We start from the raw sequence: 54,381 nt of genomic DNA, 5'->3' as shown, positions 1-54,381 counted from the left end.
AGACAGTTAAACATTATAAATACCTTGGTGTTATTTTCTCTAGAAATGCATCTTTTTTCGAAACTAGGAAATATTTACGAGACCAAGCAACTAAAGCTATGTATATGGTTATCAAGAAGAGCAGATTGAATCACTTATCGATCGAATGCCAACTAGAATTGTTTGATAAAGCTGTTGTACCCATTCTTCTATACGGGGCTGAAATTTGGGGATACGAAAATTTTGATATACTTGAGCGAGTGCATTTGAAATTCTGTAAGCACATCCTAAAACTTAAAAGCTCGACTCCAAATTTTATGATTTATGGAGAACTTGGGAGATACCCCATTTCTTTATATGCTAAACTACGAATGATCAACTTTTGGTGTCGCCTTCTTGAAAATACGAATGAAGATAAATTATCATGTATATTTTATAAATTATTATACATTAACTATAACAATATGGTATTGGAAATAAATGGATGTTATGTATTAAGAAAATATTTGATGAATGTGGCATGTCATATGTATGGCATTGCCAAGATTATTTTAACAAAAAATGGATAAAATTAAGTATTGAGCAAAAGCTTAAAGACCAATTTCGACAAGAGTGGTGTACAGATTTACATCAATCCTCAAAAAGTTTATGTTATAGAATTTTCAAGACTGAATTTAAATTTGAAAAGTATTTATCGATTTTGCCTTTTAATTTTTCATATACTCTGTGTAAATTTAGATGCGGAAATCATCGTTTGCCAGTGGAGACGGGAAGGTGGCAAACTATCCCGAGATGGGAAAAGTCTTATCATCTCTGCAGCTCAAGAGATATTGGCGATGAATTTCACTACATTTTGTCATGCAATTTTTTTAACATTGAAAGAGAAAAATATTTACCACATTATTGTAAACAAAATTCTAACATTATTAAATTTAAAAATGTATTCTTATCTGAAAATGTTGTAGAACTAGAAAAATTGTGTAGATTTATACGATACATATCATTGAAAGTCTGTCCTCCTGCTTAGAGGAACTGTAATAATATTATCATGTTATTCATTTTCACGCATGCGAAACAAAATATGTGTTATATATGAACTGTTATTTTCTCTGTAGCTATGTACTTTATGAGAAGAAAATCATTCATTAATTCATTCAGATCTTCTTATTTTCATATTGAGTCAGATTAGTACATTGCACAAAAAATATAAAACACAAAATGACAAAATATACAAAGTTTCGATTTAAGAGTCCTTGCAATTGAAAATGAAGAATCTATAAAAGAGAAAATTCTATTGAACCTACTATTTACTAGAAATAAGTTAAACAGTTAAATGGCTGAAATCGTCAGTTAGATTTAGATTAGAAAACTCGTAACTGTTACAGGAGATGACCGGAAAAGACTTCGCGATTTAGACAACTTCATACAACAACATGGCAGCCCTGTGTCGATGTGCACGTTTTTGCCTTTCAAAAGCTATTCAGTTGCCTCTAAGACCAGTATTTTCTTCTAATTCCAAGAACTTTATATGGGAAAACAAGTGTCGACCTTCAATCTTTTCAATTGACATAAGGTAATAGACTAGAACACTGTTACATATATGACCTTCAACCTCAAGACCCGGCTGCAGGATAGGGTGCTTTCAGTCCAAAATATAGTAAAATTAATTCACTTCTTGTATAGAATGTGAAGCAATTTTATTTTGTTCGTACCTGCTGGTTTAAATGAAAATTGCTTTAAGATTTTTTTCGTTGCTTAATGTTCAAATTGATGCCTGTTTTGGTAGTGATGTATAACTAAAGTGAAACCATCAAAGGTACATTACATCATACATATAGTCTAATTAACTCACTAAATAGTTAGTTAGGGAAGATTTTTTTTGGCTAAGATGGTAGGCTTTTAGATCCCAAGATTGAGGGATCAAATCATGTTGGTACCATAAAATTAAGAATGGAAATGGGGAATGTGTCAAAGTGACATAAACGGGACCATAGAGCAGACAACCATCCACATTTTTTTCAAATTTGAAATATTGATGCTACATATATGTGTGAATCCGGGTCTGTTCACCCTAGTACCTGTTCGCCCTTATGCACGTTCGCCCCAGTACCTGTTTGCCCTTATGCACGTTCGCCCTAGTACCTGTTCGCCCTGATACATGTTTGCCCAGGGTCCATTCACCCTGATTTTTATTAGTATGACTAGTCTCAGAGTATAGATAAGGGTGCAATCAACAGTTTTTTTCTATGACGTCACATTTTGAGGGACCATGCATAAGTGACCCTTGGTGGTGGACTGATTAATAAAGATACTGGTATAAAACTAGATATCACTGGAATCAGAATGTTCTCTAGTTTATAATGAAATAAAAATAATGTGTACTTTTAATATATTAAAAACATTCCATCCAATGAACATGGGGAAAAAAAGGTCTAATTTTAACATAAAAAACTTGAAACCAGGTCATGTGCACAGCCATGAAGACATGATCCATGCACATTTTTCATAATCAAAACTGTATGAAATTTGTAGGTTTTTACCTGGCCTTTCAAAAAAATCTTGTTTCAGGGTATGGTCTCCTGCTCCGAAAAGAGCTACAGTGGCTGCAAATAAGTTTTCATTTTTCACTGCCCAAAAAAACAGGTTGTTTACAGTGTTGTCTCCCCTCAAAACATGTATATTTAATATAATTTTTAAAATTATTTCAATCATTCAATCTGTTTTAATTGAAAGCTAATTAACTGATTTTTACAATCAAATACAAAAAACATGATACTTTTTCACCAATTGAGTAAATAAACAGGGGTTTCCCTCCATGGTTATTTTTAGTCGGGGGAATAACCCCTAGTTTTTATACGAAACTGTTTATAGCACCCTTAAGGCAAAACTTTATATGCAATATATTAAAATTTCTTAGCTTTTCTGAATCTGTACACTATACCGATTAAAATGGTGTCTTACTTTAAGGATTGTGACCACGAATAGTGAAAATACAGCTCTTTTTTCATGTCGCGTAGTACTGGCATTTTGGCCAGTGGCAAACAGTTTAACCAGCAAATTCCAAACATTTCCTGTATCTCATTTTCATCAGTTTTACAAAGAAAATAAATCCTAAAATAGGGTTTCTTTTGAATAAATAGAATAAAAGCTATGAAATAAGCATGAATAAAGTTACTTGAAATATATTTTGTCCCTAGTATTATGTGAACTAAGTTATAGCTGAGTTGAGAAAAATATGGAAATAGTGTTTTTCTTAGGAATGGCACATGTACCTTTATGACTTTAAAAAGTACCAAATATATAATATAATGAATTAAAATTTATGTCACACTGATCAGTAGTAAAGGTCAAAGTAGAAAAAAATCTACACTTTACATGTGCAACTTTTGGTTCCAAATATATGAGAGAGTGAATAAAATATCATGACGTCGCAAAAATATGGAAAAAAACTTCAATATTCGCGCAGAGTCTGGTTTTCTTATTTCTGGTTACTATGTACAAATCTGTAATATTTGCATTAAATATACCAAACTGATGCTTTTAAATTAAAGTATACATGCCGTACAATATTTTTCAGAATTATTTTACTCCATTCCTGTGCACATTTCTATGCTAAAACATCACTATAATATATATTTGTCCGTGTAAGGGTGCAATCAACAGTTTTTTTCTATGACGTCACATTTTGAGGGACCATGCATAAGTGACCCTTAGTGGTGGACTGATTAATAAAGATACTGGTATAAAACTAGATATCACTGGAATCAGAATGTTCTCTAGTTTATAATGAAATAAAAATAATGTGTACTTTTAATATATTAAAAACATTCCATCCAATGAACATGGGGGGAAAAAAGGTCTAATTTTAACATAAAAAACTTGAAACCAGGTCATGTGCACAGCCATGAAGACATGATCCATGCACATTTTTCATAATCAAAACTGTATGAAATTTGTAGGTTTTTACCTGGCCTTTCAAAATAATCTTGTTTCAGGGTACGGGCTCATGCTCCGAAAAGAGCTACAGTGGCTGCAAATAAGTTTTCATTTTTCACTGCCCAAAAAAACAGGTTGTTTACAGTGTTGTCTCCCCTCAAAACATGTATATTTAATATAATTTTTAAAATTATTTCAATCATTCAATCTGTTTTAATTGAAAGCTAATTAACTGATTTTTACAATCAAATACGAAAAACATGATACTTTTTCACCAATTGAGTAAATAAACAAGGGTTTCCCTCCATGGTTATTTTTAGTCGGGGGAATAACCCCTAGTTTTTTATACGAAACTGTTTATAGCACCCTAAATGAACTTGTAAATCCGTTTCATAATTTACAGTTAGTACATCATTGTTTTTATTAATTTCAAGCTGAATATTTTATCAAAACAATTCGTTTTTTTTTATTATTAATCCATCAAAAGACAAGTATCACAATAATCAGTGATCTGAATTATTCTGTCATTGAACAATTAATGATCCTAAACAAGCCATAAATTTTTAAATATTTCCATGTTTCCATAAATTTCAAGAATATATTATATACCATAGAAATATCTGAATAAGTTTATTCTACTTCAATGCTCTGAATAGTGAATATTAATATTTTTTTAGTAGAGCGAACGGACTCTATGGGCGAACGAAATCAGAGCGACTGGACTCAGGATGAACATGTAAATAGGGCGAATGCACCAGATACCCATTTGTGCAAGCATCTGTTATCATAGTTAGGGACAACCCGCCATATGGGGAACTATTCCCCAAATCAGTAACAATCCCTCATTTGAGTAATCATTTGGTAGTGCTAAAAAAATAATTCTTAACAGCATCTTTTTTCTTAAAATATTCATGAAAAATTTCCAAAAGACAAATAGCCAGTGCTCTAACTGACTGAGCTATTAGTCAGAACCTCTTATAGCTGACTAAGTATCTATTCTTGTCTAAGGGAAGCACTCCAGCCACAATTTTTCACTCAGTGTAGTAGTAGTACTAGTGAAAACAGATTTTTAAATAAATTGGAAATCAGAACTCTACGTATTATTTTGATAGTGACTTATTCACACTTACAATTGAAGTGCAGTAATGTTATAGCTATATATATACTTTTAGAAGTAAGCTGTTTGATATTGATATAAATATTAAGGTTTGTCCTCTCAACCTATTTTGTTTCATGTTTTCTAGATATATAAGCACTGTTGGTTGAACCCATATTTTAGTGGTAAATTTGGCTGAATTAACCCTAATATTGCATCTTGTCCTTAAAAATTTTCATAAAGACATCTAAAACTAATAAATTGGTGTCAAATTATTTACAAACTTTTAACATGAAAACAAACAATAATGTTATAATTTCTTATACAGAAGACAATTTGTACAGCCTGCATCTGCTGAAAAAAATGAACAGCAACAGGAAAGAACATTTAGGACAAGACAACCTGTGTCTGACCAACCAATGCAAGCTCTTGGAGATTTTGTGCATCAGTACAGACGAAGTAGACAGGATTATATTCAAAACTGTATAACCATGTTTCAGGAAAAAGGTTTGTCTCCTTGCATTCACATTTCTTTTGTCTTTCAAGCTGGCATGCTCTTATTTTTATTATGCCCCACCTATGATAGTAGAGGGGCATTATGTTTTTCTGTTTAAGCGTCTTTTTGTTAGTCCGTCCATGTGTCTGTCTGTCCCACTTGAGGTTAAAGTTTTTGGTCAACTTGAAACTTAGTACACATGTTTCCTTTGATATGATCTTTCTAATTTCAATACCAAATTGAGTTTTGATCACGATTTCATGGACCACTGAACCAAGAATATGATAGTGCAAGTTGGGCATCTGTTTACTATGGACACATTCTTGTTAAATTTAAAATGACAGCATAATATGGAGTGAGTAATTCCAAGTTGCACACAATGGTTTTTGAAGTAAATATACATTTGTTTTATAGGCTTAGACAATATTGAAGATGGTATGTTTGTACTTAGAAGCACTGGTGAACCTCTCTCTCAGCTACATCCAGATAACAGAATGAAATACACAGATATGATTTGGGAGTGCATACAGAAAAGTGGTAAGAGTCACTGAGTCAGACCTGCTTTCTTTTTTAGCTCACCTGGCCCTACCTGGCCCAAAGGGCCAAGTGAGCTTTTCTCATCACTTGGCGTTCGTCGTCTAGCGTTGTCGTTAACTTTTTACAAAAATCTTCCCATCTGAAACTACTGGGCCATATTTAACCAAACTTGGCCACAATCATTATTTGGGTATCTGGTTTAAAAAATGTGTCTGGTGACCCGGCCAACCAACCAAGATGGCCACCATGGCTAAAAATAGAACATAGGGGTAAAATGTAGATTTTGGCTTATAACTCTGAAACCAAAGCATTTACACTGGGGTAAAGCTGATGACCGTAACTGCATTCACGGTCATCCCAAGATGTCGGATGAAAAATTAGGTCAGTATCTGTTTTGTCTGTTACAGTGTTTCTATATCATTTTCTTTACAAAGTATACATTGATACGATGTAAATTTATAAAAGATTCACACAGAAATCACAAATTACTACCGAAAATTGTTCAGGAAACGCGAAATTCAATTTGAAAAAATTGCTAAGATGACCGTAAATCATTATCAAAATATTTTCAAGATGACCGTAACATAAAACAAGGATGACCGTGATTGGTAAACAGATGACAGTAACTTGTAAAAGATGACCGTAATTTGTAAAGAATGACTGTAATTTATAAAGGATGATCGTAACTTTTAAATGATGACCAACAATTCTAAGAATATCCGTATTTGTATTCATAGCTTTGTGTCAACTGTGTTTGTCTCAATAGGGGCTTAGTTAGCGGATATAAACATGTTTCATCAATTTATTTTTAACTATTTGCTGTATTTTGAGTTCATGACAATGATAGTAAATTGCAAATTTCTCGTAAACAATGAAATATTTATTGATAACGACTTTAAAATTTTAATACAAATTGACAGAGATACGACGAAAAGTTGAAGAAACAAGAATGTGTCCCTCTGAGGTGTCTCTAGTACATGCCTCATCTACACTATAATTTTCTATGTTCAGTGGACCGTTAAAATGGGGAAAAAAACTGTAATTTGGCATTATGATTAGAAAGATCATATCATAGAAAACATGTGTACAAATTTTAAGTTGATTGGACTTCAACGTCATCAAAAACCTCCTCGACCAAAATCTTTAACCTGAGGTGGGACAGACGGACGAACGAGCAGACGAACGGACGAACGAACGAACGGACGCACAGACCAGAAAACATAATGCCCATAAATGGAGCATAAAAAACACTAATCAAACATATGAATATCTGGTAATCGAGTCTGTGTGTATGGTTCCAGAGGAAGCAGATTAAAATCTTAGTTTGTCTTTATATATGAATAACATTGCTGTATATGCAAATTGACAAGGTTCCCCTCAGTGGTGGATCCAAAGGGGGGCCGGGGTGGAACCCCCTTTTTATTTACTGATCAGTGCATTTGAATGGGGACACATAGTTTGAACCCCCTTTACCCTGGGTTGGGACCCTCCCTTTTTTTTGAAAATGACTTAATCCGCCCCTGCCCCTTGTGATACGATATACGCACAAGACTATTTTAAGGATCTATTTTGCTGGAGCTCGCCTTCACTAGTTTGGTCGTAGTATTTTTAAAACAGGCTCTGTTATTTTACTTGCAAGACAAAATAGAAGACAAATCAAAGACGATATAATATCAATGGGTGTACATCCATTGGCATTTTTGAAAAAAAGTGCATTTATTATATGTCATTACAAGGAATTCCAGAAATGAAAAAAAATCTTTTGGCTTTTAGTTTTTAAATTATACTTGTAAGGTGTCATTTAATCGCGCTTTTGTTGCATGTTTTCCCCACTTTTTCATGTGCATATCTTGTTGTATGTCCATTTTAAAAATTATACCCTCTACCGTAAAAAAAGATATATATGGTGAAGTTTGTATTTAAAGCACGTCTTATTTTCTCCTACCTATAGGATAATACTCTCATATAAATACGTTTCATATCAAAACCATTAGTCATTTGATACAAAAAAGTAGTTATACAAATACGGATATTTCTTAGAATTGACGATCATCCTTTAAAAGTTACGGTCATCATTTAGAAATTACAGTCATCCTTTACAAATTACGGTCATCTTTTAACCAATTACGGTCACCCTTGTTATGAATTGCTGATTCTGTTACGGTCATCTCGATTGTGATTTACGGTCATCTTAGCTATTTTTTTTAAATCGGATTACCTGTTTCAGGCACATTTCTCGGAAGTAATTTGTGATTTCCGTGTGAATCTTTTATAAATTTACATTGTATCAATGTCTCCTTTGTAAAGAAAATGATATAGAAACACTGTAACAGACAATACAGATACTGACCTAATTTTTCATCCGACATCTTGGGATGACCGTGAATGCAGTAACGGTCATCAGCTTTACCCCAGTGATTTAGAGCAAATCTGACAGGGGGTAAATTTGTTTTTCAATTCAAGATCTATCTGCCCTGAAATTTTCAGATGAATTGGACAACTGGTTGTTGGGTTGCTGCCGCCAAATTGGTAATTCTTAAAGAAATGTTGCCGTTTTTGGTTATTATCTTGAATATTATTATAGATAGAGATAAACTGTAAACGGCAATAATGTTCAGTCAGCAAAGTAAGATTTACAAATAAGTCAACATGACCGAAATGGTCAATTGACCCACTAAGGAGTTATTGTCCATTATAGTAAATTTTTAACAATTTTCATAAAATTTGTAAATTTTGATAAACATTTTCCACTGAAACTACTGGGCCAAGTTCATTATAGATAGAGATAATTGTAAGCAGCAAGACTGTTTAGTAAAGTAAGATGTACAAACACATCACCATCACCAAAACACAATTTTGTCATGAATCCATCTGCTTCCTTTGTTTAATATTCACATAGACCAAGGTGAGCGACACAGGCTCTTTAGAGCCTCTAGTTGTATGGGGCAACAAAACAAATCAAATGAAATAAAGTGAGAGTCCCTTTGGGTCAGCCCCACCCCCTCATGTTTGAACCCCCTCATGTTTGAGAACTTGGAAATGGTCGAGATCCCCACCCCTAAACCATATATATTCTTTTATGGGGCAACAAAACAAATCAAATGAAATAAAGTGGGAGTCCATTTGGGTCAGCCCCACCCCCTGTTGTTTGACAACTTGGAAATGGTCAAGATCCCCACCCCTTAACCATATTTATTCTTGTACTGGACAATAAAACAAATCAAATGCAAAAGAAGGCGAGTCCCCAGGGGTCACTCCCACCCCCTTGTTGTTTGATAACTTGTAAAAGGTTGAGATCCCCTCCCACAAACCATATATATTCTTTTATGGGCCAACAAAACAAAACAAATGAATATAGTGGGAGTCCCTCTTGGTCAAACCCAACCCCTCATGTTTGAGAACTTGTAAACGGTTGAGATCCCCAACCCTTAACCATAAATTTTCTTATATTGGACAATAAAACGAATAAAATGAAATATAAGGAGAGTTCCTCGGTGTAACACCACCCCATCCTGTTTTGAGAACTTGTAAACAGTCAAGATCCACCCCCTTCTTTTCGAAAACTTGAAAACTGTTGAAATCCCCACACTGAAACAACATATATTCTTGTACGGAATAATAAAACAAATCGGATGAAATAAAAGGCTAGTCCCCTAGGGTCACTCTTACCCCTACCTTCTGCCTGTTTAAGACCTTGTAAACTGTCTAGATCCCCACCCTAAATCATGAATATTACTGTACATGATTTCAAGAAGATTTGAATGACATACAGGTGTAATACCTAGACATCACTTGTGCATATCACTTTACTAGACCAGACCAATTTGTATTGGACTTTGCTTAATGTCATGCAACCGTGGGAATGACTAATTTTGAGAGCTTTGTTTGGGAGACTTTGTAGCAGCATCCTGATACAATTATTTCTTGATAAAGTTTTTTTTTCTTTTTTAAGTAGGAAAAAAAAGTTAACCATGCAATCTACACATTTACAGTCTATTTGAAATATTACAATCTACCGTTGCAAACTTTCCACAGGTGCTATCCAGCACTTTGATTTCATATGTTATTGTACACAATGTATACAATGTATATAGAAAGTTCTTAATAAAAAGGATAAGAAAATATATATAGTTGTTATTTGTTTATTGATACCATCATGACCATTGTGTTCTAAATAAAATTTGTTGATTGGGACATGAGGGAGTAGCCTAGTAATATTATAATGCATTAAATTCATGTGCATCATCCTCAATTTATTTTTAAAAGTCCAGAAAAAATATGACTCCCAAGTTTACCTGATGAGTTCCACATGACTGGGAATTTAATTTATATCACCACTTGTCATTATTTTTAAACATTGTATGTATATTGAAGAAACTCTTGATTTGAGAGACCACCATACCGTTTCATCAGATAATAATCTTTTACAGTAGTTCGTGCATATACACATATATCTTAAAACACACAATATAAGTGGTGTATAAGTTTATGGTATCAATATCAGTTTATAATGTAATGGTATACATAGAATTGGATTATGACTTGTTGTTATATGCATCTTTATTTCATTTATATGTTGTTTTAATATTATAATTGTCTGTATTTGGACCACACCTCTATTGTGCTCTTTCCAATAAAATATTGAACTGAATGTCCAGCACATTATGTTAGTTGTAAGTTGAGATTATCTTTAAAGATTGTAAGCCTATAAAGGAAAATATCTTTCAACCGCATATTAATGATCCAATAAATAGCTAATTTCAATCATTTTTAAAGATATCATCCATATCAACGAAATGGTCGTGAGAAAAAAATCCACTGCTGATCACAATCTGGTCGCCAAGTGTCGTATTTTTGCAATCACATTATCCATCAGCTGTCTTTCTACCTTTTACATTTCAATTTTTATTCAATCAATATAATAAATCTATCATTAATTCCAACCCTTTACCTTAGACCGAATAGTAATAATAAAAATAAAACAAATCAGCTGAGTGATTACGCAACATCCTCAGATGAAAATCATCGTAAAATTATAACTTAAACAGTCAGTTTTCTGTTTGAATAGTTTTAGAAAGTTATATCCGAGGATGTTCAAAGTCGTGGTTGTATTTATTTAATTTGATTGTTGACAGTATTAGTCCTGGGTCCGTTTCGAAAATCTCGATTTTCCTTGTCAGCCGACATTTTTTTTTTACCTGTGAGACTTGTCAATCACAAGTTGTCTCCCTTTTACCGTTTTTGAAAGCGATTTGACTTCGCCATGAAGTCAGTCGGCCGGCCGGCGAAATTTAGCGATTTTTAAAATTCTTTGGCGATGTAAATTGTTTATCAAGGCAATATTTATCTGCCCTGAAATTTTCAGATGAATTGGACAACTGGTTGTTGGGTTGCTGCCCCCCCCAAATTGGTAATTTTTAAAGAAATTTTGCTGTTTTTGGTTATTATCTTGAATACTATTAAAGATAGAGATAAACTGTAAACAGCAATAATGTTCAGCAAAGAAAGATCTACAAATAAGTCAACATGACCAACTTAAAAGACCTTAAGGAGTTATTGCCCTTTATAGTCAATTTTTAACAATTTTCATTAATTTGGTAAATTTTTATAAACTTTAAGTTTGCAAAATATTTTCCTCTGTAACTAAAGGGCCAAGTTTATTATAGATAGAGAAAATTGTAAGTAGCAAGAATTTTCAGTAAAGTAAGATCTACAAACACATCACCATCACCAAAACACAATTTTGTCATGAATCCATCTGTGTCCTTTGTTTAATATGCACATAGACCAAGGTGAGCGACACAGGCTCTTAAGAGCCTATAGTTGTGAAGATAGTGTAACTCTAAGAAAATAAAATGGCTTTAAAAATATTTTGATATGAGCGTCACTGATGAGTCTTATGTAGACGAAACGCGCGTCTGGCGTACTAAATTATAATCCTGGTACCTTTGATAACTATTTACACCACTGGGTCGATGCCACTGCTGGTGGACGTTTCGTCCCCGAGGGTATCACCAGCCCAGTAGTCAACACTTCGGTGTTGACATGAATATCAATAATGTGGTCATTTTTATAAATTTCCTGTTTACAAAACTTTGAATTTTTCGAAAAACTAAGGATTTTCTTATTCCAGGCATAGATTACCTTAGCCGTATTTGGCACAATTTTTAGGAATTTTGGATCCTCAATGCTCTTCAACTTTTTACTTGTTTGGCTTTAAAAATATTTTGATATGAGCGTCACTGATGAGTCTTATGTAGACGAAACGCGCGTCTGGCGTACTAAATTATAATCCTGGTACCTTTGATAACTATTTACACCACTGGGTCGATGCCACTGCTGGTGGACGTTTCGTCCCCGAGGGTATCACCAGCCCAGTAGTCAACACTTCGGTGTTGACATGAATATCAATAATGTGGTCATTTTTATAAATTTCCTGTTTACAAAACTTTGAATTTTTCGAAAAACTAAGGATTTTCTTATTCCAGGCATAGATTACCTTAGCCGTATTTGGCACAATTTTTAGGAATTTTGGATCCTCAATGCTCTTCAACTTTTTACTTGTTTGGCTTTAAAAATATTTTGATATGAGCGTCACTGATGAGTCTTATGTAGACGAAACGCGCGTCTGGCGTACTAAATTATAATCCTGGTACCTTTGATAACTATTTACACCACTGGGTCGATGCCACTGCTGGTGGACGTTTCGTCCCCGAGGGTATCACCAGCCCAGTAGTCAACACTTCGGTGTTGACATGAATATCAATAATGTGGTCATTTTTATAAATTTCCTGTTTACAAAACTTTGAATTTTTCGAAAAACTAAGGATTTTCTTATTCCAGGCATAGATTACCTTAGCCGTATTTGGCACAATTTTTAGGAATTTTGGATCCTCAATGCTCTTCAACTTTTTACTTGTTTGGCTTTAAAAATATTTTGATATGAGCGTCACTGATGAGTCTTATGTAGACGAAACGCGCGTCTGGCGTACTAAATTATAATCCTGGTACCTTTGATAACTATTCACATAATAAACAGGGGTTACGCTGGGTTTCATAAATTACACCTACAGTTAAAGGCTTTGTAAATCACCTCTACAGTACCCTATAGATCTTGTTGCTGTGTGCCCTTCCTTATTGCTCTTATATTCTAAATTGTTCAATATCTATTTTAAAGTTCCTACTACTGTGAATTCATTTATTTTCGTGGGTACCAATTTTCGTGGATTACGGAAAACTTGCATGTTCGTGGATATCTAATTTTGTGGTTTCGCTGAAGTTTGCATATAAACCTATAGAAATTTTGTAATTCGTTGAACATTTAATTTCGTGGTTCACCTGTACCCACGAAAGCCACGAAAATTGGTATCCAACGAATTATTATGAATCCACAGTATTCTATTTTTCATTGTTCCATTTTTGAATATTTGATCAATAAATTTGTTTGCCATTAACATTTCAATGTAATCTATGGTTTAAGTTTTTCAGACATCAATAACTTGTAGGTATCAATAACCAATTGAAAGAAAATTACAAGCCAAATTTTTGCTGTATTTGCTTTTGTTTATGTAGCTTTTCAATGATGTAGTTTCTACTGTACAATAAACATTTACATATGTGTATACTGTGCTTGAATAAATAACCACAAATTTTGATATTAGAAACAGCAAATTAATATTTTTCACATGTTATTCAATTACTTATCCCTTATTTTCTGTTAATTTAGGATTGCCATTACAGACATCATACTTTAATAATTTGCTGATGGTATACTTAGAAAATCAACACAAATTTTCCCCACCGGACATCCTCACTGAAATGGATAAGGCAGGATTAAAGCCAAACAGGGTATGTCTACTACATGTATTATAATCTAATCCCTTCCTATATAATTTAATTTTGGATGTAACATGACTTCTGATTGGCTAACATCGTTTTGTTTATCAGCCCATAGACATATTTGTGTCATGCGACCATGACTTCATCAAAGTTTTTTCATGATTTACTCCGGTTTAAAATGGAATTAAAGAATTAGATTATAAGAAATGACTGTAATATTTTTTTTGCCTATTTGAAATAACATAAAAAATGTGGTGCACACTTTGAATAACCCGCTACACGCGTTATTCAGTGTGCACCACATTTTTTTATTATTTCTTCATAGACAGAAAAAATGTTAGTCATTCCTTAATTAAATAAAATATTCTCACTTTGAGTTGTTCTTTTTGGTCAATGTAACCGGGTTAGATGACGGAAATTTCAATTGGAAGATAAAATGTAAATTGATATTTTCTATGTTATTTAAAAATCATAATTTAAATCTTTTGTTGAATATTAAGTTAAGACCGTTAAATCAATTTGTTCAAAGTTATTCAGTTTCAAAGACCACTGCTTGCCTTTATTCAAAAAGCTATTGCAGGCCATTTGTTTTGAAAAATAAAGATTAACAATTAAAGGGGGTTGTTCTTTATTTTTGAAATACTAATCTTTTTAAAGTTTACACAATGATTAATTTGTTGCTTTGGTTTCTAAGTTTTCTGTGTGTTTATTATGAAACTATAAAATAAATGAAAAATTGTTTTACTTTAAGGTGACATTTCAACTAATACTTGCACATTATTGTGAAGAAGGAGATGTAGAAAAAGCAAGGTTTGTATGCACAATTTTATCAGATAAAAGTTAAAATGAGAGAGAGGGTGTTCAGAATTTGTGTGCTCGTCCCGCAGCTTTTAAATCTCCACAGGATAATAAATGAAAGTTTCAATTGAAATTGAAGATCATGTTATGATTTAGTTTTATTTAAGAATTGAATGCTCTTTTTTGTAAATTTATTGGGGTGTAAAAGCGTTGACCGAAGTACATTTTGTATGAAGCGCGGAAGCGCTTCATACTAAAAATGTGCGCACGGTCAACGCTTTTACAACCCTATAAAGTTACAAAAAAAAGCATTCAATACTTATAATTACATTTTGACCTATAGGATCATGAAAACACGCCTTTTATCAAGTTTTTATTTCATTTACCTGTGCACTTTATTGTGGGACCTCGTGTCATCATGAATGAAAAGTTTTATTGTGTGATACAACTGCTTAAGGAATAATACGTGATGTACAGTTAGTCAATCAGAATAACGTATTATATTGAAACATACATTTAATGTAATTATTATGATATATAAATCATTAACAGTGAAAAATTGTACTCTATGAAGATTTTATTTAACATTTGATACTTTCAAATCATCAGCATATTTTATTTATAAAACTAGAAAATTTAGAAATTTATATGTAGTGCAAAAACTTTTAATATAATAAATAAAACGTTTATATTAACAGCAGGCACATCTTCATTTATTTATATAAGAGCTTGTACAAGAATCTCATAATTATTCATCAATCGATCATAATTATTCAGCTTGCAGCAATAGTGTCTTATATTTTGATTGGTATGTTTGAATGGAGGGCTACTCTGAAATATAGGAATATCAGAAATGTTGAACTAACTGAGGTAACAATGGACTCAGTTTTGCTATCATTGCTTATTGATCAGAGGGAATGGGTTTGTGAGCTTGCCTACTAAGGCTTTTTAATTTTGATGCAAATATTTTTATACATTTTTATTTGCAGTCAAATTTTGGAACATATGAAGGAAATGAAAGTTCCACTAACAGATACAGTTTTCAACAGCTTAATCATTGGACACTTCAGGGCAAAGTAAGTATTTACTTCATAAAACAATTTGGTATCAGGCTCTGGATTATTTTTATCAGCTTGGAGTTCTTTAATCCATTTCAATTGTTTTAATTATAAAGATGGTTTTAGAGAAAAATGTATGTTTTTTTTATAGAACTTGATCAAACTAAATATTGTCAGTCTTAAAACCTTTCAAAAAGTTTTTTTTTGTATATTTTCCAATTTAACATTTGTCTTTTAAACAAGTATATTCAACACTATCATGCTAAAGACTATATTTTACATATTAGAAAAGTAATCTTTTTATTGTAAACTTGTGGTGTTTGGTTGCATTTTCACTTTAGTATACCATTATATTTTTATTTATAATTATTTTTTTACAGTGATGTAGAGGGTGCTGTGAATATGTTAGAATTGATGAGGTAAGTCTGGTTCTAAGGAAACACCAATTTAATTCCTTGTTCGACAGACCCTCCCTCACACATTTTTTTCAAAACATAAAAATAATATTTTTGAAATATTCCCGCTTCCCGCATCCTGAAATGTGTTCGTGTCTTTTTCCCACTTCATTTTTTTTTTGTAAACATCAAAAAGATAAAAAGCGATCAAAAGAGCGTTTTAGTCTATGTCAAATGTGGCCCTCTAACTGTTAAACTGTTTCAGGTATTAAAGATGTATTCTTCTGATGATTTAGTCTCGTTGAAATCTTGTTCTGGAATTTTTTCCAAAATATGAGATACAAGTGGAAAATATCAATGAATTTTTAAAATATTATAATAAAACATAACTCTGTGAAAAATTGTGTATTTACAATGAAGAGTTTTTGAGTAATCCAGATTTCAAATTTTACGACCAATAAAGTCGGTCTTTTTAGCCAAAATTTTGAGAAAAAGGGTGAGGGGTACAAAAAAAATGATTTTACAAGAATCATGTACATCCCATATCATTTTTGTCATTTCAAATTTCTTAGATATGTATTTTTTAATCATTTATAACAAAAAAGTTGAAATATTATGCATTTTGTTCTTAAAAATGAGAAAAATCACAAATTTACAAATTAGACAGCATGGTACATTTGAAACAAAAAAGCATCAAAATATGATAAAACTTGCTTATATTAACACCTACCTATATAAAAAAGAAAATGTGGTATGATTGCCAATGAGACAACTTTCCACAAAAGACCAAAATGACACAGACATTAACAACTATAGGTCACCGTACGGCCTTCAGCAATGAGCAAAGCCCACACCGCATAGTCAGCTATAATAGGCCCCCTTAAGACAATGTGAAACAATTCAAACGAGAAAACTAACGACCTTATTTATGTAAAAAAATGAACGAAAAACAAATATGTATTAAACACATAAACAAACGACAACCACTGAATTACAGGCTCCTGACTTTGGACAGGCACATACATAAATATTGTGGCGGGGTTAAACATGTTAGCGGGATCCCAACCCTCCCCTAACCTGGGACAGTGGTATAACAGTACAACATAAGAACGAACTATAAAAATCAGTTGAAAAAGGCTTAACTCATCAGATGGACAAAAATACAAGTGGACGTGGCCGGGTACTTATACATCCCGACACAAAAAGTCGCAATGAACAGATCTGAGAGTACTCGCAGTTATCTGACAGCTAGTTCAAAGCCACTAACAACTAATAAAAAAATCATGCATCTAAGACTGAACTATCAATCAGTACACATCCAACATCCAATGGATTTAGTGTAAAGATGTCATAAACAGCCAGAGAAAAACATATAGTTTTTGGGGAAAGACGGCTTCAAGCCGTCAATTCCCTAATGGGGTTGGCCAGAGAATCATTCCCTCACGTCAATCATTTTGTTTTGATAGTTTGGAAACCATCTCAAAATGTCATACTGAAATTGATGACAAGGAGAACAGATTGACTTTAAATACATTTTTTACACATTTCCCTTCTGTTTCTCGTGAAATTATCGTATATTGAGCTTTCTCTTACACTATATACGTTTCTTTTACAGTCCGGAAAAATCAGTATTACGAAATATTCTAAATATATCTAACCTAGTGACGTCATTGTTGGAATGCCACACAGGGATATCCTTTATTCATTATAAAAATATTCACAGTATTTGTATACTAATTTAAAATCCGTATATGTTAAATGTAAACCTAATGATGTTTGCTGTAGTGTAGATCATTCACACATCAACATGCAATGCTTTAATCTGAGGCTATAATCAGATAATTTGTAGATCAACTTTCGCGGTAAACAATGTCAATGGGGATACATGAGATTGGGGAGAGAAATGACAGTTTTCATTGTTTCTGTAAAGTTCTGTTTTTAGAATATTCCTCCAATTCAGGAGCACCTCCATTGATGAGTAATTATACACTAAAATCAAAGTAAATGTTTCTGAACACTTAAAATGTGACATTAAGTATATGATAAATAGTCTTCTATGTAAAAAAAACTTTGTGTAGCATACAACATAATTATTGAAATGGTTAAAAAAAAAAAAAAAAAAGTTAAATGTTGCTTTTTGTAGTTTATACCTATTGAGATTGGGGAGAGCAACTGCAGTTTTCATTCTTTCTGTAAAGTTATGTTTTTAGAATCTTTCTCCAATTAAGGCCAAATTCGGATGGATATCTAGAGTAGATGGAATTGACATGATCATATATAACACCTGTTATGATTGGATATAGCTTTCCTGCCATTAACACTCGAGGAACCCTGGGTTGTGGCAGGGTTCCTAGAGATCGACTCGATATCCCGGATGTTATGACGTCAATCCAATCGAATTGGAATGTTAACATATTCAGAGTAGGGGCCTTGTATTTCCGGTAATCTAGAAACCTTACTCTTCAAAATTATTTACCGTTCATATGGAACTCTAGTCGGAACTCTAGTTCCATCCGAACTTGGCCTAAGGAGCACCTCAATTGATGAGTAATTACCCACTAAAATGAAAGTTAATGTATCTGAACACTAAAAATGTCACATTAAGTATATATATGATAAGTGGTCATCAATTAAAAAATAATTTTGCGTACCAACATAATTATTGTAGAGGTCATTTTTTTTTCTCCATTTTTTTTTTTTAAATATTGCTTTTTGTAGTTTAAAGCTATTTAGTCATGAATTTTACAGATATATCAAAATGTGGGATCTGGAAACAAACTTCACACAGCTTATATCAATCATATTTGATTTTATAAGTACATGTATCCCTGTGATGAGAGTTGTAACTGGGAACTTTATAAATGGAAAATTAAAACTGAATAGATTTTTCAGTCCTCACTTTCTTGAGAATACTTTCACAAAAAATTGAGAATGGTCTTAGCCTGCCGTTCAGTTGTACATAATTAAAATTCTAAAATATATTGTAGTAGTTGTTAAATTCAATTGAATTTTAGATAATTAACTCCCAACTTTAATCAAATGTTTTGATTTAGAAGGTGCAGATCTCATTGGTCCAAATTGTCTCTATGATGAATTCTTGACTAAGGAAATGAAATAACAATAAACAACAATCAGTTTCATTATTGTTAGCCTTTCTATATGTTCTAGCTGTTCTTTTGCTCATTCTTTGTATGTAGACTATCAAAAGAAACCCCCCTAAAAATTGAAACAATGGCCGTCTTTTCCCTCAGAGCTCTTCAGCTCTTTGATTTTAAGTTATATTTATTCAGATTGGTCCACTGCATCTTTATTGAAAGTATGAGAAAAAGTTTAATTGTGGAACTGTGATTTTTTTCATGATATTAGCCCAAAAATAGGTAAAAATTGATGAAAAAAAGGGAAAATCATCAAAATTGTGTATTTTCAAAGGTTCGTAGCAAAAAAAGAAGTGCACCACCATATGATTTTTTCTTCACCAATTATTTTTTAACAGTCTTATAAGCCCAAAAATCAGGTTAAGAAAAAAAAATTTAATTCTAGATATTTTTGGCTCCTCAGAGGTGTACATCCTTAACACAGATTTATTATTAAATAGGATGTTATGTTTGTTATTAGAATAAAGAAGGCAGAAGGAGAATTGTTGCCTTCAACTGCAATATCGTTTGCCTTCGGAACAAAACTATCCATACCCTCTGCATGTTTATGCACATGTCTTGAGTCAGGACCCTGTTGTTAAGTATTTGTCGTTGATGGTGTGGTTCATAGGCATTTCTCCGTTTGTATATTTATATATATGGACGGTCGTTTTTCTGTTTGAATTGTTTAATATTTGGGGTACTTTAAAGCTTGTGTTTGGTGTGAGCCAAAGCCCTGTGTTGAACGTTTTACACATATAAAATAGAATGTACACACATTTACTCAAACCCCCCCCCCCCCCCAACCCCCCAACCCCTAAAAAAAGACATGGCTGTGTTGCTTGGTATAGGTCATGTCCCGGCCTGAGAAGAAGCAAAGATATCTATCACATGGCAATTCAATGGAAATCAATTAGAGCACTTGAAATAATTCAGCTCAAGATATGAAGCCTCAGAAACTAATATTAAGAGAACAGCCATCTGACTTCAAAAGGGGAAGGGGGTATGTTATTTTTTCTAGAGATGATGGGGAAAACATTTTGAATCCAGATTTTCTCCTTATCTTATATTGTTGAATATTGAAAAAATAATTTGAGTAAAAAAAGCATTGAAAAACTTCATAAAATTGACTGGGCTTTGCATGAAAAAAAATCAATCTCAGACAAAATCCATAACCCCACACACACACACATTGAAGTTAAATGGTTGCCAGATACAAGAAATCATAAATGTGCTTCAATTAAAAGAAGGCATTACATGTCTTGGTGATCAGGGGAAAGAAGCACTTGGCAGTTGATAAAGTAAAGAAATGTCAAAACACAAGGGGTAAATCAAGTTGTATACCATCTTGTTTTGATTAATATTGTCAAAACCTATAATTTTATGTTTACAAAAAAAATATATAATCGCTTGCCTTTACTTTTCAAGCTTCGCCTCAAAAATTTGTAAATTAATTTAATTTTTATTAAAATTTTCAAATCGCTCGCTCACCCCAATTTTTTTGAGAAAAATCTGTAGAACAAGAAATTAAATTGGTGTGGCCTAATAATAAGATTTATCTTCTAAAACTACACTTCAGAAAGGCAAGAGAACTGAAAACTTGTCAGGATTATAATGATTGCTTGATTGCTTGTTTATTATTTAATGCATTTCATTGCACCAACACAAAAAAGGCTTTATCTTACCCTACAGGGTTATATGATAAAAATAAACTCTAGTGTAACATTAAAAGCATATTTAACAACAGCAAGGTCACTGTATTTTTGATAATGCACCAGGTGACTTAAAAATATACATTCACTGTTTCATGCTTGTATACAGTGGATAAACTACAAATATTTTACTGTATGTATATATAATTTCATTCTTATCACTAGGCAATCTGGATTAGAGCCAACATTGGAAACATACAATTCATTATTACAAGGCTATATAGAAAAAGGAAATACAGAAGAAGTTATAAAAGTATGTTCAAACGATAATAGTATTGTGGTCACCTTTTCAACATATGCTGAATCATCCTGAAATGAGAATTTTGTCAACCTTTTCAGGAATTAACACCTTTATATTTACTTCTGAAATCTGACTTTCAACTTCAATCTATAAAAAGTCTTTAAAGCAATTTCTTCTCAAAAGTGAAAACTAAATTCAAAAAAGCCTCAAACAGCTTTCTGTCGGTTAAATTCATTTCTTGTAAAATCATTTTTAGCAATTACTTTGATTATTACAGATTGTTTAAAACTTAGTCATTCTTTCTGAAAATTATGGGAAATAACTCCCTTGGCAAGGTTAACATGATTTAGGTGCAACTGGTCGGAATTTCAAAAACCATGCAAAAACTTGTGGTTTAATTTCAGTTGCTTTCAAATTAGTGAAAACTTATTTTATTTAAAAAAAAAAATTAAGATTTTCTATTTTACCTTTTGAAAATGTTCTTTCAAAGTCTTCAAAGAAAAAACATTTATCAACAATACCAACTAACAGCCATGATAGAAAAATCCACTATTAGAGGATAATGTCTAGGAAATCTTGTTCAAATTTAATGAATATAAAGGAATTTGCATCTGTACTGTGACATTCCCAGTTCAGGACTTGCCTTTGGACATGTTGGAAGAACCATTTAGTACAAATAAATTCATATCTTAAATCATTCATGCTTAAATTTTATTTTATTTAGATGATTTCACAACCACAAGGACAAAAAATATCATTTCTGAGTAGTCAGTTATTTGATGCCATTGTAACAGCACTGAATCATGGCCATGAAGAACTGGCCTTTCAGGTAAAATTTCAGAAATAGGTTAAAATGTGTAAGCATCACATATATATATTGCATGTTTTGTTCAGCCCTAGAATCCGTACATTTAAGTTTCATTTAAGCAACAGACATATAATTATACCATGTTTGCATATGTCTTCATTCACAATTTTTAAATTAATAAAGTTGAAATATGAAAAAATAGTAGAAGGGCAATAAGTTTTCTTGTTTTATGTCTTTTTACCTTCAAACCATACATGCTTCCGGAATCAGGTTAAATTTTTTAGGCACGATAGTTAACCATGAAGTTATTGTCACACAAACTTCATGGAATGTTCTGAAATATGCACAGAAGCTTTTTCATGATCAAGAAATGACATCTAAAGAAAATATACACTTAAAATTTACTGATAAATAGACTTAATTTTTGGAGGTCAACACTGTGATTCTACACAGACAAGGCACTGGTTTTGGTGGAACCCTTTAAGAATTTAACAGTTAAATATTTGTCATAGCTCTATTTCCATCCTGGAAATTGTTAATTATTCAAATAAAAATGTTAAATAAAAGAAATAAAAGAAATAGTGCAGTCCACTTTCAAAATGATGTTAAAATAAAGAGGATTGATTCATAAATAGCTTGTAGACAGATGGTTATCATTTCAGATCTTTGATACAATGAAAGACTCTACCATGCTAAGAGGAAGAGGAACAAATTTATTAAGAAGTTGTATACAGAGAATGGCATATCATGGGCATATTGATGCTACTTTAAAGATGTGGGAAGATGTTGTTCCAGTGGAAATTATAAATAGGGAAATGATGAAGTCTATTATCTTAAATCTGGTAGGTTTGAATATTTATTTGATATAAACAGGTGAGGTCTTTGTTTAATATATTTTTAGCTCCCCTGGACTTAACATAGAAAATGATAGTGCGAGTAGGACATCCATGTACTATGAACACATTCCTTTTGTTTTCTGGTTCTGTCTTCTTTTTTTATTTTAGAAATGATATAAAATAATTTTTCTGAAAAAAACCCATTGTGCATACTTCATGGGCAAGGTCTTTAACGGATGGTCAAGGTGTATAACTAGTGTGTTACAAAGGAGACTATACGTTTTGTTACTAGAATTTTTGTTCCTCTATATCAACTAGAGTTTCTATTTCTATTTTCATGAATTGTTAAACATGGTGCTTTGAATCAACATGACTTGCATTAAATGCTTGGCTGTGACTTGAGATTTTCCTTAAAAATAAGGGGCCTTGGTGGTCGAGTGGTCTTAGTAGTTAGTACTGTAATCACTAGCCAGTCAACACTGAGGTTGTGAGTTTGTGCAGGTGCACTTGACTAGGATTGTCAGTTTTCCTGTCAAAGGTCGGTGGTTTTCTCCAGGCACTCAGGCTTCCACCACAAAATAGTCCAAAAGCAGTGCTTGAAAGTGGCGTTAAAACACAAAAAATCGAATCAATCATTGAAAATACATAGATTGTTCTTTCTAATTGTTCAGGACATCTGCTTTGAAAATTTATTATGATTAATAATTTTCTGATTTATCACTATTGAACTGAGTAATATTTTTTGGGAGTTACATGGTCTATTATACTTACAAATTTCATTTCTATAATTTTTTCCAGGATCCTGAAAAAAATATTTCAGCTTTATTAAACATACTCAAAAACCAAGACCAAGAATCAATGGATATGGATTACTGTATCAAGTTGTGCTGTAGAGAACAAAAATTTGGTAAGGTTATTCACCCTAAAATATCATGGTAACTTTGTTGGCTTGAGTGTTGGTGGTCATGAGTTACACTGGTCACACCAAAGACCTTTAAAAAATTAATACCCATCACTTTTTGGATGACTTGTTACTATAACAATGATAGGTTTTGAATTTTTTAACAATTTTTTCATAATAGCAATTAAGTGTAATTAAAGTCTTATAGGATTGTAAGTACACTTTATTTTATCACTTTTCACTTTGATGACAAGACTGGTTTTCCACAGTAGTTGGTTAAAATTTCTGACCAGTTACATGAGTTAAACGCAATATGGTCAGGATTTTGAATGAACTGCAATAGTTTGAAAGCATCACTTATGGCCAGGTCAGTAATAACTCTATACAACTTTAAACTTACTGGAGTTTCACAAAGTGGCTAAAAAAATGTTGATGGCAGAAAAGTGCACTTATACATTAACACAGATAAAGTCATGACAGTACTAACATTCCCTCTATATATTTACCTGAACAAATTAAACATAAGGTATACTTTTAACAACATATTGTTCTCTTTTTCAGATTGGATATTGAAATTTTTGGAAAGAGCTAATACTGTAAGTAGTTTTGACTTCAGTTTATTTCTTATGGTAATAAAAATGTACAATTTCATAGACATAAATGTAAGGCCATGTGAGTCACAAAAAAATATTTTTTACAGACAGCACACTATGATTTTAGATGAACTCTGTTAGATGCCTTCAACTTAATGATAAATAAACAATGACCTATTTATGGCTGATATTTTCTTTTTTTCTCAAACAGATAATAGCACTGAAGTTTGATAAAAAGAAAGACATTTTATAAGAAATGTGTTTCAAAATGAAGAACTGTTTTCACAAAGAATATTTCTCTTTTCAGGTGAAATGTTTTGAAGAAGGCCATATAAGATTTATTTTTAAGTTATTTCAAGATGACCAAGAAGGTGAGTGAAATATATATATTGGTTACAAGGTTACATATAACATTTGAAAAGTTGCTTATCTTAATCCTAAGAAATTCAAATTAATGATAGTAAAGTCATTAGCACATTCAAAATTAATTCAGTTGTAAGAACAAAACAAACAAAAAATGTTTGTCTTAAAATAAATGATTATTAGTTTTTTTATCACTACTAAATGTTTTGTTTATGTCTAGAAAAAAAAGGATAGGTAGTGGAATAAAGCATTCATTTCCCTTGGCTTAGGGATATATAAAGATATAACGTAAGGGTACCCAAATTGCACCGAGTACCCAAATTGCACCTATTTAGAAAAAATAGCAACGGAAATCTTACAACATTTCCTAGAGACTAAACAATTTGTATTTTTTTGATTTGATACTATGCACGTCTTTCAACATAGATAAACATATTTAGATATACACAAAACGTTCACAGTATTTATCAACAGATGGACTGTTTACTGAAAAAGCAAAATGTTCGAAAACGTCACCGTACGACGTCATCAAAACGTCATCTTTTTAAAATTAGCAAAAACAATATATTATAAGCATCCATTTTGTAAAATATGAAGAATAAGCATGGACTAATATCCAATTGTTCAAAATATTTGAAGAAATTAAACAAAAGCTCGGTTATTAGACTTTTGACGATGTGAATTTAAGCATGAATGCAATTTGGGTACTCCTCATTACAGAATCCTGGATAGTTTGGAGGTTGATTCAAACCCATTTTTTTATGGACTCAATATGGATTAAAAATCAAATTAGTGTACCTATACAAAGAAGAAGGATAGGGCTACAAAATAAACACAATATGGACATATTTTACTTGATCATAAAAAAACGTAGGTGAAAAAACTGTCAAAATAGGTGCAATTTGGGTACTGTCACGTTATGTGTTCGTCCTCAAAAAGGTGTATTTTGTTGTGTGAACAAATCTTCATATTTCCCTGGGGCAAGGATAAAAAATGCATAATTTTCTTCATATACAATTATATCAATCTAGTAAGCTGTTGAAATTTTACAAATTAATTCATTAAAAAAAATTGTACCATACAAAGATTGTACTTCAGTTATTGTTATCATTGTTCATGTCAAAAAATTCTTTTATTGTAATATTTAATCTCATTAACCCACTTGCATATTACACAAACATAGCATGATAAGTACCGATTATCAGGTTGTCTGCATGTTGATATTGTAAAAAATCAGCTGCGAGTCACAATATGAAGTTTTTTGTCGAGTGAGCGCAGCAAACAAGATCAAAAAGCCTTCATATTGTGTCAAGCAGCTGATGTTATACAAAATCAATATGCAGATAACCTGATAATCAATTTATCGAGCTGTATTTGCGTCTTTTGGAACTATTCTTAATTTCACCAGCAACCCAAAGTTGACTTGATAAGTTCAAGTCAAACCTATCAACGTCGGTTCAAACATTATGACGTCACTGATATGTCTGGGTTAAAGTTATTGAGGCCAGGTCAACATATTTGACGTCACAAAGCTGTGATACTGAATTATATCAAGAGCTCAGCAGAGTGATATAGGTGCATATTTAGATGGCATGCAACCAAAACAATTGGGTCAAACAATTTAAACAAAACTATTTATTTTCGTAACATCACCTGTTATTTTCAATGGACTTGATTTCTGTCTTTCCTGTAACAAATGTCACAGAATGCAAGACATAGTAATGGTAATCTGGTGGTGGTGACAACATACTAGTCACAATGTGTACTAACTCTGCTACCTGTGTTATCATCAAAAGAACTTAATGGCTATTACTAAACTCTTCAATAATAATAAAAAAAAGAAAATATGAGAATAAATTTAGTATGATTTGAAGTAAACTCCTGTTTGAATTCTAATTGTACGAACTTTTATTGAGAAACTTTCTACTTTTCTAGCTTTACTTCAAGTCACAGATGTTTTAGCAAAGAATCAAAGTATGAAAACAAGAGGAAATATTGGTCAGTGTTTATCTAAATACATTATACCAACTGTTGTGAAAAAGGAAGAATCAGTGGAAGACTTTTTGGAAAAGATGAAGGTTAGTGCTAACATTCTATTCTTTAAAAAAAAAAACACCCATAAAAACCATTCTGTTGTACAACATACTATTGCACAGTGATTCTCACGATTCATAAGATTTCAGAAAAACTACAAAAATAGCATTTTTAGCAATTTTTGTAGACATAGGAAAAAGATGCAAATTATGTGATTTAAAGGAAATGAAAATGGGGTTGGAAATTTTAACAAAGTCTGCAAATTAGCATTACCAGAGTGTAAATTGAGTTGAAATAACAAGGTTTTTTTCTCTGAATCATAAAACAGGGATGATATGACTGACATATTATTGTTTTTATATATTGCTCTGTTATATAATTGCTTCTATGGGTGATTACTCTATTTTAAAAGTTTCTTTCCCATGTAAAATGTATGTTTTACTGTAACATCCTAAAGTGTTTCTTCAAAACATCTTGTTTTATATTGGTGGCTTATATAAGAGTACTGCAATTTTTTTCAAGGACAAATTTCTTAAATTTTAACTTGCAGCTATTTTTCCTTTCAAGAAATATAAACTGCTGAAAGAAGACAATGGACACATACAAAACACTAAATAAATAGCCAATATTGAACACAACTAAGGATTTTTATCAAACATTGTTTCCTTTTTGTTCAACAGGAAAAAGGTTATCCAGAGGAAGAAATTGATTCTTGCACTTTTTTTCATTTATTGACCAGTGATGTAGAAAAGGCATTTGAGTTTGGTAAGTCTTAGAAATTTCATTTCTTAGGATTGCTAGTCCTAATGTGTTTCTTAGGATTGCTAGTCCTAATGTGTTTCTTAGGATTGCTAGTCCTAATGTGTTTCTTAGGATTGCTAGTCCTAATAAGTTTCTTAGGATTGCTAGTCCTAATGTGTTTCTTAGGAATGCTAGTCCTAATGTGTTTCTTAGGATTGCTAGTCCTAATGTGTTTTTATTAAAGGTTGAACACAGCACCCTCTTAAATCAAGATTAGATTGTACAGTTATTGCTTCTTGAGGAATAAATTGTATGTGCTATTTACTTTAGTTATGAATGAAATATTGTTTCAGTGATCTCCCCAAGGTCTCAAAGCACTGTGTTACCCTCGTGCTATCTTGGATGATTTTATAATAGAATTGATAGGGACCATGGTGCTATATTTTTTGGAAAACCAGTTATATTTTAATTTCCATTGTTCTATTTGAGAATTCTTGGGAGAACACTTTCAGCTTGAAGATCTAAAAATTGAAAATATGTTTCTTATGAGACATATACCATTCTTTTGTTGCATGTGTAAAACTTTTAAATGTTTATTTGTGTAAAATATGAATACCTGTTTCCTTCTTACTGAATGATAATGAAATTAAAGCCTACCATTTTAATTAGATGCATGCTTAATGCTCTACAGTTTCTCTTTTCTGTTGTAGGAAAGGACAAAAAGATATACATGTTCCCAGAAATGCGTCAAAAGTTGACCAACCTTGATTTGACACAGCATTGGAAACCTGTTATGGAGGTACAATATTATTTTCATAAATATTTTATAAAACTTGTCAGAAGGATTTTCTGTATCACCTAACCTTTTTTTTCAATCAAAATTTCATTTGCCCCCTTTCATAGAGTGTGTGTAAACTGCAGTCACCTTTGCTATCTGTTTATCCTTCTGTCCTTTTGAAACTTTTGTTGTATATAACATTGCTATTTACAGTGAAATGGATTGATGGGATTTTATACCCCCACTCTTTGAGTGTGGGCTTTATTGCAATCCCCTTTTCTGTCTGTTTATCCTTCTGTCCTTTTGAAACTTTTGTTGTATATAACATTGCTATGTACAGTGAAATGGATTGATGGGATTTTATACCCCCACTCTTTGAGTGTGGGCTTTATTGCAATCCCCTTTTCTGTCTGTTTATCCTTCTGTCCTTCTGAAACTTTTGTTGTATATAACATTGCTAGAGTGAAATGGAAATATGATATTATACTCCCCCTCTTGGAGTGGGGGTTGTATTGCAATCCCCTTTTCTGTCAGTCTATTCCTTTGTTTGTCTAACAAATGATTTCGTTAATTTATTTTTGGAATAACTGAACATAATGACTTGGCATTTGATAGGCAATTTGACATTGATAGTTATAACTTGTGAGAATCTTCATTTTTGTCCTTGTCTGTCTTTTTCATATGTCAAAAAGCCATGACCTTAATTTTACACTCCAACGATCAGGATTAGTTGTTAGGATGTCATTACCCAAAGGAGTAGGGGCAATTAGGCCCTTTTTTTGATCCAAAAATAACTGCAAATTTAAAAGCTTTCATACATATTTTTAAATTACTGAAAACTTAACTAAGGTACAAGGTATTAAGAGGAACAAACAATTTTGGACATTGAACAAGTTACCATGGCAACAAATCATTACTTAATTTGCATATTCAGTAAAATTTCGTTATTTTCCATGTTTTTCTTAGAATTTTAAGTATACTTTAGATTGAAAAAGTATGTGCGAACCCAAGAAACAACTTTATATTTGGTGATATTTTGTCAATAGGTATAATAAAGCTGGTGTTAAATTATTTTGTTGTTTCTTAGCTGCGCACGATGTTTCCACAACGGAAATAAAGATAGAAAATTGCATAAATTCTGTGTTTTTCATCGTTTTTGTGAAAACAGTATATATTATGACATAATTGTGACGTCATCACATAAAAATCTTAATGTTTTTCATTTATATTTCTTGACCCTATGCATTTCTAAACATTGTGTGACAATTTGAAAAAAGTTATCAAACATTTTATTTTCTTGGGCCAAAACCAGGCCTTAATGCCCCTACTCCTTTTACACTCCAGTGATAAGGGTTAGTTTTTAGGATGTCTTGACCCAAATAGATATGTGTTAGTTTTTAGGATGACTTTATCAAAATTTTACACTCCAGTGATCAGGGTAGGTTTTTAGAATGTCTGTTCCTATGACACTAAACATGACAGGTCAACAATATTTCTATATGAATTAGTTACAACTACTGTGAAAGTACTTTAATTCGTGGGTATCAATTTTCGTAGTTTGAGGAATATTTACATGTTCGTGGGTTTTTAATTTCGTGGATTTTAGTTTTCTTAAAAGAAAAAATAAAGAAAAATTAAAGCCTTTTAAGAGATGAAGGTTACAAATAGTCTGGATTGAGGAAATTACAAAGTAAGCATTGGCCACTGTAAATCGTAATGATAACACTAATTAACCCATGATAAAGTGATCAACAGATTAAAAACCATCAAAGGTATTAATTAGGCCATAAACATGTCACCTAAAGAAAACAGTAACATAAACAAATGCTATAAACGTATCTTGAATTGTAAAATAATTCTTATAAAAATCAAACCCAGCATGAAATTATAATTTCCCATATGTACGTGAACTATGAGGATATAAAATGAACACTTTATCAAACTAGCATATCAATACTGGAAATCTTACTTTCATCGATCAAAAATGTTTTTTAAGAGAAGTAAAAGATCAAATTAAAGTTGTACAGTTTAGGTTATTAAAGATTAAATGGGTATAATCATGCATGGGATTGTAGTTCTGTGACTGCTATTGAAGTATTCTCAGATTTGGCGTTATTCAATATGTTTTCTAGATGATATCAGTAGTCGATCCTACCGATAGGGATCTTTCCATGTCTTGATTTGGTCAATGGTTGTTTTATTTTGTTGGACACTTAAATTCGTGGATAACGTCATCCACGAAAACCACGAAAATTGGTACCACACGAATAAAAGTACTTTCACAGTAGTTATATGTCCATCTCACATATTTCGTTTGGTTTTGACCTCCACTCAAGTCAAAGTTAGTTCATGGCCTGTCCAGTATTACAGCAATGGATTTTAATGAGTCATTTTTTGTTTTGATTTTTTATTCACATTGAATTTAAACTATTACTGATATGAATAATCTCTTATATAATTGTAAGTTTGTTACATGTAACTTGGCCTTGATATTATTGACTCTAAAATTATATTGCTGTCAGAATCATTTATGTAAATGAAACTTTTTTTTTGTGTTTTAGGTTATGTCAAGATCTCCAGAAAAGTTTTTCAAGAACAAACTACAGATGCTTGAAAATATATTTGACAAAAATTCAGCTGTTTTAAATGATATTGTGGCTTATTATAAATCACTGGTAAGATTGTTATTTACAGTGTGCTTTTTTGGGGTGTGATGAGGTGGATATATTCAGAGGAGTACCATAAATTTGCATTCCAAGGTAGTTGTCAGATTGTCCTTGTTTGTTTTGAAAGACTGAATATTCACACTGGAAGGGATAAGTTTATAAATACCAATTGTACACATGTCAAACAGGGTGCTAAATTTCTAAAATGGCATGGACCATGATACAGATAAAAATGTAAACAAGGAGATGAATTGAATTTTATAGTTGATAATTTAACAGAATGGTTTGTAGATAAAGCAGTGACCCAGTCAACCTAATATTGATTTCATGAAATATGTTCTGAATATATATAGAGAGAGAACCTGCGGTTTAAATTTAACTTTAGTTTAACTTGATTAATTTGACACAAAAAAATTAAAGTTGATGCACTGTTATTTTTGTGAAGCTCGATATAAATCTTTATAGATAAGTTCCTTCTGAACATCTTATTTCATTTTAGGGCAGTTTTCTTGGTTATGGTGCTAGAGATATGTTAAGACAGAGGGGAATTAATACTGACAAAAATATGGTAAGTCAAGATTGCTTGATAAAGGATATGAGTTACTTAACTCATTACTTAACGAAGAAGATATCACAACTGAAATGTTCGACATTAACAAAGAGTATACATTTACATTCAATAAAACATGAAAATACCATCAATGCTGTTAGACAGCCAATCTCACTTCATAACAATAAAGCAGCATATCCAAACATGTAAATTATTACATTTACATTTTCCAAATTAAACAGACAAAATGTGTAATCTGTGGTGTATTTTTGTTGTAAGGAACAATTTGGATTTTTTTTAACGTTTTTGTTGTACATAGTCAATTGCAAATCACAATTTTGAATTATGACATTTGAATGCAGTTTTTGATATTAATTCCTTTATTTATTTTTACAGAGCAGATGGACAAACTTTTCAAATCCTGAAGAGGTAAGAGTCATGACAAGTTAGGGATAAATTAACAGAGGCTAACAAATCTATTATCAACATCATATCTTCAAAGTTTGAAAACAAACAAAAGTACTATTAACTGAAAGTTTCATTTGTTTATTTTAACTGTTATATTTAAAGCTGTAACTGAAAAAAAAAATAATTTTGTGGGACAATAAAACAAGTAAAAGTCAAACTACTTAGATTTAACAAAATATTTTTTTTTCTCTCAAAAGTATGATAAATATAGTTGATTTTCTTACTGCATATAATCAAATCAATTTCAAATATGCACATCTATATTATGTATCAGGCATTTCCCCCAAAAAAAAGGTGCAATTGTTTGCATTTATAAAACAAAACTGGACATTGCAAAAACTGTCTTTAATATTTGTTTTGTAATTCAGTCACAGAAGAGAAGAGAGATAGTTCAAATGATTGAGCAATTTAGAAATCTGTTTGCTGATCAGGTAAAAAATTTTAAAGTTTAGATATATGTATGTCATTTATTATTTATTATTATACCCCGGCTTTCCACGCTTTGAAAAGGGGAAGGGGGGGTATACTGTTTTACCTCTGTCTATCCGTCAGTGCGTCCGTCCCATGAATATTTTTGTCGCATTTTTTTCAGGAACTACAATGCCAGGATTTCTGAAATTTGGTTTCAGGATTTATATAAGTCAGCTATACCGTGTGATGCATTTTCAGAGTCATCACTCGACAACTTCCTGTTTACCAAACACGTGTATCATTTTACACAAAATGGCCAAGTTGAAAATATTTGACGCATTTTTCTCAGGAACTACAATGCCAGGATTTCTGAAATTTGGTTTCACGGTTAATATATGTCAGCTATACTGTGTGATGTGTTTTCAGATTCATTACTCGACAACTTCCTGTTTACCGAACACTTGTATCATTTTACACATGACGGCCAAGTTGAAAAATTTTCGTCACATTTTTCTCCGGAACTACAATGCCAGGATTTCTAAAATTTGGTTTCAGGGTTTATATAAGTCAGCTATACCGTGTGATGCGTTTTCAGATTTATGACTTGACAACTTCCTGTTTACCGAACACTTGCATATTTTTACACTATTGACATTATCCACTTGCAGCGTGGGTATCATCAGTGAGCAGTAGCTCACAGTTACACTTGTTGACTATGGATCAGCATTATATGATTTTCATAGAAGTTTACTCATACCATAAAACCATAAATCACTGACTGAAGACAAGTAACACTAAACACATTTCTCTTTCATCATTTATTACAAGACTTAAAACTTTGAATTACGGTAATTTATTGCATATTGTATACTAACTCCAGTATCCCTGAAATTTATTTAATAAAAACTTAACATTGTTGCTACGATTAATAAAAGGAAGCTCCATGAATAAAAAAAACCTCTACTACATTATGCTTAAGAATAATAATTAGAAAAGAGTGAGGTACCACAAATCAGTCAGATTTTTATACGACCGCAAAAATTTTAATTTTTTGGTCGTATATTGCTATCACGTTGGCGTCGTCGTCGTCGTCGTCGTCGTCCGAATACTTTTAGTTTTCGCACTCTAACTTTAGTAAAAGTGAATAGAAATCAATGAAATTTTAACACCAGGTTTATGACCACAAAAGGAAGGTTGGGATTGATTTTGGGAGTTTTGGTCCCAACATTTTAGGAATTAGGGGCCAAAAAGGGCCCAAATAAGCATTTTCTTGGTTTTCGCACTATAACTTTAGTTTAAGTAAATAGAAATCTATGAAATTTTGACACAAGGTTTATGACCACAAAAGGACGGTTGGGATTGATTTTGGGAGTTTTGGTTCCAACAGTTTAGGAATAAGGGGCCCAAAGGGTCCAAAATTGAACTTTGTTTGATTTCATCAAAAATTGAATAATTGGGGTTCTTTGATATGCCGAATCTAACTATGTATGTAGATTCTTAAATTTTGGTCCCGTTTTCAAATTGGTCTACATTAAGGTCCAAAGGGTCCAAAATTAAACTTAGTTTGATTTTAACAAAAATTGAATCCTTGGGGTTCTTTGAAATGCTGAATTTAAAAATGTACTTAGATTTTTAATTATTGGCCTAGTTTTCAAGTTGGTCCAAATGGGGGTCCAAAATTAAACTTTGTTTGATTTCATCAAAAATTGAATAAATGGGTTCTTTGATATGCCAAATCTAACTGTGTATGTAGATTCTTAATTTTTGGTCCAGTTTTCAAATTGGTCTACATTAAGGTCCAAAGGGTCCAAAATTAAACTAAGTTTGATTTTAACATAAATTAAATTCTTGGGCTTATTTGATATGCTTTATCTAAACATGTACTTTGATTTTTGATTATGGGCCCAGTTTTCAAGTTGGTCCAAATCAGGATTCCATATCAAGTATTGTGCAATAGCAAGAAATTTTCAATTGCACAGTATTGCACAATAGCAAGAAATATCTTATTGCACAATATTGTGCAATAGCAATTAATTTTCAATTGGAGTTATCTTTCTTTGTATAGAATAGTAGTTGATAATATATGTTGGAAATTTGCCAGACATGACTATGATGTCATTTTCTATTTTTATTTGCCAATAACTTTATGTAAATAACTTTATTGGAAATTTGCCAGTATAAAATGTTGCTGATGAAGCTTTTTTTCCTTATCTTATCTAAAATGTTTTTAGATAATGTATGTTGGACATTTGCCAGACATGACTATGATGTCATTTTCTATTTTTATTTGCCAATAACTTTATGTAAATAACTTCATTGGAAATTTGCCAATATAAAATGTTGCTGATGAAGTTTTTTTTATTGTTTTATACAATAAACAATGTATATTCACTTTTACTACCAACCAATCTTTACCATTCAGTGATAACAAGCACTTTATTTTACATTTTAATATTTTATGATGTATTTAAAAGAGTAGTTATTGTTGCAAACTCCATTAGAAATTTGAATTGATATCGGTTTTGGAAAAAGGGAAACGGGGATGTGAAAAAAAAATGGGGGGGGGGTTAAATTTTTCTCATTTCAGTTTTCATAAATAAAAAGAAAATTTCTTCAAACATTTTTTTGAGACGATTAATATTCAACAGCATAGTGAATTGCTCAAAGGCAAAAAAAATTTTTTAAGTTCATTAGACCACATTCATTCTGTTTCAGAAACCTATGCTGTGTCAACTATTTAATTTTAGATTTAAATAAGTTTGAAGAAAAAATCTTTAATTGATTTGTAAAATCTTGACATTTGTTTTGTGTTAAAAAAAAACCATGTAATGTCAAAAATTTGATCACAATCCAAATTCAGAGCTGTATCACGCTTGAATGTTTTGTCCATACTTGCCCCAACTGTTCAGGGTTCGACCTCTGCGGTCGTATAAAGCTGCGCCCTGCGGAGCACCTGGTTTTTCTTCAATTTCCGCAATCTAACAATCTAGTTTGCCTTGAACAAATATTATGAAACTTATACACAATGCTAATTATAACAAAACACAAATCAAGTTTAAATTTGGGTGGTGCCACTTTCACCATTTTTAGCGTGTACCTTTATAGATTTTAAAATTGTTGAATTAGCAGTTTAATTACCATTGTGTCCAATGGAAACATTCTTTGATTCTAAATTTTGATGTGTTTTTTTTTATCCTAGAAAATAGATGAAGCTGAAAAAGTATTGCATAGTATAGAAGATACAGGAGTGAAAATTTTATCATCATATGTTATTCGTGTGGCATTGAGGATTTATTCCCTCTACAGGAAAAATTTGTTATTAAGTTTGAAATATCTAACTATTCTGTAAGTATTTTTACCTCAGTTTATCACCCCAAAACTGAAAAGGTCAGAACTGTAAGAAATCCCTAGCCTTTTCAAGGTCTTCATGATTAGGTCAGTTCTTCATATGTCATGAGTGAAAGGTCAATTACAGTTGGTTAAAGGGAATCGTTTTATGGTGTTCATGTTTGTCTGAAACAAGTGAAACAGTGAAAACAGTCATCTGACTGATTTCTTTTCATGGTATTTTTAGATCGATTGGTTATTTTAGATAGTGCCTTGACTTTATTGTTTTATAAATTTTGATATTTTTTTTTTTGTCACATAGACATATCACATAGAGTTTCAATATTTTTGCAATGTTTAAATTACTTTTACTTAATCAATGGGCCTGTTATTTTTAATTTTTCCATGTAATTCCTTATTAAGACATATGATTGAAGGCAGTGCTCAAATTTTGTTGGAAGTTTTATGATGAAACTAAGTTTACCTCGAGTTACTCAATTTTTATTTCAGAGTAGCATAACAACTTGACAGTATCAGTTGTTTTGTCTTATATTTGATTTTAATCATGAAAGAAGATTTTACAGAGCTTTAATGCCTTTATAAAAATAAAATTAACAGTTTAAAAAATAAAAGAAATGAACAAAATTTGTGCAATGTTTTATTGTATATTTCAGTGAAACTGATTTTCCAGAAAGTCAATACTGGAATGAATTGTTAATGACTTGTGGATTACTGATAAAAGCTGGACAATTTGAAGGTAAATTTCACTGTTAATTTAATTGACATGAAGTCCACTTAACTGACTTCACAGTTATCATTTTCATTTAAATAAAATGTATTAAAACATGTGTTGTTTTAAGAACAATTATATTGGAGCATATATAAGTATTATTTTTTTACTGGACTTTGTGTGTCATTGTTTATCATACACATCCCCCTTCCACTCTTGGTGACTATTTGCATTCACCATGTCTGTCCATTGGTTCAGCAAATATAGATGCTATATGTTGTATATAAAAAAGAAGATGTGGTATGGTTGCCAATGAGACAACTCTCCACAAGAGACCAAATGACACAGAATTTAACAGCTATAGATCACCATATGACCTTCAACAATGAGCAACGGCCATACCGCATAGTACTTTTCAAATGAGTTAGATAATTACTTCTCTTACTTTGAAATTTTCGATATGTTGAATGAACTTTATATTTCCATCACAAATAATTCATCTTACTTTACTAAACAAAATGACTTCATATAATTGATTGAAATGAGTTGTAAAGTTGACTTGACTTATCAACATTGTTTTAATCATTAAGAGTTATCGTTTAAAGAAACCCATATAGATAGTGTTGCCTCTAGAGAAATTACATTAGATTGAACCTTTGATGACTTTTTACATCCACGCTCGTGAGGAGGGGCATACTGGATAAACTGTAACATATTTTTGTCAAGTTTATTTACAGTACCAATAAGTTGTAGCCCCTGAGGTTTGTCAGGTTATTTATATCACAATAGATCGTTGGTTCCTTACGTGTGTTTTGTCCTGATTGACTCAAACCTATATCTTTAGAGGGTCATATAAAAAAGAAGATGTGGAATGATTTCCAATGAGACAACTCTCGACAATAGACAAAATGACACAGAAATTGACAACTATAGGTAACCGTACAGCCTTCAACAATGAGGAAAGCCCATACTGCATAGTCAACTACACATAAAAAAATAATCTTATAGAGATAACAAAATTGAGATGGAGTTGATTAATGGGGGATAGCTCACAATACATATTATTTTTTGAGAGATAATGTCAGATATATAAATAAGAAGATGTGTATACAATTTTACAGAATGAATTAACCATGTTGCTGTCCATCAGATTGTTGTTTTCTGAATTTTTTGCCAACAGGCGAGGAATATCTGTGTTAATAGTTTATTGTTAGTTTGCTACTTCAATTACACTATTTGCATAGAACTAACATGTTATATTAGAATTTGAACCATATATTTAATTATATTTGAAATGTACTTTGCAGAAGTAATGCCTCACATTAAGTTGTATGCTGACAGATGCAGTTTAAGTTTACCTCTTCAATTTAGAACTGATGTTTTGCAATTCCTTGCTGAAAGTATGGCTGAGAAACTTGAACCCAGTGAATCAATTGACTTTCTATTAAAACTGAGTGATATCTCTTTCATACAAAAAAATACTGAAGGTTTGGTGACAAAGTTTTTACTGAGAGAATACATAAAAAGGTATCTTATTTTATATTAACTTGCACAGAGTACCAATGAATGTTCACTTATTTCATATCTTTGACAACTATTCTTATTGTGAGATTTGATTACAATAATGCTTTAAAAACCTATCTTATTTTTTGAACAAATTGAATATTCACAAAAATGACTGAGTTTACATTATATGAATTATGATTTGTAATTCCTTATGGTTAATTTTATTATTTTAATATTAGATACTTGCTGTTTGGATCTCCCATATAACATTCAACACTGAACTTATCTTTTTATTCAAGAATTTTTAATCTCTAGTAGAATTCTGTGGATTCACTATTATTTGTTGGATACCAATTTTCATGGGTTTGGTGGGTACAGTTGAACCAAGAAATCAAATGTTCAACGATTTACAAATTTCATATAGGCTTTGTATACAGAGATTATTGCTAAACATGAAATCAAATATCCATGAAGATGCAAGTTTTCCTTAATCCACCACTATTGATACCCACTAAAATAACTGAATCCACAGTACTGTCAATTTCTGGTTAAAAAATTGACCTTTGTAATTTATAGTCATATATTTTAGACATTTTAATTTTGAGTATTCAGAATGCTATACTTTGCTAGTTTACAGTTCTCTGCTTAAAATGGATTTCAGTAATGTCATTTGAATAATGCTGTACATGTACTAAGTTTAAACAGTCTGGAACTCAGAAATTCTCAATTTTACCCATTCACTGTCTAAATCCAACAAGTTGTATGGGTAAAAATTAGTCCATGTTACTGTTTATTCAGTACTTATTGCAAAAATGCGACGGGATTATAATCGCAATAATTTAAACTTACATTTTGATTTTTTTTATATGAATTAAACAGTATTTTTCTCAATATTGCAAAATTAAATGACAAAAACTGAATAATAAATGCATGCAGTAATTTCTGAATTCACAGTATAAAAGAAGATTTAGAATATAATACTTAGGTTCTCTAATTAGTTTTTAATAGCTCTGCTTAATCAATATGGTTTTCAATAAATGTTCTGTATAGTCTGTAGTAAATAATAAAATGTTTGTCAAACAGAGTTCCAATTATTGACAAAAAAATCTTCTAAAGAAGAGGAGGAGAACTTTATAATAACTAAAATGCATCCAGTGACACAGATATGATTATTATTTCAGAGATGATACAACTCTTCCAAGGAAAATAGTTGATCTTGTAGTATCGAGAAAGAATTTAGGGATGATGTCATTGTTTCAGATGTTTAATTTCTTCATTGTAAAGGGGGATAATGATGCATTACAAGAAGGTTTGTATACATACTTTATGTCAGAGCTCATACAACTTCATAGTGATAGTAACTATTCATTTCGACAGGGAGGACTATTGAATGACTGAAAAAAAGTAAAAACACTGTACTCTTTGTTTGCTCCAGTATTGCTGTTTCTACCCTGTTCCCACATTTGGTTTGTTTGCAATGTAGAACATATTTTCAATATAAAGTAGACAACTGTAATACTTTAATTGGTAAAAATACTAAATCATTTACCACTTGTTTGTTACAGCTATCGATAAAAGTGAGGTTATGCTCGCTCAGTCTGTCCAAGGCTTTCCAATGGGGATTTAAATAGAATAAAAGAGTAAAGTACATGCAGGTGCACATAGAAAAAAAGAAAGATTAAGTATTCAACATTTAAATCAACACACAAGATATAGTCCTCTGCTAGTTATTAGTATTATTTAATCTAGGCATTTGGAACCTTTGGCGACCCCACAGTTTAAATCTCCATAACATGTATGATATGACAAGTGGGTTTTTACAGAAGAAAATTCACCTAATCTGACCCCATTAATTGATAACCTGAGCGCAGAAAGAAATGGTCTTGTCTGAACTGTTATAAAAATGATTCTGTACAAAGATTTATTTGTAAGATAAGATGTTTTTTTTAACATCGTAATTCTTATCTTGCAGTTACTGACATTTTCATAACTCAACACAGTCAATCATATGTACTTGTGAACTTACTTGGTGCTCTGGTTTATAATAATAAAGTACAGCCAGCTAAAGAACTCCTCCAGGTATTTATCTACTCTAAAAATAAGAAGGACCAAAAGGATTCTTATGTTAACATCTTTTTCTTGATTCTTTTCATCTCGATTGTAAAGATTAAAAAAGTGTAAGTAAGAATGACATCGTTTGCTAGTAAAAATTTTGTTCTTTGATGAGAATTGAAAAAACACCCTGAAGTATTGATTAGTTGATATCCATTCCTATGTTTCCCATATTTAATTTTATATAATTAATCATTGTTCTCAATGTTCTTAGATCGGAAAATATTAAAACAATTCAATTATTATCTTTTAATTAGGAAGTTAACATTTGTATAATCTTCAATACTCAAGTTTCTTGATATGAGTAAATTGTTGATGTTTGTACATAATGAAAGGTAACCTAAATGAGGGTTCAGTACCACAAGTACAATGAAGGTCACCTAAATGAGGGTTCAGTACCACAAGTACAATGAAGGTCACCGTATATAGGTTACTTTAACATTTTCTTTATTTAATTGTGATAAAATCATTGACCTTTTTCTAAATGTTATGGGCATGAACAAATTATTGTTTATTATATTGTAACTGACAGATTTTATAACTTGCATCATAATTAAAGGTTTCAAACATTTAGCCCCCTCCCTCCTAAAAAAGCCCCCCAAAAACCCATATACATGTTATTTTGGTATTTTTTCAGACTGAAGGATTAAGAAGTAATGATAAGAGTTTGAACTATCTTTGTTCTGAGTTCATCCGTGACAAGAAGGTAAGGTTATATAAGTGTCTATGGAAGCAACACATAACATACAAATATAGTTCAGTGTATTAATGACTATAAATATTAATACCATTGCACAAACAAACTCATAGATTGCCTAAAATGTAATTTTAAAATATTTGTGTATGCAGCTATATGAAATAGATATTTACAATGCTCTGACAAATATAAATGATACTTTAGGAAACATTTACCTTTCAGAGGCTTTGACAGTTGTTCAGTTTAAGATTAAGCTGATGTTGTTGTAGTTTTATTGGTATACAAAGAAACATATTTTCATATTCTCTATATATTTTGAAATGATACCATATTAGAGTAAGGGTAATAGCAATTTGCAGTGGTCAATATTACAGCCTAGTAGATTTTTTCCCCCACAAAATTATATAGTCAAATTTTGTACATGTTACAATAATATAATATCCAGTGGAGAGGTGGAAATGACTACTACTTTAACATGAGGATATAGAAATTAGAAACTGCTGGAAGAAAAAAGAAGAGAAAAACATGTTCTTAATACATATTTATTTTATTTTACAGATAGAAGAATTGGCAACTTTAGTACAATTAACAGAGAAAATGCCTGGATGTGATAGAGATCTGATGTTATGTAACTTAATCAGAGGATATGGTAGGTACAATAAAACTAGGTTCAGTACTCATAAAAGGTGGGATATGTCAATCTAGTTTACACTGAATATATACAAGCTTACAAACAAAAAGGAAGGTAACATCCATGGTTTGTGGATGGAAAAGTGAAAAAAAACTAATTATATGCACAGAAGCTTAGCAGATGCAGAATATATCTTTTTAACTGAAAAACAAAAACATAAAACATTTATCCCAAGATAAACATGCTCAAAGTTTAGTAAATATGAAAAGATCTATTTTATTTCATAGCTTTGATAAAAGTACACAATAACAACAGGACGGTTTTCAGTCTTATATTTCCTGATATATGTTCACTTGTACTTTGTCCTTTATAGTTAAGTTACTACCTTCATAAATCTATTTGTGTGAAGAATTATAATAATTTTAAATGTGGATTAAGAATGGTTTGTTTTTTTACAGTTCAGACTAGGGATTTTTCATCAGCAAAAGATGTGTTGAAAATGTATGCTGAAGAGGAGGTCAAACCATCTCCAGAAACAATCAATTATCTGAATAAACAGCTGACAGCAAATGGAATGGAAAAAGTTCAAGATTTACAGGTATATAAAGCTGCTATTTGAATACACTAAAAGAATTCAACAAAGATATTTCAGATACGACACATACATGATATCGATATATTCTGCTGTTGTTTTATTTAATATTTTTACAAGAGAGCAAATATTCTGATAGAATTAATCTTTAATTGTGATGCCCTGTTTATGTGGTAATGTTACTGTTATGTTTGAAATAAAATTTGATAAGGATTTTCTTTTCACTCTGAAATTTGGGTATTTTATTAGAGATACATTCATCTAAAAGATCTACAATTAACTAAAAGGCTCCTTATTAGCAAATATTATCAATTAGTGTGTAAAAGAATTGTACTACTCAACTAACAAAATCTATCAAATAAAAGCATCAACATTTTGTTATAATGTAGTGACGAGAATATGTAAACCATATTGCTTATAATGAGCCTTTAAGTTAAGTGTAGATCTTTTGATGAATTTATTCATTATATAATTTATTAGAGATATTATATCTCTATCACTTTCTTTTTTTTACAATTCATTGCCATTATACTCTTTTTGCCTTTTTCTTATTTCATTTTTTTTCTTCAACTTTATTCAAATACACTTGTATTTATTTTTCACTGAACAAAACATTTTATTATTTTTCAGGCAGGAGAAATAAGTTCTAGTCCTGATAGTGAACAAACAGAACAAATAGACAATTCAACAAATTCTGACAGCTCATCAAGTTCTGACGGCTCATCAAGTTCTGACAGCTCTGATTCTGACGTGGAAAAGAGTAAAAGTAGCTGACCTGGTTGACCTATAGAATATTTATTATTTTGTTTGTTTGTGATATTCAACATGCAGGTTGAAAAGTTATGATGATGATTTATTGACAGTGACATTCTGGAGATATTTCATCTGAAGTGTGAAAGAAGAAAAACATTTACCAAGATTATAGACGATTTACTTACTAGTATCATACTTAGTGGTTGAAGTCCATTTGTTACAACTACGTGACTGAGGACTGATTCTTACAAATCCTGTGCTATTTATAACTATCATCATTAGCCACCATGTAAGAATTAATAGATACAAACAGAAGGGCTCATTCTTGATGTCTATCAGCTCAATATTGTGGCCTAATTATCATCAACTATTCATTATATCACTTCATTGTAGACATGACTGAGGACTTCATTTAAAAAGCCACAAATGAATATTGTTTATCATAGTTACATATATTGTAGTAATCCTCTGAAAACATTAATAGCAACAAAACTGAAGACTCATACATTATCATGATTGACAGAAAATGGCTTTTTGTAATTACCAATTGCTGCTTTATCCAGCCTTCAAACTGTATCATAGTTATAATATATAGAAAACATTGTACATTGTTCTATGATCTTATTTCGCATGCACTGATATTTTGTTAAAAGTAGTTATTTGTATTTTTAAAGACTTAAATCTATCAACTACTATCATATCATTTGGTGTCTGTTTATCTAAACATATACATTGTAATTTTAGAACAGCTGAAAGCTTCTTTTTGAATTTTAAACAATTACAACATCAGTCCTTGTCAACCCTTGAATGCCATTTTTTATTATAGATGATTGGTTAAATTACAAGGTTTCTCTTCATATGCAGTAAACAAACTAAATACCAATTCTGTCAGAAATTGTGTCAATCCGGATCAGTTCTTAGTGAAACATGCCTACCTAGAAAAGGTATTGAAACAACATGGAATTTTGTGTTAAAATGTTTGTTTTACATTACTGTTTCCATTGACTTAAAATAACTGAAACATTGTAACTACTTCACCCATTATGTTAGTGTGGAATTAGACAAACAAGCACTGTAACTACCATTATAGGCTAATATTTAAATGATACAAGATAGTTTAAGAAATGTGTAATCAAACTATTAAAGTTTTTGTTTTGGGTAAGTGACTACATGATCATAATAAACACCATTGACAAGAAATAGAAGAATAGAATACTTTTTAAAACAGATTTATTAATGAAATTATTGTAAATGAAATCAAGTTCACTCATTGTTTGTTATTGATGTTAGTATGGATTTGTTTATAATGTAAATGTGTTAAATTAAAAATTGCAGATTCATTTTTTAAATAATTTTTATGAATGAATATAGGTGTTGTTTTATCTGTTGAGGCCTTTGAAATATAGGTGCTGCATGCAGTTTTCCAAATACCCTAAAGAGTCCTTTGCAATGAGGAAATATCTAGCAAGCATATTTTTATACGACCGCAAAAATTAAAAAAAATTTGGTCGTATATTGGTATGTCGTCGTCGTCAGCGTTGTCCGAAGACAGATGGTTTCCGGATAATAACTTTGGTATATGTAAGTGAATAAAAATCAATAAAATTTTAACACAATGTTTATATCCACAAAAGGAAGGTTGGGATTAATTTTGGGGGTTATGGTCCCAAAGATTTAGGAATTGGGGGCCCAAAGGGTCCCAAAACAAGCACTTATCTAGTTGATAATCTTGTGATATTGGTGTTAACTGTCTTACTCCACTTTTTTCACACATCCTTTTTCTGTATCTAGTGAAAGCTATTCACACTGAATGTCCTGAGCACATGGAGCCAACATTTTTACTTAAGAGTGAGATTTCTTTAAATGAACAGAAAAGCATATGACACATAAGGTCAGTCATAAGCAATAAGAACATAACTGAGTTAAAGGCTCTTGCGTTGGGTTTTTAGCTAACTTAGCCCACAAAGCCAGTTTGATCTATTACAGTACTACTAGGAATTTAACTACCTTGATTACCAATAAGGGTCTCACTGGATGGATAATAACTTGGTGTCCATTCTCTGTTGTTGAAATCTGTAGTCGGTGAACTTTAAAAAAACAATCATACTCGAAATTTTAAGGCTAATTAGAACCAAACTAACTTGGGTATTTAGTGAGAAAATAAATGTGTATGATAATTTTACTTGTCAACCGATATGGTTGTCAAATAGCATGATGTAGTTATCATATTTGTCATGACTGTATTGAATTTTATTGATGATGACTTGACAATTGTTTCCATTAGTATTGCCAACAGTACAAAAGGAAAATAACAAAAATACAGAACTCCAAGAAAAACCAAATCCGAAAGTTCCTTATTTAATGGCAGTAGAAGTAATAAGGTTAATTTATCAGTAATATCCTACATTGAAAGTTGTGGATGAGAGGACTACAGTCATATACCTTCATGAATTAAAGAAAATATAATTATACTATGTTGCAGACATACATATTTGATGGCTTATCGTTTAAATTCAGATCCAGCATTTGAACAATCCATTTGAACAATCCATTTGAACAATCCATTTGAACAATCCATTTGAACAATCCATTAGAACAATTCAAACATCTTTCACTTGAAATTACTATAATTCTGCAATACCATTGCTCTTGTACTATTAGTGGTAAGCTATCATTATCCATGTGTGGAAACATCACTTATGAACTGTTAGGTTACCATGACAACCAATTACAAGTGGGGGAATGAATACCATCAATGTTAAAAGCATTGCTGATGGAATATTAATTAAGGTACTTTTTTTCCAGGGGTTTGGGTTTACTTTCAATGTCTACATAGTGGTAAGTGGATTTTATAACTTGTCTATATCGTTGATGTTGGCCAGTAAGGTTACCACATTTCGATACCAAGTAGTAAGTGTTTTCTATCTGACAATACCATGGCGGTTGTTGGACTGATCAAGTTACCAACTTCCCATGACCATAGCGGAAACATATTTATTATCTGTCTGTCTGTCATTAGTAATAAATTACAGCAATTATAACAATACCATTGCTAGTTGACTATTAAAGAACCAACTTCTCATGACCAGTTTTAAATGCTTACCGCTGTAGTTTAATTACCACAAAGCGTTTCTAAAATCTTTCTAGTAATTGTTTACTATAACTGATTCGAGCCCATTGCTGCTGGACTTAGTCTTCCATTTCCCAGTTGTTCCTGTTGACTACCATTGTGTCGATACCATTACTGATTGTAATATAGTACATCTTCTATGACTAGTGGTGAATATTATCTATTCATGTGTTTTTAGATGCCCCATTTATGGGCATTATCTTTTCTGGTCTGTGCGTTCGTCCGTCCATCTGTCCCGATTCAGGTTGAATTTTGGTCAAGGTAGTTTTTGATGAAGTTGAAGTCCAATCAACTTGAAAATTAGTACACATGTTCCCTATGATATGGACCCCAATTTCACGGTCCACTGAACATAGAAATTGATAGTACGAGTGGGGCATCCGTGTACTATGGACACATTCTTTTCATCATTGATGTTGAACTGTAAGAGTACCATTGTCCCAATGCATCATGTGTGCTATGAATGCTTCTATCCATTATTGCTAGTGGAATATGAATCAATTTGGACTATGGTAAGTATTTATTCTGTCTATAACAAGTATTACCTATAAGGTAACCGACTTCATATGGCAAGTTTTGAAAGTTTACTTTCATTTTGACGTTAATTGCTGGTGAACTGCTATAGTATCATCTTTTTGAAGTGTTTACTTTGTCTGTGTCGATACCGTTTCTGTCGGATTTTAAGGAACTATCTTAATCCAAGTTGCTATCTATACCTCGATACTACTGCTATTGAACTGTTAATGTACTTTCTTCCTGTACTTATTATTTATTACATAGTATCACTCTGTGCCATATCTGTTAAACTTTTAAGGAATCAACTTGTCATTGTACGGTATTGTTATATTACTCCATGTCACTAAACATTTACCGTGTAACAATCCTAGGTTAAACAAAGAGGAAAGGCATCACCAGAGAACGAATACTAATTAATTATAAAGCTTAGTTTGACGAATGTCATAAAGCGGCTGATTTAACTACCCATTAAACCAGGTTCAACCCACACGTTTTTATTTAAAATGTCCTGTACCAAGCCAGAAATATGACAGTTGTTGTCAAATAGTTTGTTTCGGTGTTCCTGTTCTTCCAGTTGTTTTCATTTTCATCATAGTTGATGTGTTTTCCTTCGGTTTTGGTTTGTAAGAGTCGACATCAAAAGATCAATGTAGGATAAAAAACTTAATTCACATAGGGTTTTTTCACTGAGCCCCCCCCCTCTTAACTTAATTTGGGAAAAATTGATTGACCAATAGGGATATATGTAAAAATCGATTTTAGTTTACAAAACTTGCAGAAGAACTGCACCTCCAAACTATTTGATTTAAGGTTTTTTTTATGCCCCACCTACGATAGTAGAGGGGCATTATGTTTTCTGGTCTGTGCGTCCGTTCGTTCGTCCGTCCGTCTGTCCCGCTTCAGGTTAAAGTTTTTGGTCGAGGTAGTTTTTGATGAAGTTGAAGTCCAATCGACTTCAAACTTGGTACACATGTTCCCTATGATATGATCTTTCTAATTTTAATGCCAAATTAGAGATTTCACCCCAATTTCACGGTCCACTGAACATAGAAAATGATAGTGCGAGTGGGGCATTCGTGTACTGAGGACACATTCTTGTTTATCCTACATCAATCTTTTGATGTCGTCCTTAACCGAGCTTTGTTTTCTATCAATCGATTTATGACTATTTAACACCAGTTTCTACTGTTGCCTTTATTTATCGAATATTAAAGGGAGTTGATATCGTACACAATGTTGTACCGTAGATTTTTACTACAGCTTGATTTGAATCATAGCAAGGGGTTGTTATAACCTTGCAATTGCAATATTTCAGTATGGTGGATATAGTTGTCTTATCCACAGTCTCATCGACAGTCTTAACCACATATAGTTATGTATGAGCTATATATGTCATATCTTATTGCATTGTAAAATATTCACTTTTCTTACGAATTTCATAAGTCTGTTAAATCAGAAAGTAGCATACATCTTATTCGCGGATGCATTTATTCATATTCATATATATTCAGTTCCTCCCCTCTAAATCTTAAAATTAGCTGTATTGGTCCCTTACATAGTGGAGGCTTAGGGTCATATGATTTGAAGTCCTTGAGGTATGACCTTGGAATTTAGTTAAAGGTCGGTGTGAGGTAAAATTGTCCATTTAGACTTAGATTAATCAAAAATTAATTTGAGCTTGAAAGACCTTCACTTGTTCTTAAACAATTGGTTTTTGATTATTTTAAATGTTCAAGGGTATATGAAAGGGGTCATTATGGTCCTTATTTGGTCCTAATTTTAAATGAAAATGAAATTGAGTTAAGAGTTCCTTTAATGTCTTGATAAAGTATCGCAATTACACATTGTTCATTGTAGATTTACTAGTATAAAGAAGCAAGATTCGTTATATATACATGAATGTGATTCAGATACTCGAAGCAGAGCATTGGTAGCATAAACCAATTGACGAGGAAGTATTCGTCTCTATCAATAGCACCTCTTACATATTGTTCCATGGTTTTTGAATGAGTTTTGTATTTTGAACTAACTAAAATGCATAAAAACGTAACACTTTTATCCTTTTAGAGAGAAATCGATAGTTCATCAAATCTAGATGAATATTCATACTGTTTTAGAGAATAGTAACCATTTTCCACATACCTGTCAATTATATATAAGAATTTTCAGCCCTTTTTCTGTCTGTTTATGCATAACAGTATAGGTTAACTTATTCATTATCATATTATATGAAGAAAATAATTCACATGGTATTGAATTGTATTCACGTCAAATTTGATTTAAGTGCTTTTCTTTTTAAATGTTCACATGTAAAAATACCACTGTTGTATTTAATACAAACAATAGCTTAAATATCAATCAAATTTCACTTCCTTAAATTTAAGAGATCTTTTCTCAAATTCGGCTTCTAAATTGCCAAATATTTTAAAACTTATACAATATAGCTACTTTATACCAGAACAATGTCTTAAAAGATAGCTTAAAGTGTTACCCAATATACTAAGATCGAGTTCATACATTAAATTGTATGCATATTGTGTAAATGGATACATCAACAAGGAAAAAATACAAATTGTTCACTTATATTTGTAACTGTACTAAAGGCACATAGGTGTATACTAGTAGTTATAATTGTTTCATGGATTGTACAAGGAAGTGACTGGACTGGCAAGATGGCGTTTTCCTCGTCTATTAGAAAAGGTCAGGCAGCAATGGTTTGTTCATCGTGCAAAATTGACCAGAAACTAAAGTGGAAATGCTCGGAGTGTGGATTACTGTGTTCAAGATGCAAGGAAACAGTTCATCCAAGATTGAAATCTACTTACGGCCATTTTATCATTGACATTAAAGATGTCGGGAAACTAAATAAAGTTCAAGCAGAAGAAATAAAATGTCAAGAACACGTAGGTCTTAACTGTTCTATCTTCTGTACACATTGTGGTGTGCCAATATGTAACGACTGTCGTGCTAAAAGTCATGAAACGCATAATCTTGTAAAATTAAGTGAAGGTTATGAAATGGTTTTAAAGGACTTACAGGAAGTTGAAAACACAATTGTTCAAGAATCCAACCGTCTCAGTGTCAGTGTAGCAACACTGCACGAATCAAGATTTATTGAAAACGCATCGTATACACGAATGAAAAAAGAAATCGAAAGCCAAGAGATTTCTATCATAAATGCTGCAAAGAAACAGAAGCAGAAGCTTTTAATTGAACTTGATGATAATTGGGATAAAGTTTCTTGGTCACTTGATAATGGAAATGCACATGTTCAGGAAAACTTGAAAACGTTATTGCAACAGAAAGATCAAGTTAGCCATTTGCTGCAATCCAAGAACACAACGGAAGTATTTGCTGCTTCAAAACACATTTTAAAACCGACGTCTAGTTTTCAAATTGAGAGCTTTACTTATAACCATGTTCCTAATTTTACCAGAGGTGAAATTGAAAACGCAAGAACAATGTATGGGTCATTGGAAAAGGTCAACGAGAGACCGGGTTTATTTCTTCCAGTGTTAAAACAGTTTCAAACAGATCACGAAATAAAGAGAATTATTGTTAGCTCCGACAACACTATATGGACAAGTAACTTACAAACAATATTTAAAACTAAAATAAGTCATGGTTCTTTGAAAACGGTGTCAAAATTACATGTTAAAAACACCGGCATCGCACTAACTGGGTTAAAAGATCTTTTATTTGACGGTAAATACAACCTCAGACGTGTATCAAATGGCACTGAAGAAATAAAAGAAACACTCTTAAATGTGCACCCGCATACTGTAACAGCCTTTCATGTATCACATGCGAATGATATTTTAATAGCAGCATCTGGGAATACTGAGGCCTACTCAAATGATGGACAAAGACTTCTCATTAGCATGGATCAGAATGGAAACCGGAAGAAAGTCTATCAAAGGGACAGAAATTTCAGACCATTATTTACTTGTATTATTAGCATATTTACAAATAGGGAAAATAACATCGGAATAGTGGACAATACTTCTGATGACAATAGGGGCAAAGTAATGGTCCTACAAGAGAATGGAGAACTAAGAAACGTTTACACCAGTCATAAGAATGACAAAGCATTTAAACCTTACACTATTGAATCAACATTTCCTGGGAATTTTGTTGTCTTGGACTTAGTGAATCAAAACCTCCATATATTGAACCAAGAAGGACGCTTTATCACATGTTGCGATATGAAAGAACTAAAGGTTGGCTATGTTGGTGCTTTTTGCATCAGGGACAGCCTTTTGTACATCGGATGTAAAGCCAGAGAGAAAGATATGATACACACAGTGGATATCTCTGGCTGGTAAATTTTGTTTACATTTTTGTGAATCATTACTATTCTTTAACAAGTAGATACTAGTATGAAGTGATGTATCCAGTTTTTGCTTAAAAGTGTGGGTTTTTAGAATAATTAAATCTTTTTCAACGTAAATAATTACACTTTTATTCTCTGATTTACCAATCGAGATGAGAAAGAAGAGTGTTGATATTAAAAAAAAAACAATAGCTAAAACCCACAACATGTTTATGTGTGTGTCCACATGCCTTTTGTCATACCGGTATCATAATGTGTTTTAAGCATTATGGGGAATTTGGTGTCGTTTGGGTTTAAGTCTCCAAAACTTATCCTCTACATTTTGTTGTAAATAAGGATTAGGTTTGAACTCTGGGTGAATTAATTGTAAAAAAATTGCATGCAAGGCCTAAATTAAGGGATAAACCAACTCGTGTTTAATGCCAGGAGCATGATGCTTCAGAGTGTCCATTTTATCACGAAACTATAGAAATGAAAAATATATTTTATCGGTAGTTGAGATATATATCTATTCAAAGATCTAACAACACTTTTCATAAAGCTAACCTTCTAAATAATAATCAAAGATGATATAAATTAGTTATTTAAAATTAATAATTGTTTTCGGTGGCTTACTTGAATTTTTACAATACCAGCAAGAGAAATACCGATGCGATATTTGTGAATGTTTGTGAAAGCTCATTAATTTATATTCAAAATTGAAACTAGTAACTTTTATTCTTAATAAAATCAAGTTAAACATAGTTAACCTTTTTGGAATCCCACAAAGTAAACTAAAAGATGTGGAAAATAAAGTCTCAAGAACATCGTCGTTTAGAAAATGAGACTAATTATTGGACTAACATTAAAAAGCATCGAGTATTCAAACATGATTTTCGTTTTCATTGATTCAAAACTAATCAGACTCAGGCTAAAACTACTTCTACATATTTTTGTTATAGAAGTCTCAGATTTAATAAAGGTAATAATAGTATACTGCTGTTGAAAAGTGATAAATCGATTGAGAGAAAACAAATCCGGGTTACAAACTAAAATCGAGAGAAACACATCAAATATAAGTGGAAACCAACGGAACAACAGAAACAAAAACAAACGGCATTGCAACACACAGAAGTGAACTATAAGATAACAACTGCCATTTTCCTGACTTGGTACAGGACATTTAAGAAAAATGGTGTTTGAACCTGATTTTGTGACTAGCCAAACCTCGCGCTTTAAAGGCAATGTTAAATATACCACTAAAATGACAACATTGCACGACAGGAATACAGTACAAATCAATGCAAGAACATTGAGGAAAGAGAAATACACAAATAAACAAAACAATAGTACATTCCGACATGCTAACCACAGAATAACTACAACACGTAAAACAACATGGATAGCACACACAAACAGCTTATCAGAACCACGAACTGTCCGTCACAGGGCCAAGGCATTGTTTCAGCGTTTGAAATTTCTGTCAAGCTAGTGTTGTGGGATTGTTGATATATGTCTATTAACATTAATTGTAATTAAAAGAGGGACGAAAGATACCAGAGGGACAGTCAAACTCATAGATTGAAAATAAACTGACAACGCCATGGCTAAAATTAAGTATACACGCTAAATTTATTATTGTTTGAAGCCTATGGGGTTGTAAAATCAAAGGGATGAGGAATTTCATTTTGAATAAACACATTTTCATGACACTAGATTGAACTGGAATGTCTTGTTGGAAATTGCGTAAACTTTGTATTTTACCTGAGTTCAACATGTAACGTCAAATTGTTATCTTAAATTTCGCAGTTTGTGCTCACACTTATTATTAAATGTTAATTATTGAACCGTGTAAATGTAAATTAAACACGAGTGATTTCAACACCAACTAAATATAGCATTTGCATTCAATGTAAAACTAGAGGTCAGCATACAATCAGATGTTATTCTCACAATTTTAACAGACACAATTAAAGCAGAAATATTCCTATCAAATACATCTAACAAACACACAGAGTAGACGTGGCCGGGTACTTGTATATCACAACAACAAAAAGAAACACATATGAGAGTACTTGTAGTTACGGACAGCTAGGTCAAAGCCACTAACAACTAATAAAAAAAATCATGCATCTAAGACTAAATTATCAATCAGTACACATCCAATATCCAATGGATTTAATGTAAAGATGTAATAAACAGTCAGAGTTAAACATGACCTTGTGCAATGCCGAGATACAGGTATCGACTGATTGTAGATCCATGAATGTGCATATGTATATAACAATAATATTCAGTTTGCTTTTAATAAACTGATAATACAATCGATATTAATAATAATGATTACAGTGTTGCATTGGTAATTTTTTAGAATAAGTTTATTTAAATAATCGAAAAGTGTTTATTTTTAGTCGTATGACTTTTGTCGTGACTCCGTATTTTTTTAATTTTGTGTTCCTGATGCAGGTGGGTTTTGAGATGCGATTCGGACACAAAGGGTTTTTACAGTGTTGTTTTTTTTATTTCGTTTGAGAATGTGTATACTAAATGCGATGTGTTGGTACTACCAACGACACAAAGCTTATCGGGGTCCTTCTCTATTTACAACTGACGACAAAACATATTTTTGGAGCGTCAAATTAACTATCTACTGCAACACCTTTTCGTTGGTGTATTTCTAAAATTTACGCGTCTGGTGTACTAAATTATAATCCTGGTACCTTTGATAACTATTTATTTTGTATGTTTTATTCGAACTTTTAAGTGAGTTTGGATGTGTGTTTAGTGTTAACATACTTTTGTCAGCTGGATTTCAACTATTGTCACATTTACCTATTATATCAGTGACGCTTGAATAATAAAAAAAAGGCCAAACAAAGTACGAAAGTGAAGAGCATTGAGAACCAAACATTCCTAAAGTTTTGCTAAATTTTACTGTATATAACCTCATGCAATGCAAAAAATCAAGGTATAGAAGCACCAGTTTTAAAAACGGCTATCAAAATTCTGTCTTGATTTCATAACGAAATATTAGAAATGTAAACTAAATGTATTTATCGATGGGGATAAATAGGTACATTTTTATATTCAAAGATCCAACAGCACTTATTCTATAGATAATCTTCTGAATAATATTCAAATTTGAGATGATATAAATAATCTATATGAACAAGTTTAATTCAAAAAGATTAACTGGTTTATGTGGCTTATACATGGATTATTATTACAACAATACAACAACAAAAACTGGATATGATATTCATTCTTTATATCTGTGAATGTTTGTTGGAGCTCAATTCTTTATTTTTTTTCAGAGAAGCTTGTAACTATTTTGAATTAAATCCCAGTTAAACAAATTATAAAGTATACGTTCATTGAAGTCCACAAATGTATTCCAACTAAGATGGAAAATATATTATAAAACAGAACATCGTCGTATAGAAAAAGAAAACTAATTATCGGACTAACCTTGAAAAGCATCGATTGTTTTTGTAACAATTTCGGTTGTATTAATTCAAAACGAGTCCCCGATTTAGGCTGTGACAACTATAACGAATATGTATTATTGTAGTCTCCGATTCATGGGAATTTTATTTCAGTATATATGAACTTTTCAATGGTTAAATGCATCGAGATGTCTCTGAGATGACGTTTTGAACAGCGGTATACTACTGTTGCCTTTATTTATTCAAGCAAGTATTGTTA

The 54,381-nt window shown here is 31.7% G+C and overlaps 2 protein-coding genes across 2 annotated transcripts; both read left to right on the top strand.

Annotated features, from left to right (window-relative positions):
• The first annotated feature begins 1,380 nt into the window (after nucleotides 1–1,380).
• Nucleotides 1,381–42,968, top strand: LOC143067982 (uncharacterized). The gene is made up of 29 exons (XM_076241683.1): nucleotides 1,381–1,552; nucleotides 5,340–5,518; nucleotides 5,922–6,044; nucleotides 13,771–13,892; nucleotides 14,635–14,693; nucleotides 15,671–15,757; nucleotides 16,120–16,158; nucleotides 21,146–21,233; nucleotides 21,946–22,050; nucleotides 22,692–22,871; nucleotides 23,664–23,772; nucleotides 24,328–24,362; nucleotides 24,667–24,730; nucleotides 26,658–26,800; nucleotides 27,437–27,521; nucleotides 28,208–28,296; nucleotides 30,837–30,950; nucleotides 31,441–31,509; nucleotides 31,888–31,920; nucleotides 32,328–32,390; nucleotides 35,570–35,715; nucleotides 36,372–36,454; nucleotides 37,735–37,954; nucleotides 39,115–39,242; nucleotides 39,906–40,012; nucleotides 40,683–40,751; nucleotides 41,301–41,391; nucleotides 41,832–41,971; nucleotides 42,596–42,968. The coding sequence occupies exons 1-29, from the start codon at nucleotides 1,413–1,415 to the stop codon at nucleotides 42,737–42,739; spliced, it is 3,054 nt and encodes a 1,017-aa protein (XP_076097798.1). The 5' UTR covers nucleotides 1,381–1,412; the 3' UTR covers nucleotides 42,740–42,968.
• Nucleotides 42,969–48,954: 5,986 nt separating this feature from the next.
• On the top strand, nucleotides 48,955–50,752 carry LOC143067981 (uncharacterized). The gene has a single exon (XM_076241682.1). The coding sequence runs from the start codon at nucleotides 49,037–49,039 to the stop codon at nucleotides 50,687–50,689; it is 1,653 nt and encodes a 550-aa protein (XP_076097797.1). The 5' UTR covers nucleotides 48,955–49,036; the 3' UTR covers nucleotides 50,690–50,752.
• The last annotated feature ends 3,629 nt before the right edge of the window (nucleotides 50,753–54,381 follow it).

Source organism: Mytilus galloprovincialis, chromosome 3, assembly GCF_965363235.1.
Source record: "Mytilus galloprovincialis chromosome 3, xbMytGall1.hap1.1, whole genome shotgun sequence".
Classification (NCBI taxonomy): domain Eukaryota; kingdom Metazoa; phylum Mollusca; class Bivalvia; order Mytilida; family Mytilidae; genus Mytilus; species Mytilus galloprovincialis.
This window is presented reverse-complemented; position numbering and strand designations above follow the sequence as displayed.

Bases quoted from the DNA above. Each gene is read 5' to 3' on its own strand.
- LOC143067982 (XM_076241683.1), top strand. From the start codon at position 1,413: ATGGCAGCCCTGTGTCGATGTGCACGTTTTTGCCTTTCAAAAGCTATT. The intron at 35,716-36,371 runs GTAAGTATTTTT...TGTATATTTCAG, and splicing joins TTGAAATATCTAACTATTCT to TGAAACTGATTTTCCAGAAA. The intron at 41,972-42,595 runs GTATATAAAGCT...ATTATTTTTCAG, and splicing joins AAAAAGTTCAAGATTTACAG to GCAGGAGAAATAAGTTCTAG.
- LOC143067981 (XM_076241682.1), top strand. From the start codon at position 49,037: ATGGCGTTTTCCTCGTCTATTAGAAAAGGTCAGGCAGCAATGGTTTGT.